The 60948-nt window shown below is 37.1% G+C and overlaps 5 protein-coding genes and 1 pseudogene across 5 annotated transcripts; 3 read left to right on the top strand and 3 right to left on the bottom strand.

Moving 5' to 3' along the window:
• Positions 1-284: 284 nt before the first annotated feature.
• On the top strand, positions 285-4323 carry LOC126614928 (uncharacterized). The gene is made up of 6 exons (XM_050282627.1): positions 285-570; positions 1226-1290; positions 1431-1460; positions 1553-2435; positions 2723-2995; positions 4031-4323. Exons 1-6 carry the CDS (start codon positions 466-468, stop codon positions 4097-4099), a joined length of 1425 nt encoding a protein of 474 aa, XP_050138584.1. The 5' UTR covers positions 285-465; the 3' UTR covers positions 4100-4323.
• Positions 4324-4507: 184 nt separating this feature from the next.
• Positions 4508-12778, bottom strand: LOC126614933 (double-strand break repair protein MRE11-like). The gene is made up of 23 exons (XM_050282631.1): positions 12649-12778; positions 12092-12132; positions 11876-12011; positions 11514-11671; positions 11146-11236; positions 10343-10462; positions 10164-10232; positions 9988-10079; positions 9748-9850; positions 9473-9580; positions 9306-9368; positions 9151-9222; positions 8953-9030; positions 8694-8756; positions 8543-8603; positions 8032-8114; positions 7518-7635; positions 7289-7368; positions 6809-6880; positions 6449-6684; positions 5704-5821; positions 5245-5442; positions 4508-5116 (listed from the first exon to the last, which is right to left on the bottom strand). The coding sequence occupies exons 2-23, from the start codon at positions 12106-12108 to the stop codon at positions 5084-5086; spliced, it is 2169 nt and encodes a 722-aa protein (XP_050138588.1). The 5' UTR covers positions 12109-12132; positions 12649-12778; the 3' UTR covers positions 4508-5083.
• A 4013-nt stretch (positions 12779-16791) lies between these two features.
• LOC126614927 (cyclic nucleotide-gated ion channel 4-like) lies at positions 16792-24379 on the top strand. Its single transcript, XM_050282626.1, has 7 exons — positions 16792-17479; positions 20428-20640; positions 22152-22465; positions 22588-22696; positions 22808-23044; positions 23237-23323; positions 23685-24379. The coding sequence occupies exons 1-7, from the start codon at positions 16886-16888 to the stop codon at positions 24201-24203; spliced, it is 2073 nt and encodes a 690-aa protein (XP_050138583.1). The 5' UTR covers positions 16792-16885; the 3' UTR covers positions 24204-24379.
• A 2509-nt stretch (positions 24380-26888) lies between these two features.
• Positions 26889-28043, bottom strand: LOC126614932 (uncharacterized; annotated as a pseudogene).
• Positions 28044-30572: 2529 nt separating this feature from the next.
• On the top strand, positions 30573-32779 carry LOC126614930 (uncharacterized). Its single transcript, XM_050282629.1, has 2 exons — positions 30573-31343; positions 32250-32779. The coding sequence occupies exons 1-2, from the start codon at positions 30891-30893 to the stop codon at positions 32604-32606; spliced, it is 810 nt and encodes a 269-aa protein (XP_050138586.1). The 5' UTR covers positions 30573-30890; the 3' UTR covers positions 32607-32779.
• A 200-nt stretch (positions 32780-32979) lies between these two features.
• Positions 32980-35361, bottom strand: LOC126614931 (vesicle-associated protein 4-1-like). Its single transcript, XM_050282630.1, has 7 exons — positions 34928-35361; positions 34758-34828; positions 34499-34580; positions 34044-34162; positions 33644-33721; positions 33431-33553; positions 32980-33332 (listed from the first exon to the last, which is right to left on the bottom strand). Exons 1-7 carry the CDS (start codon positions 35172-35174, stop codon positions 33273-33275), a joined length of 780 nt encoding a protein of 259 aa, XP_050138587.1. The 5' UTR covers positions 35175-35361; the 3' UTR covers positions 32980-33272.
• Between the last annotated feature and the right edge of the window lie 25587 nt (positions 35362-60948).

The raw sequence follows: 60948 nt of genomic DNA, 5'->3' as shown, positions 1-60948 counted from the left end.
CGAGTTATTTCAATATTTTTCACCGAGTTGCTTCATTTGATTTGATTTCAAGAACATGATTTTAGTGTAACTTCTACGTCAATCTAAAAACGGATCACACGTATAACGTGTCACCAGCTTAAATAAGGATCAAGTAGACGGAAAACGTATTTCGAGGTAATTTTGAAACCTCTAAATACAATACAATGGGTAGAAAATTAAACCCAACGCCGCGGCCCATAACCAATACGAGACCAATGACCTTCCATTTCTTTTCCTGGATCAAATTTGAATCCCACCAACGGTCAAATGGTTTGAGCTCGCCCTCTCCATTCGCAATAATAAACAACGGTCCGCATCCGGGACCTGCTGCTCAATCCCAGCCGTCCAAACAAAACGACGACGCTGGGCGCTCGCAGCGGTGAAAGCTCCAACGGCATACGTACTGTTCCTCTCAAATTAGCAAAATAGAAGCACAAATGGAGGATGGATGATAGAAGAAGAAGAAGAAGAAAAGCCCATTCGTCTGCGGCTTTTGAAGAGGACAAGAACATGGATCTAAAGAATAGCAACGATCACTGGGCATTTCTGGTACAAATCATCTTCCTTGAACTTGTTTTCTCTCTCTCTCTCTCCCTCCCTCTCCTCGGATTAAGGGTTTTTTTTTGGGTTGGAATTTGGGTTTCTTGGATTTAATTTGGTTTTTTTTGTTTTTTTTTTTTTGGTTTAATTTTGAGATCTAATTGAAATTGGATTTATTGTGTTTAGGAATCTCGTTTGCTTGAAATGTGGGTCGTCTTGTTATTAATATGGGTTTCTGAATTTGATATCTTTAATCTTGTGGGTTTTGATTTGAGCTTATGACAGTTTTCGATTTCTGGGTTTTTTTGTTTTTGTGAATTTTTGTGGGTTCTGGCAATTCCTGAGTTCCGAGTTCTCGTATTGGATGGATGTTTGCATTCTTATTCATGTTCATGTTTACATCCTTCTATTTCTTTTTCTTAGTCTACATTTTCTCAGCAACCAAACATATCCTAACCAACTCTGAAGGTGCATTTTGTTCTTGTGAATCAATTGCGTTCGGTTCTTTCTTTACACTGTGTGGAATAGAAAAAGGAGTTGGAGTTTTAAATATTTACAGAACCCCATTATTACATTAGGATTAGCTTGCAATCTCTTTTATTTCATACAATTTCTCTGGACCTTTAATTTACTTGTTTACTTCTTTCTTTGCTGATCGATACAGGAAGAAATTGAAGCGCCTATGTGGGTTGATCTCACATTAGAAGCCAACTCAACAAACCAACATATGTGGGTTTCTACTATGCTCAGTAACAAATATCGTCACGTTCCCACTCGTTTTTTTCTCTTTAGTTTTCAGAAATGGTTTATAATTCAGTAAGTATATGTGATGCCAATTTTTAATTCTTCTTTATTTGGATACATTGCAGTGATGATGACTGGTTTTATAGAAGCCATCTGTAAGTAATTATTCGGTATTATTCATTTTGTCTTTTGGATTCATGTTGTCCAAGAAGAATGCTGAGTTCTGGTAATTTGATGGAATTATTAGGTTCCACCAAAACTCTTCACGCCAGTTGAAGGCTGCATTTTCGACTTCCGGTGAGGATAGTATAGGCCTAAACTTTGACTTTGTAGGACCATCTTCACCACAACTTCCATCTTCTGTCTCTAAGTCAAGAGGCAAAGACTTCGTAAGCAAGAAATGGAGAGGGGGAAACCAGGATTTTGCAGATAAGCGGCACCTAGACAAAGTTCTGAGTGGGACATCTTCCTGTGGGAATTCAGGGTCCAGTGATAAGATGAAACCCAAATCAAGCTTTATACAGTTGAAAGGAACATCCAGTTCCAAATCAAGTTCAGTTTGCAAAAGCAGTTTAACTACAAATCACATACCCAGTTGCTCTAAGCCAACGTCTTCTGGTGGGGATCCAACATGTAGTTTGAGTTCTGGGACAAACAAGGCAGATGAAAGCAGTACAACAAGCACCATAACATCAGAGATTGGTCAGCAGCAGCAACAACAAAAGTTTATGGAGAAATCAAATCCAGTATTGAGTCAAGCAAATGGGATATTTTCAGTCATAAAGGCTGGTTTCAGGAAAAGTGGTATTACAAGGCCAGCTGCCAGAGTGGAGATTCATGGTGATAGAAGGCAATCAAGAGTCCATAAATCTTCATCCAGTAAGTCTAGTGTGGGATCATCATCAAATCCTCGTTCTGAGGGCAGGGCCTCAACATCTACATCAATACAGTACAAAGAAAGAACCCCAGATAGCAGAAATGTGGCAAGAATGAGTTATGCAACCAAGAACAGAATAAGACCTTCCATAGTATCCAAGCCGTCTACTCATAAGATTGAGAGAGGGACTGCAAACAACAGAATGGGACCTAATGTTTCAAATTCAGTCCACGTGGAAGCAGCAAAACCAAAGGTGAGATGTCGTAAAACTAGTAATTGCCATTAGTAAGGGACTTCTCTGTACTCTATCTAAAATCTTTAGGCTGATGGGAAATTTATCTCATTCTCTCCCTGTTTTCGTAACACGTGTTAAAAATTACTCGCCTCTATGAAAAGCAATTTTAGGGCTGCCATATTTGCTCATGGTTTTCTTGCAATTTATTTTGTACATTCTATTCATTTTGATTTTGGTCTTGCTTCATAGTATTCTGTTGTGATGGACCACGAGATTGATGTTAACGAGAATCAGTGTTTGTACAGGTTCAATATCAGATTCAGAGAAGGAAACCTCTGGAATCAGTTAGAGTTAATGAAAATAAATCAACTACTGCTACTGTAAAATCCAAGGAGAAACCTGTAGTTGGTGGATCTAACAGAATGGCTGCCTCAGGAAAAGAGAATGTGAAAGGGAAGATGGCTGGGAGTCAGAAATGCAGTAACAAAGGCATTGCTCCAGTAACCATGGTTTGGAGTCCGAAAGGGACAAAACAGAGCATTTTGCAAAGGACTGACAGAACAGGACTGGCTGGAAAGGTACAGTTAATACTTAACAGTCAACTAATTAGTTCTTTGTTATCTTTTGTCTTTGTCTAATAGGACTATAGAATTAGAAAAAAATTCCATCATTCTCTCCACTTATAACCTTTAGAGTAAAAACAACTCTTTTGCAGCGTTATTAAAAATTAGACCGAGTTTAGCTATCCAAGTAGAGAAGCTAATGTTGACAAAAAAAGAAAGAAAAAAAAACTTGATTTTGGGAGTAAATACCAAAGAATTCAGATGATTAGTAGCCCAATAGGAGTTATTGATTATAAATGCCACCTACATCTTCAAATAAGGTGCATTCATTTTCATTTGTTGAAACCAGTTTTACATGCAACGATAATGCACTCAAGACAGGGAAGCGATTTTCACTGGAACTCTATTTGATTTAGATAATTGCTAAAGAAAAAGAGTATAATTCTTCCATGTTCTAGGCTCGGTTGGTCAGTGAAAGCATTGAGTGGTATATAAGATGAGGCAGTGGGGGGAAAGAGGCTTTCTGCTTACAAGTGTGGGTTGGGAGTGGAGGCTACATTTATCGTTGAGGGCTAACCTTGATGTACTTAGGATTCTTAGGTGTTTCCTCCTTTACTTGATACTGCCAAAAGAATAGGAATCCATAATTTCGGTTCCTTTAATTTTGGTTCTTTAGAGAAGCCAAAGCCAGGGGTTTAAGGTGCATCCCTTCCCAATAAATACTATTCCATGTATAAATCCACAGTTTCCTCCTCTTTCTGCACCGTTCTTGGTATTTCTTTTGAATTATAGATAAACCTCGTCGTCAACCCAAAAAAAAGGACAAACCTCATTAGGCGTTTGTATGTGCTGCAATAGACCGAGCATCATTTCTTGGGCAGTGACTTAGTTGATATTGGTAGGCTACTTGTTATCTGAATATGTGCAATCTCTCTAATTAAATATGTGTTCCATAATCCCATTACGATGTCTGATTAGTAGAGTGTACGGCTAATGAATTGCAGACGTTTTCGCTTAATAATCTGATAACATCGAGCTTATTTTGAGCAGGGAAAAGTGGGCGGTCAAAGCCATTTGGTAAGCCTGAAGGATATTCCAAAAAGACCCCATTTCAGATGAGAGACAGAGACCAGTGCATCCTAACCGGATTTGTATGTAGAGTGTAAACCTAACGTCAGTTGTAACACTGGAGGCAAAGTAGAGTGAAACAAAGTTCGGCCCCGGTATGTCCCACATTTTGGTGGTATCATTTTGTTCTTGTGGCGTCAAACTGTTCCAAAAATTTCTCACCCAGAGAATCCTTCAGTATGTCTATGGAAGTTTATCTTCTGATTGTCATATAAGTTGTGTTCTTATGTGCACATTTTTGAGGTGATCTTTTGTCCGAGTTGCGATGCTTTTGTCTCTCTTCGGTGGCGCTGATATCACCATCCCTCGCACATAATTCTCCCACCGAAATCCTTTCACTGTGACGAATTGAAAGAGAAAGGGAGTGTGAATCTGTAATTTATATAAGCACAGTATAGATTGCTTGCTTCGAAAGCGTAAATCGTTTGCTTTGATGAAATGTTAAACGTAGAAATCGCTTGCTTCGAATGTGTAATACAGATCCATGTTTTCTTGACTTCCAAAACTATATGCACCATATAGATTACAAGTCATCTCAGACAGCAGGGTTGCTTCCAAGCTAAAACAAATCAGATGGATGTTGCGACCGCAAGCACCAGCCAACCTGCCTGTTGATACCATGGTTGCTTTGTTTGGTGGCCAGAAAGCATGGCCGTCACCATGCTCACATCATGTATCACTCAACACAGATTTACAGTACCTGGAAAAAACACATAAACTCGATTTGGAACAAAATCAACTGAAGCGGGCATCCACTCGTATAACGATCAAATTACATTCTGCAACCTTCGGAAGGAACATTCAAACAGCTTGAATGTAGACTTCAATCCTAAGCCTCTGTGGATGAATTGTCGTTGCCCCAGCTCTGTACCATTTAGCTCCAACGTCATTATGCACCGAAGAGGAGATACATAAAGTGGAAACCGACATCAGGTTGGATTGCCTCGTCGAAGCACGGGTGAACTTTACTGATTGTTACCTTCTAAGAGAGCCATAATTTCTCGTGACCTACAAAAAGGGAGAATAAAAGGTCAGTACTACAGAAATCTCACAAGAACAAAAGCAGGCAGTCCTATATATTGCCATACTGATTTTAAAGAATACAAGTAAAACGAAATAGAAGAAAGAAGAACAACCTGAGGCAGAAGCTTGTTTAATCTCTTTGTCACATCGTCATCATCATCATCATCATCATCTTTGTTCATAAACATTCGGTTAACTGCAGAGCTATCTGATTTCTTTCCACGTTTAGATGGTTGTGTAGAGCCTCTACCTCTCCCCCTTGGAGCAGCCCTTTTCCGTCCTCTACTTGGTGGAAGAATTTCATCATTTTCCTTCAATGATTGAAACCATATTATCTTATCAAATGAAAATCACAAACCCACATTGCTTCTGTTTATGGAACGTGTAGACGTGCAAAATTATATAATGGCTGACACAAGGCAAATGAAGGTTGTGTATTGGTAGCTTGGAAAAAAAAATCATATGAAAGAGACGCAGGCAACTGACACTAACATAAGACCAGGTGTTCAACTTTTCATTAGCTACCACTGATTTAATGCCCTAACTCAGTTAAGCAAGAAGGTAATCCATACCGAACTGTTGTCAACCTCATCAATTCCAAGTTTCCCCGACCCTTCATTTGGAGAATCCACATCATCTCCATCATCCGCAATACTTTGAACAGCGGCAGTTGCAGCAACTGATGCAGATCTGCAGCAACTATATTAGCTAAGATATCTAATTGGGAAGATGAATGCAATAACTTATAAAAGCAATATAAACCAAATGCGCAGCAGACTTTTCACTGCATGCAGTTCACTACTGAGAAAAATTCCTCACGAGTCATGATTTTGCATTTTCAATGTCAGAACCTGTTTTCTTGTCTAATTCAAGTCTTAAAACAAAAGTTTGTTTCTTAATAAGACTGCATAAGCGTGACATTAGTTCTTTTTCATCCCAATTGCCTCTCATATTGAGGTTTTTTTTTTTTCACTTCATTCTCGACAACTATATAACATAAATGAAATTGAACCCCAGTTAGCATCACCAACTGTAAGGGTGAAAAGGATATGATATTGATCTTTTATAACAGAAAAAGTAACAAATATAGAAAACAATAAATGAACTTGCTATGGAAAAGCTAAAGTTGTATAATGGTTAGGGGTACTAGTTGAATCAAAACGTACTTGAAGAACCTCTTTTCATCTTGTTTTCTACTTCCCTTTTGTGCTAGATTTTAATGCTGAATCCCACACGGTGGGAGCTTATCGTACAACTATATTTGTTTTTACACATTTCTCTGTTAGCCCTATAATGTGGTCAGTTTCAATGAAAAACCTCTGAGAATGCCGAAATCCAAGAGATGCATCGAGAGTCAACTGCTTCAAGGTACTGGTGACCCTGCCCCTGCCCCTTCCTCTTGTTGTAGTTTTACCCTTACCAACTTCTGAGGTAGACATCCTGCCGTTGCGGCCTCTGGCAGTTGATGTGGAGCCAGTCATCTGCATTGCATCTTCATCGTCACTGAAGGAAACTGCACTTGCAGTTCCAGCAGCACTTGTACCTCTGAAATCCTACATATGGAAAAAAGTTTAAAAAGGAAAATAGTAGGCACATGTATCAGCCAAAAGATTCTGAAATGGATGCAACACAGAAAACCGATGCAAATTCTCGAAAGCATACTAAAATCAGAATTACCTCCCAAGGAGGGGCAGTGGAGGAGAATGGAGAGTTTTTCTTAGACTGCGTAGGCCTTTCCTTGACACGTTCCTGCACATATAATATAAATGTCTGGTCAATGTAAATTGGAAACAAGCCCTCAATTGCCATTGTGATGCTTAGGCCACATCAGGGTGAGATGCTTGACGAAAAGTAGCTCCTTAGAACCTAACACGAATTCCAAACTTCTATGTTTTCTCTTTTATGTCAAAGCTGCCTCCTATTATGATCAGATTACAAACCTTGAACCACCTATATATTACTAAAGCCAAACTAAATGAAATTAGCACAAGAGGTGGCAAGAGACTAAAAGTTAACTACTATGCATTTGGGAACTGATTGCCTCCTTTCAAACCCCAAAGACTGCTATGCAGGGCAAAATAATTGTCCATGAAACTGACTAGAATGTAATACTTGATCACAAATGAAAGAAAATATTTGAAATTTAATCATTCTTGCCTGCAAACACTCTCCGACTTTAACGATTAAATCTTCCTCTTCAAATGTTACATTATCTGGATCCTTAAATGGGGGTAAGGCTAGCCGACATTCACCTCTCCCAGACCCTGCGTAAAGCGGGAGCCTTGTGCACTGGGTACGACCTTTTAGAAGTAGAAAAAGGAATTGTCATAGCATACTTCAAAAAAAGAATACAACAAATTGTTGAAACTTTAAAGAAAGCAAGTACTCACTTGAGTTTCTTCAAGATTGTATTTCACGCAAGAATAAAAAGCCATTTTGTCATCCTTACTAACAAAATTGTGTAATGCAACGTCCAAATCATTGACAGGAAGGATCTCCATTTTCTGCATCATCAAATATTACCATGAGGGTTTTAACCATAAAATATAATCTACATGCTGTAAGCCCATTAGTAATTGTTTTATCATTTTCAATATTTTCCACGACTTCCATTTTAGCAGTAATCCAAAAAAGAAATCATTTCCTGGAATCATAAACTGTTGCTTATGATAGAAAAGGACAAAAAGAGCCAAGTTCCAATCACATTCAGTATTACAGTGAAAATATTTTCCAGAGGGAAGTTGAGGTGTGTGTTTCTGAGCCCTTGTGGAACTGTTTATTCGCAAGAAACTTACAAAACTATATTCTGTAAATAAACAAATCCAGTGTTCCACTGGATGAGAAGTACAAGATGGCATGATATACTGAGTACAGGAAAGAACGAATATGACGGCTGATACCAGATTATTTTCAGCAACCAAAGCCTCTATGTTTTGCTGATTTAGTTCTTCTGGGCGAAGCCGTTCAGAATCATCAATTTTAGCTACAAAAAAGATAAGAAATAAGTAACTGAAAATCTGTGAATATATGAATGCTAACAATTAATGGACTTCAGTAATAGCTCTGATTGAAACGAAATCCCCGAGTAACAGGTTCTACTGTAATAGTGATGTTGAACAGAACTTCTCTAACATGGAGAGAATTTCATTTAGTCACATCAAATTTATTACCATCACTTTCATTTGAGATATAACGTAACTGTGTGAAAGTCTAGACCAATGCCAGCACTAAGATTTAACTTGTGGCAGTCTGTTAACATAATGGACCTATGAGGTTAATATGAAGAAAATCTCATAGGCCTTAGTGCACCAAGCTTCTTGTTACTCAAAAGTTAAATAAGGAAATGGAACTTATAAGATAATATAAAAATAAAGAATCAACCAATGCAAAATCTACAAGTGTGATAAGTACCTTCACTCCGGCCCTTTGTTGAAGCCTTTGAAAATATAAGAATGTCTTGTGGGTTTGCAACCTTAGAGTCATTACAATAGCAGTTATTTATTTCCAAAATATGATACTAGAAAAATCAATTAGATTACTGATCTAGGATGAGTGAATGTACCTTCCCCACATACTTCTGCCCAAATCTTTGAGGATTTATTGTCATAAATCCAGAATAGTCCACCTGCCAATTGATTGAGAGAAGTTATAATGTCACTCGGAAGGGGGGGTTAGGGTTACACTGGGAAAAAAAGAGAGAGCATACATATGTGCACAAATACTTGTAGGTCTGAAGGCAAGACATGGGACAGAAAAAAAGGCCTAGAGATATGAGGATCACATCACAATACCAACATCTTAAGTTAAATTGGAAATATTACCTTTATTCGGACCAATGGAAGTTGGATCGGTGATCCGCTAACAACATTTTTCCTAGATTTCTCTATCAGAGAGTTGACCTATAGAAATTCAAATCTAAATTATTAATATACAGCATATGCATCAGAGGATATAATACATGGAAAAGGAAAGGCAAGGGAAAGTAAAACAGTCAAATATTACTTGTAAATTACACTCACCACTTTGTCCAAGTGTTCAAGAATTGAGTTTGGATCATTGGGATCAATTTCAGGTTCATCTTTTAATACAATCTGTAACAGAAACAAAAAAAATTAAAAAATAAAAAAGTTATTCAAAAGTTATTATGTAGACGAAAAGGTAAACACTGAATCACCTCTGTGTACTCAAATGGCCTCACAGACGTCAAAGGAATCTTGGTTGGACGGTATTGATTCCCCTGCATAAAAGTCTATCAGTATCCAACTCAGCGTGGGAATAGAAAGCATCAAAAGATGCTGCTTTCTGGAAAAAATACATCTAACATTGACTTATGTGTGCAACCTTAATTTCTAAAAGGAGCACATGCTTTGGCTTTGATTCTCCATCGATCAGTGATGTTGCAACTGAAGAACCAGGTTGTGTAATGTGAAATCCCATCCCTGGAACTTCCTGTCAAAAACAAAATCCATGTAAAGTCCTGTAAGCCACCCTCCTAAACAAGACCAAAACTATGCACCCAGAGACAAACACAATCACGCACATACACACTCAAACTTGTACGACAAGCATGCACATGTGCAAACTGCATATATTGATAAAGCAGTATTCATTGGCACCTGAGGATCCACAAGGCATTCATGTTCATGCCCCCACACTACGAAGTCTAGGAAGCGTGGTAAAAAGTGCTCATTTATGGCATTTTTTGGATTTGTCTTCACTCTGCAGAAAAAATTATATAACTTCATAACTAGGAACATTGACAACTTAATGTTAAACCACAACCGAATGAAATTCTGATATTAAGTCAGGAGTCCTCGATCATGATCAATCCAATCTCTCACACACACACACCAAACCTGTTCTGATGAAGCACTAGAATGTTGAACCAGTCTGATACTTCCAACCCTTCTTGAGATTCAGGTCTCATCCATTGTACAGCATGTGGTGTCTGAAATATGAATAATATGTCCAACACATATGTATTTAGAAGCCTGCAAATAAAAGTCGAAAGCGAATTCTCAACATAAAATACCTGAAACATTCTATTGAGCCGTTCATCTCTAATATTTCCGAGACCATAGAGAGCCACTGATGTTGCACCCTGCAATTCAAGAGTTATGAGCCATGCAACATAAAGACAAAATATTCCATTCACCAAAAGAAGACATTAGATCCTCTCAATCCTACTATTTATTAAATCCATTTGCTAACCTTCCTCATGAGAATAGGATACACAGTGATCTGACCAACACCAGAACCACCAAGACCCATTTTCCCAAAATAGTTTACAAGGTTGCACGCTGAGAGAATATCGACAGCAGAAAGATTATCCTGTCAATAACCACAATGTTAAGAAGTACCAATACATGGCACTTAAAACAGCTGTAGCAAACACATTTCAGAAAATCAATAAATATCATATAAGTGTGCGAAAGAGGGGGTCCTTGCTCCTTTTTTGGGTAATAACATAATTTTTATTAAAAAAAAACCCTACTCTTCAATATAGAGATAACCATTAGCCTATTGGTACCCTCCCTCTCCATCTTTTAAACATCCGCTCTCTCTCTCTCTCTCTCTCTCAGTAATTGGATATAGAATAACAGAACTGGTCACATCAAAATGCAGCTTATTCCAACATATGAACATATTTTTCTTGATATTTTGACAAGACCATCCAAATCCTTTACTAACTGTAAATCTACACTTGGAAAACACATCACTGGAGCAAAGGGTATGTCTCAATTTGCTGACAAGCCTAACAAGTTATAAGTTTCTTTCTTGTGAGATAGAAGGCTGATGAGGCTCGTAAGTTGAATCCTGTGGAAACTTGAACCCTCTTATTACAACCAATGAACTTGACCAGTAAGCTATATACGATAACAAACTTGTGTAAAAAACTCTCAAACCATGGTGCTAAAAGTGATTTCTGATGAGAAACATTGATAATGTTAAAAACAGAAATGAAAAGGCAAATACACAGTTACACACACAACTTCACCAGATAGAATCCATACCACTCCAGCAGGGTCGTCATGATTTCCATGAATACTAAATACTGGCAATCCAACATTGAAGTGAGGATCTTCATAATTTACATGACCAAATCTGTTAGAACAAGCATGTTATTATTAACCCAAGGGCCTACATACTTACCATACATCCCTAAATTTTTACAGAAAGGCAAGGTTTCTGATGCAAAATTGAATGCAAAAACACATCAGCGTGAAAAGATAGATGTTTGTAGTCCTAAATCTTAATAGTGCATGGAAATTTTTTTCCTTTTGCTCAACTAGTGGCATATGAACCAAAGGTCAACTTAGACATATCATTGCAGTAAAATTTCCAAGGAAACAACAAATGTGCAGTTGATTCAATAACATACGTATTTGGAAAATTCATAGTCTGGTCGCTAACAACTTGGAACTGCACTGGCTGATCATTGAGGCAATGACGACGGAGAATCTCAATGGCATTAACTAGTGTTGACCTTGAAGGCTTATTCTCATGGAACAGATCACCGCCAAGAAGCAAAAAATCCACCTGATAGTAGATAAATGTCAAAATGTGGTAGTTCACAGAAAGTATAAGGAAACAGTTTCAATTGAACAGAGCTTTGCAATACGATATTTCTCCAAATGACACAAATTGAAAAGAAATAAGGAAAGGGAATCAAACCACACTAGCAAACTGGTATTCCATGGTGTGAGACTACAAATACAGCTAGAAGGAAAAATTAGCTATTACATTTTTTCGTTCCGCTATTGAACATATCTCATCAAATGCCTGGAATGAATCATGCCGCCGTATTTCATCCTTCTCCATATAACCCAGATGGCAATCCGTAGCAACAAGTATTCGAAGCGTATCATTGAAATCCTCCCTGAAATTAGTTCACTGAAGCTAAAAATAGAAAATAACATTTGTCCAGAAAATCTAGAAACATATTGCACTGAAATTTACCCTGACAAGTCACCCATACTGATAGTCGATACTCTTTAAGCCTGCAACATGTTGAAACCACAGAACAGTTATGATCTTAAAACGCCCCGATTTCGACTAGAATTTTATTTTACCAACACCGGCATTTCCACCACATTATTTTAACTCAAAACCCAAATAATTGAAAGGAAAAATATTCAGATATTCCAGTTTCAAGAAACGAATTTGCTAAAAGGTTGCAGTAAATGAAAAACCCCAACATGCAACTTTCGGTATCGAAAAAATCAAAAATCTCAAGTCGAATACTGAAAACCGAAATCCAAAAACCCCTAAAACGCAGGGTTTTAGCAGCACAAGAACATAATCAAACAGAGTAAATACGGAAAAGGAAGAACAAATAATCAGAGTGAAAGTTCAATTCTCTAGTTGCTGATGAATTCTGTGGAAACAAAGTTGGAAGCAAAAATTAAAGTAGTATAGTAAGCGATTCAACGGATTCGGTAGTCAAGTACCGAGTTCTTTTCTCTTTCCTGCGTTTTCTCGGGAAACAAACAGTCGACAGAGCGAGAGATGATTACCTGCGTTATAGTGTTGCGAAGACGACTGTGAGTGCGAATGTAGAAGCTGATTCGGCGAAGCTTGGCAGCCGGGGAAAAGGAACGGTGGCGGGGAATTTTGAAAGGGCGATGACGGTGGAAACAGACAGAGAAGAAAGGTACGTTGGCACTGTTTTCAGCAGTTTAAGTACCGAAATACCCCTGGAGATTTCAACTATTAACAATTGTGGCCTAACTTTGGTTTTGTATATTGGGCCGGGGCCTCTGGTTCTGGGTTGGGCCAAGTCAATGGCAAGAGAGCAGGCGTGAAGAGTGACTATCGTCACCACTAGGATGGTGCGTAGGCCATTGGAGAATATGCAAGAAACTGCTGGGCAAACAGGGTTTAATTTTTTGGCTGGAAAAATGGGGCTTTATTCTAACATTGAAGAGCTCTCGTTCCCTTCAATCTGAGCTACGGGGTAGAGAACTGCATTTAGATGCAGAAGCGAGAGCACATCAGAAAAAATAATTAAGTTTCTAAACTCATTAAAAAGGTCAATCTGCCTTCCAAAATGTATCACAAGCAAGTCGAGTGACTTAAATTGACAAAAAATTCAATAGAATAGCTTCAGATCTAATAGGGATTGATTGCATGAATTTTCATGTTTACATAGCATTCGTTAAAGTAATTACCCCCCACTATTAGCACTTATGCCGGCTTATAATTTGTGGTTATTATGAAGGCATTGGAACTTCTTCTTTTTTTAATGCATTCTATTTTACTTACACTAAGGGGTGGGGAGTAGACTAAACCACACAATGGACTAGCCATAAATGGTTTGAATTCGCCATTGGCGTGACTCAAATCTAAACCTAAGATCTCTCACTTACAAAGTTATAAGTGAATAAAATACCACTAGACCATAATACTAAATGACTAGACAGGTGAGAACTTTAGTAAATAGTAGTACTCCTTAGTAGTCACATGACAATTAACTATTCCATGCATGCAGAGGTCAGGAATGCGTTTCCTAATTCTCAGTTATCATCGTGCACACAGACAAAAGTATATAGTGCCAGCCGGGGAGATCACTGTAATGCAAATGGACAGATTATTCAGAGATACATACAGCCAGATGAAAAAAAGAGAGTTTGTTTTGACCATTGTCCAAGTAGGTTGCTGTACAAGCAACGGTCTTCACATATGCTTTGACAGATAGCGATAAAATATAATTATGAGGAAACAGACAAAGAGACGAAGCTGCATGGAACCTAGCTTCTTCGAACTTTTGTGTGGCTGCTACCACGTCCCTCCCCAGTCCCTTTCCTTTCATTTCCCCCGCAAGACTCCTCTTTGCCCCCACCCCTCTTCTTTTGTCCCACCTCTTATATGTAACTTAATTAGCTCTACGTCTAGAACACTTTTTTTTTCATTTCCCAAATTACCCTTTACTGTGTTACAGACATACAGTGTTACGGATTTACTGTGAATACATATATATATATATGTATGTATGTATGTATGTATGTATATATGTATATATGTATATATATTTGAGGGGTTAATTTTGTTTCAGCATCCAATCTTTCAATATCAAATCCACAGTTTGAAAATTATTCGTTTGAACATATTTAACTAAAGAAAGTTGATGTTTTATTATATAACCAATTCTACGAGTACTGACCATTTCTCTTGATAAATTTCCGATGTAGGACGTACATTTCTTCACATCCTCGCAATAAACGAAAATATATTTCGTGAAACCATGCCAATAGAAAGACTTCTATTATGTGGAGAACCAGAGATGAGTGGATATAAGGTGCAGTCTAACCAAGCTTAGTAGTTAACCCTATCACAGCATAAGATTTGTGAACATGCTAAACAATCTTCGCTTCACTTCACCTCTGGAAGATTATAACCACAGACAACTGCCAGGTTGATTAATTAGATCTCAAAAATATTCAGAATTTATATATTGGAAGAATTTTGCTTTTTCGTTGTAGTAAAAACTAATAAATAAACAATTATATTTTCAGCTCTTGATCCAACAATTGAACCAAAATTCTTCTCTCTCCTTTACATGGAACCAATTATATGATCCCCACACAACTGAAACAAGACATACGCATAGAATTGTGGACCATTCCATGCATTTATCACATGCTGTGTTTGAAACTAAATGAGAGCCAGATCAGAATGTTCATCTCTTTCCAACGAGTTGTGAGTGAGACATATATACCCCCACGACCAAAACAGAAAACAAACGAGAGAAGATAAATTGATTCACTCAACTGATTAAAACAAAAACAAAGCTTGCAGGAATCCATGATTCAACCAATACATAAACTGAAACCTAAAACTTTATGATTTTCCCAATAACATGCGCGAAAGGAAATTCAGTAAAACACATTTGATAATTAATCTTCAAATCAACAAAGATATAATAAGTGTATAGATCATTATTTAGGCGAACCTTTAGTGTCGAGAAATAGGTTTTTCTCTCGGTCTTTTGCACATTACGCACTAATACACGTAACGTTAGTAACACAAATGATGTAGAGTAATACTAGGTAGACTAAATTTGTAAATTAAATGATGTGTCTAATGAGAATAAGTACGTTAATCAATAATTAAAGTAATAATCTAATTATCAACTTATATGTCATTTAGTATGCAAAATTTGGTCTACAAATTTAACCTCCCTATCCTTACCCTATGATATATACGATGATTAATTTCCTTAAAAAGCTCTGATTAATTACTCACCCATCGTTAGGAAAGATGACTACTCCTCTCGATTTGATGAATAGGAATTTTTGAATAATAAATACATATTAAATCACTTTAATTATACACAATTGTTTTTCATATAGGAGAATCTATAATCCTGCCTTTCATATGGCTACATAATACCACTTTTAACTAATCTACATTAATAAGTAACAAAATCCATTTCATGTACCACAATATTCACTAGCAAATCACGTAAAGCAGTCCATACGTGATGAGATTTTATATAACGAATCAGCTATATTTAACGTTAAAGATTATTTTTATTTGGTCTGCCATTTATGTGTAATGAGATAGTTCCCTTAGTTTAAAAAATAAAATATTTCTAAAACATGTTGCAATTCATTTTGGGCAGGATAATGTTAATTAAATTCGTCCATGTGACCCAGTCTTGAGTATTTCAATTCTTATCACAAATATGGGCTCATCCTTAGTGAGTAAACATCTCATTAAATGCTCTTAGCTGCTCATGGAGTGACCACAGACAACATCGTTTATATGCTCCCGTGTGTCTTTCTCTTTTTCTCTTTTTTTTTTTCGCTTTTTGCATTTCAAGTGACCAAAGAGACTAAGGTCATCTATAATCGAATGTCAAATGAAAAGATATAGTCTTTTTGATTAAAAACTCATCACCAATGGAGGGCAAAAAAAATCTCCAAAAAGGATTCCACGCCCAAAGGCGTTTTCATTCGTAGTCCGATTGTTAGTCCAGGCCATTACTATCATGTGGAACGGCTGCCTCGTCCAAATAAGAGCTGAGATGTGGTTGGAGTTCATTCTATGTAGCGCACTGCGCACCATCTGTGATGCACTCGCGCGTAATAAAAGACCAAAATTCCTCGGATCCAACGGTTGATGTGGTTGGATTATGATTATTTTTATAAATTGAGAAAAAAATAACCATGAATTACACTAATTTATGAAAGAAAATGAATGAGTCAGGTTTACTCAATTGAAATTGGAAATAAAATTAACAAATACAATCACTAATTCACCTAATTATCGAAACAAAGAAGACACAAACAAAGGTATAAGCACCTAGGATTTTTCCTTATTTAGTGAGAATATAATTGTGATGTCTGCAACTTGTGCTTGTAGGTGTTCAAGAAATTGAGCAAATATCCCCATTTGGATGCTTGGAATTCTTGAAATTTTGGCTCAACTCGAATTTTGTAAAGCAACATCAATGACAGTGTCCGGTCCGACTTGATGCATATATAGTTTTGGGGTAATTGGTGAACTGTCAAACAAGCACACATCGCCCTGTACTATTCAGTAACCAAAAATTCCAGAGTGGATATAACCGGAGGGCAAGCTGGTAAGTTCGCAATCAAATTTGTCATCACCCTCTCTTCCCCCTGCCTATTTCACTGGTTCCTTTCCATCTCTCCAATTATTGTTGTCCTTTACGCGAACGCATATATTCTTTCAAAGCTGCTCATCAGAACTCATACCTTAATTCCTCCCATCCCATTACTCATAACCATGCCTGGTGAGCAAGAAATTTCTCAGACTTCTTCACGCATGCATAACTACATCTCCGAGGATGAATCCGAAACTGAAGATCACGAAGACCACGAGGTACAAGAAGACGACGCAGAGAGTGATGGAAGTACTACATCTCATGGAGGAAATTTTGAGAACTGCTTGTACAACATGTGTTCGTCGCGGCAGAGGAGGAGGCCCGGTTGGTCACTCGGCCAAGTTCTCGACCCGAGAGCGAAATGGGTTCAAGAATGGAACAGGGTTTTCCTCCTTGTGTGTGCAACGGGGCTCATCATAGACCCTCTCTTCTTCTACGCCTTATCCATTAGCCAGAGCTGTATGTGTCTGTTTGTGGACGGGTGGTTCGCCATCACGGTGACGGTGCTCCGCTGCATGACGGACGTGTTGCACTTGTGGAACATGTGGTTGCAGCTGAAGATGGCCAAACGCTACTCCTTCACGGCCATGGTTGGCGGGGATGGTGGAGGAGCCAATGGGCTGCGCGACACTAGTCCAAGGTCTGTGGCTCTCAAGTACTTGAAGTCGAAGAAGGGGTTTTTGTTTGACCTCTTTGTTATTATCCCCATACCCCAGGTCAGAATTCACTAATTAATTTTAGTTGATGCTATTACAACACACAAAACTAACATAGTTACTTTCGCATGTATGACTAATATTGATGGTCCCACATGACGGTAAAATTTATCTCCATGACAATGCGTGTGTGAGCTTAAGTGAAGTTGTGTGAATTTAGCATGTCTAAATATAATTAATATTGTCACTTAGTACTACGTTCTGATGATATTCTTCTTCACTTATAAATGAGAAGTTTTACGTTCGATTCTCGCTAAAATGGAATTTGAACTACATTATTGCTTGTTCATTATGAGGCTTAACTCACTTCTCATCCCCTTAGTTTGTTCAAAAATTTTGTGGTGGATTATTAAGGGTAAGTCGTTTATTAATCATCATCACTATGTTTATTAATCATCATCACTATGTTTATTAATCATCATCATTATCTTTTGTCCTTATTTCTATTTTTTTTTTCCTTTTGCTGTCCTTATTGTGATAATTGCCGTGGGCGCTCTCTATATTTGTAATTATCAAAGATATGCGGTCCGTTTGTTTAAGGTTTGCTGTCTTTATGCATACAGAACACTGCATACGTATTTTGCAGAGAAGAGAGGTTGTAACATGTGAGCTATGTAATCTCTACGTATTCATCCAGAAAAAAGATAAGGTGGTGTTATCCACACACTCATCTTTACAATTTGCGTACACTTCTCAACCTTCGACCATCGGACAAAATGAATTAAAGATAATCAAATGATAGAAATTAACAAGAAATGTGTGAAAGGTAAAAAAATGTGTATAAATAGCAACACTCAAAAGGGTATAGAGTAAAGACAACGTAAAACATAAAACGGTTTGTTTTTATTTGCACTATAATTTTGAGCCCCAATATCTTTTTATTTAAATCCTAATATGTGGTGCTATATACACCCTCCTTTTAGTTTTCTTGTGAGTAATACGCAGTGAAAAAATGAATGAGGGTGTGATGGAAAAATTCTTGTCTAAAGCATTTGGTTTGCTTAAGAAATATAGGGTCCTTGTTTTTCTTTATTTGTTTTGATTTTTTTTAAAAGGTATGATTATGGCATTTAATCATTAATTAATTTTATTTTTTTATTTTTTAATTATTAATTTATTTATTTTTTAACAAGTAGTGAATTGCCTTAGTGGTTAGAACTTTTCTCATTAAGCCACTAACTCTCCCACATCATTTTTAGTGTAGAATGTGACTCGTATTAAAAATTATTTATTTTGGAACAAATCAACACGAATATGTTCATTTTCCAATACTGATAAAACATTTTAAGTAGACCAAATTTGCCATGCTGCTCTTACAAAAAGGAGACATTTTTTTTTATATTGAAACTAGAGTAAACTTGATATAAGTTCGATTTGTGAGTTATTATTGAGTAGGTGTGGGCATTTAGAACCGAAAACCAAAACCAAAACACGAACCAAATCGAACCGCACCGAACGGTTTGGTTTTATGGTTTTAAAACAGTTTCGGTTTTGAAACCGAACTGCAACATAGAAAACAGTTTGGTTTTAGTTTTAGCTTTTGAAAACTGCACCGAAATCTAACCACACTGTAAATATTAATAAACATTTAATTAAATGTTCATATTGGATTTCATGTTTTAAATGGTTGTTTATTAGAATCTATACACTTAATATGGACTCAACCACACTAGAATATCATCATTCATCACTTTCTTTCGTTCATTAACTTGAAGGACCTTTGTTATTTTATACCATCACACCACACACACACACATATGTACAAGGGTGAACTAATCTTGTTATCAAGAGTCAAACAATGATCTAATGAAGTCTACTCATTTGAAGCATGATATCACATATTCTAGTATGAAAGTTTCGCTCACGTTTAATGAATTCAAAGTTATTCAACTTGTTTTATGTTATACCTTGAACAGGACACCCTTTTGTTGCACAAACATGTTTTAACATCACAACTACATGCAACATGCTAATTGTTTACATAACAAATGTCTTTTTCTATTGCTACTAGTAAATGCTTATTAATATGTTAAATTACAAATTGTACATTTTTTCTTAAAAACCAAATTAAAACCGTTTGAAACCGCATCGAACCGAACCAAACAATTTGATTTCATTTCGGTTTTGGCTTCAAAACCGTACCGAACCGAACTGCAAAATAATTCGGTTTCGGTTTTGATTTCATTCAAAACCGCACTGAATTAATCAAAACGTGCCCACCCCTATTATTGAGTTTGGTCCACTTTGTTGGGTTAGGTTTACTGGTTATCCGCATCAACTTTTTTTTATCTATTATCTTTTTGTTAAATTGTGATAAATGTCATCCCTTATTTATAGGTTTATCTTTTACCCAATTTTAAGATTAAATATAAGAATTAAATATTGTTTCTCCTTTTCCTGCTCCTAATTCATATCTCATTTTTTCTACCTCTATGACATGTGTTAACTAGTCGACATTGTAGATTAGATATATATATCAACCTATATACTAGTATGGATTTATAAATCTATGGAAGATGAAATTTTTTTGAGGGAATTGTTATTAGCACTCCAAAAATCTAATTCTACACTCCAAACTTTTGATACTTGTAAAAAAAAAATACAAGATTTTTGAAGTGCCAATAATACTTCCTTTTTTAAAAACTACTTTCATGGATGATAGGTAGATTAATTTTTATTTATTTTCATAGATATTTATATCACAGGTTAAATGTATTTTATCAATCTATTGGTAAAGGTATCATATATGATGACATATCAATTTTATTCTAACTATTTTACATAAAATTGGTTAGATTTTTATATTTATATATTCAAATTCAAATTTTAAGAGAATATGCATAAATTAAAATTAAGGAACTGGACTAAATTCAGCAACAGCTCAAATTTTTTGGACCTGAATTAAAGTACCCCTTGAAACGAAGTGTTTTAGCTAATTTGTATTTCAGATAATATTGTGGGTGGTAATTCCTTCGCTATTGGAGAGAGGATCGGTGACCGTAGTGATGACAGTGTTCTTGATGTTTTTCTTCCAATATCTCCCAAAGATCTATCACTCTGTCTGCCTCCTGCGTCGGATGCAAAATCTCTCTGGCTACATTTTTGGAACTGTTTGGTGGGGGATAGCCCTCAACTTGATTGCATATTTTGTCGCTGCCCATGTAAGTATTCATCTTCCATAAATCCCACCGTCTCTCACACTCGATAGTTTGTTTTATATATATAGGGAGTCTAACCATAATTTAAGATGATAATTTATTCATATGATTTGATATGTTATATTGCTAGATTTTTAATTAGGTAAACTAATGCTTAGAGGTTTTAATATTGACAGTTTATTAATATAACATACTAAAATAAGGGAGAGTTTGCAATCCTGGAAATCAATTTGAGTGACAGTCGCATAATGTCTTACAAAAATAATAGGTGATATAGTTGATATTTCATGAACATAAGTTATAATAATAATAAATAAATATAGGTATTGTAATATGAGTAATTTGCTAATATTAGGTGGCAGTTTGAAGAAGGGATTTTTTTTCTTTCACAAAAAATAATATTGAGCCCACAATATATATCTGACAAAACAAAATACAAGGTCTATAACATGGAGTCAGATTCTCTGCCCTCTCACTTCCCGTGCCCTCCCGTAATATAAAATGTTGACGTGACTTAACTGTGACCACATAAACAGGAGGGCACGGGAGGGCACGGGAAGTGGGAGGGCAGAGAATCTGCCTCCCTATAACATTCTCTTTTTTATGTAAAAAGGTGTTGAATTTTCGATCCATGCAGGTAGCCCATGCGTCTAGGGTTTTCGATGGGTGAAAATTAGTCCACTTATAAAGAGAAAGATAAGATCAGGAGGATTAACAAAATGTACCCAAGTGATTAATCATGAATTGCAACACAAGAAGAACTTGTCCAATCGTGATGCATGTGATTGGAAATCGTTCTCAAAGATTTTTTAGTGTGATCGGCACACAAGATGGTATACCATGTGTTATTATACAAATAGTGGAATATGTGTGTTAAAAAGTTAATAACTTAAAAAATAAAATTTTCTATTACCTACATAAAAACACGTAATGTACCACTGTGTTCCCATCACAATCAAAAATTTCTCCTCAATGTCAAGAATGAGGGCAAAAACTTGGACCTTCTTTTTAAGCATTGTCTCACCGACTCGTACTTCACATTTTGTATCCGATTTTTACAACTAGCAAAATAATAATCAAACACATTTGCTCTCATCTTAAAAACCTTTTATTTCTGATCATCATCATATTGTATAATCAAACAAAAGTAACGAATAAAATTAAATATAAACATGAGAGAAATTCACTTCAAATGTAGATTAAGAAACTTTAAGGTTCTCTAATTATATTTTCTGAGCTAATACTGTTTCCAAAGACAGCCTCTTCAAAACTCTAAACATAATTTGTTTTTATAGTCATCCAAATTAAGTACCATTGTTTAGTACATAGCTTAGAGACTTAATTAAGTTTAGGGTGGTATCTCATTGATGGCTCGAGCCCTTCCCAGAAGAGAGCCTTCTTTGCCTTCCACCTAAGTTGCGCAGGAAAGGCCCAAAGCTGTGACACGGGACACACTTGACTTAAACACGTTTAATTATATTTCTCTATTTCTATAATCTGATGTTAATTTGCAGGCTGCAGGAGCATGTTGGTACTTGTTAGGAATCCAAAGGGCAGAGAAATGCTTGAAAGAGCAATGCAGAGAAACAAGTGGTTGTGGCCTCAGAATATTGGCTTGCGAGGACACTATTTACTATGGAGCGACAAACACTCTAAGAGAAGTAGCGAGACTAGCCTGGGCGGAGAACAGAAAAGCACGGTCGACGTGCTTAGACAATGCCGATCATTACGATTATGGAGCTTATTCATGGACTGTTCAGCTTGTCACAAATGATAGCCGATTGGAGAAGATCCTTTTTCCCATCTTTTGGGGCCTAATGACTCTCAGGCACTATTCATTTTCACCTCCTTAGTTCCCAACCTTTCTTAATTATTTTTATTGGTTTTTTTTAGCTTTATTAACCTTTGTGTTAAGTGCTAAATGATTGAATTATATTTAATTATGTGCAGCACCTTTGGAAACTTGGAAAGCTCAACCGAGTGGTTAGAGGTTGTTTTCAACATCATTGTTCTAACCAGTGGGCTGCTTTTGGTCACCATGTTGATAGGAAACATAAAGGTAATTTTAGGATTTATCATTGTCGATCTATGAACTAGGACTCATTTAGACATGATATCGTCTTGTCAAGAGTCTTTCTTCATATTTTGATAACATAATATGTACGCACAGGTGTTTTTGCATGCCACAACATCCAAGAAACAAGCAATGCAATTGAAGATGAGAAACATAGAGTGGTGGATGAGGAAGAGGCAGTTGCCTCAAGGGTTTAGACAGCGGGTGCGAAACTACGAGCGTCAGAGATGGGCCGCCATGCGTGGCGTAGATGAATGTGAGATGATCAGAAATCTCCCTGAGGGCCTCAGGAGGGACATCAAATACCATCTTTGCTTGGACTTAGTGAGACAGGTACGTTTCTGTACACACTGCTAATCTAGATTGACTTTAGTCAAATAATGGTTAGCGCCAGCCTCCATATAACTAAAGTTGAGCACCTCTAAGTACAAACATTACTACATGGGTGCATGCATGGTAGTTATTTTTTTATAATATCAATAGAATATATAGATATAATTCCATAGTTTTTGAAACCTGTTTCAGGTGCCATTGTTCCAACACATGGATGATCTGGTTCTTGAGAATATTTGTGATCGCGTGAAGTCTCTTATATTCCCGAAAGGAGAAACTGTAAGTTATACCAATATGATTATTCTTTAATATAACCGTGCCTGTGGCATATGACAATTTATCTAGCAAAACTCATTCTTCATTTTGTTGGATTGGAGGTTCTAAGTTCAAATCTCATAGATGATAATTGTTGGTTAAAAAGAACTGTGACCATACTCGTGGACCTTATAGTTTTCTGTGCAACTTAGGCCACACTCACAGCAAGAGACGTTCAATTCTAGTTTAACTCTATTACACGCTCATTGAATAATAACTTTCAAAGTAAAATGTGGTAGCATTAGTACATAGAATAAAATGGTTAGTCCTGCCTTTTCTTTACGCAATTCAAATTTTAGCAGTAAACTTTATGAGCTTCATTCAGATAACTAGAGAAGGAGATCCAGTTCAAAGAATGTTGTTTGTAGTAAGGGGTCACCTTCAAAGCAGCCAAGTTCTCAGAGATGGTGTGAAAAGTTGCTGCATGTTAGGCCCTGGCAACTTCAGCGGCGATGAGCTTTTGTCATGGTGTCTCAGAAGGCCCTTTATAGAAAGACTACCACCATCTTCCTCCACATTAGTCACTCTTGAAACCACAGAGGCATTTAGCCTTGAAGCTGAGGATGTGAAATACGTGACACAACATTTCCGTTACACATTCGTGAACGAAAAGGTTAAGAGAAGTGCAAGGTACTACTCGCCTGGTTGGAGGACTTGGGCTGCTGTGGCGATTCAGTTGGCTTGGAGGAGGTACAAGCACCGTTTAACGCTAACTTCTTTGTCCTTTATAAGGCCTAGGAGACCTGTGTCAAGGTGTTCTTCAATGGGAGAGGACAGGCTCAGATTGTATACGGCCTTGTTGACGTCTCCAAAGCCAAATGATCAAGATGATTTTTTTGATTGATTATAGAGATCAGTCAAAGGCTGTGTGCATTGTAAGTTTGGTTATGTATTAATGTCTCAATTTTGTATAAATAGAACAAAGGGAGGCCATGATATTAATGGTGTCTTGGGTAATAATTAAGTAAGTACAATTATGAGAATGTAAGGGGCAGTAATAATTAAGTAGAATTATTAAAATCTCTATTAGCACCTAAATTTTCTTCAACCAAAACCATATAAACAACATCCTTCAGTCTCTAGCTATTACTGTAGACCACGTGCAGGCATCGTTAGTTTTAGTTTCCCTCTAGCATGCACACTTATAGTTAACTAGTGCTGCCTCTCGCTTACTAAGGCCCTTCATTTTGGCATACGTGTATAGGGTTGGTTTCAATTGAATTTCTCACTATATTCAATGCATGCATGTAAGAAGAAACGGATGCCTTAACTTTCAAATTATGAAGTTAAAGGTGGAGACGGATCAGTCATCACGAGGGAAAGTAGGATCATAAGCGATAAGTTTCCTTCACACTACAAGAAAAACATAATTTGACAACAGGCAATGAACGTTGTGAAAGACCTTCGACAACGTGCATCAGGATGTTATATATCTTGATGTTGTGAACAGTTTGGAACTCTTAACAACATTTACCAGACGTTGTGGTACATATCTTATTAAAGTTTATTTTTGGCACGTTCAGAAAAGGTTGTCGAAAACATCCACGTACAACGACTTAAGAACGTTGTGGATGCATTTTCCACAAACCTATTAATTTGGACGTTCTCATTTTAGGTAGGGTTCCACAAACCTGTTTGGACGCGTTGTCATTTTAGGTAGGGCTCCACAACGTGTTTATGATATAGGGAACGAATCTGTGACACCACTTTTTTTTTTTTTTACACAATTTTTTACACTCATTTTTGGTGACCACTATTCATCCAAGACATAAATTCAAACAGTAATTCGACAAAGTACTATTCATCTACAGTGTCATAGTGATGCCAGTGATCATTCAACGTTAAACCAAAAAGATACCATTCATCCACAGTGTTGTCGTACCAAGAATATTTACTCCACATGCAAGATCAACAGGCAAAATATAGATCATTTAGACATACCACTATTCATGAATGAACCAACAGTCATCCAGCTCGTGCTTCCACAGTCACTTCGTGATTCTAAATATATGAGTAATGCAAACAACCAATGTCATGAAACTAATCTCAATGTAAGAAATCATTCATTGTTTCTAAAGCTCTGCGGTTAAAACTCCAAAAAGATTAGTATTCTCCAAAACAAGAAATTGGTATCTAATTATATATCTAAAAGAACCGAAAAGAACCTAAAAGAGTAAATCTAAAATTGGTATCTAATTATATATCTAAAAAAACCGAAAAGAACCTATAAAAGAGAAAATCTAGGTAACAAAATTATGGATATATAAATTAAAATTACCATATTCTGGATACGTTGTCAAAGCATGTTTTCGACTACAAGGAAAAATGTACGTTGCGCTGGTAGTGTTGTTATATCCTATTTTCTTGTAGTGTCATGACTAATCATTCTTTTATCTTTAGCTTAGACAAGTTAATGCTAACTTCACTACGACACAATATGTAATTAATAGCATTGCACGATAGCATTTCTCCACAATTGTTATTGATCAATGGCTTAAAAAATTCCAGCTCTTTTTAAAACGCTATTGTAGGCTTTAAAATTTTAATATTTTGAAGTTGGTACTAACTTTTTCCTTCCAACATAAATTGAATCAGTTGAGCTGTCCAATCCAATTATGTACACCAAACGAGGCCTAAAGATTTACAGGACTTACTACTTACAAAGATAAACTGATAAACAAATTAAATGAATTTGGTTTAATTTACTACAAATTATCATTTGTCGGTCCTGTGTCTATTTATTTTGTGGTAATTGCAAATAATCTAATTAGTTGCTTGGTACATGTTATTGGTTGTTGCCTGGGAATTATTCCAATGTGTTACTTCTTTATGTGCTATCATTTCAGATGAATAATGTAATTCCATTTCCTTTTCTTGGAACTTAAATTCTTTAATTTAACTATCTGATGTATATCACAGGTCGCTTTGGGTAAGAATAAACTTTTAAATTTTTTTGGATCAACGGGCCGGGGCCCTACTCTAACGACACCGATACTGTTCTCAATTTTACCATCTGCCCAATCCGTCAAGTGTGGGGTTTTACCACAAAAAGCCTTGGTATTAGTTAGAGTAGGGTAATCCTAATTAAAGTCATTGCTTTTCTTTACTTCCACCGATGTGGGACTGCTAACACGCCCCCCCTCACGTGTAACTTCATTTAGTGGTTCACACATGGAGATCCACACATCAGCAATTGAAACTCAGAGGTTGGCTCCAATGAAGTCTAGACTTGTTTTCAATCTTTTCAGGAAATGGCTCTTAAGAACTCAGATGTTAGCTCTATGTTAAGAGTCCAAGCTTGTTTCTGAGCCCACACTTCCTGGTGACAAGCCCTTAGCTTGTACGGCCCGTAACTGTGGGCTCTGATACCATGTTGAAATTTTTTAGATCGACGGACCCGGGGGGCCCACTCTAATGACACCGATATTGTCCCCAAATTTACCATATGCCCAATCCATCACGTGTGGGGTTTTACCACAAAAAATCTCGATATTAGTTAGAGTGGGGTAATCCTACTTAAAGTCATTGCTTTTCTTTATCCCCACCGATGTGGGACTGGTAACATAAACACCCAAATGGTTGTAACATAACCAAACAGAAAATTACATAGCTAGGGATAGGCCCTAACTCTAGCAGTGCCAAGCTTATCAGCAACCATTAAACGAATGCATAGCAGTCCTTTGAAACATGATGAAAATGTATATAAACAGCTAGCTCGATCGTTGAATCTAAAATTCGAACCCTAGAATTTCTTCTTCAGTCCTAATGCCTAGCCTACACTACTACAAAGGCAGGGTACAGACTTAAAGCACAAAGTGATGAAGAGAATAAGAACTTCATGCTTGTATTGCCTCCAAGGCCGCTGCACACGGCTGCTTTGCCTCAGCTTCTGGACCTGCAGCTCCCCTGAACAGCAAAACTGCAAGGCTGCCCACGCAAAAATAGATGAAACAGCCGTGGCAATGTGTAAAAAATGAACCAAAATCTGTTCCTACAATGCACTCCATCCAGTTCCATATGTCCTGTCAAACTCCTGCAGAAACAAAAAAAAAATTTAAGTTTATAAAAATTGTCAATATAATTCATGTCGTATTGTTGATAATTAAGCAAGCCAGCACTCGTCAAATAAATTTTGAAGTGAACAAATGTAATATGAGCATCTAATAAGTGGCCATTTGATAATCATTTTGTTTTTAGTTTTCACCTTTGATAATCATGTAATATGAAGACCTCACCCTTATTTTGAAAACCACTGAAAGCTACTTTTCTAAGTTTTAAAACATTGTCTTGATTTTTGTTTTAAAATTTCAATTTTTTTGAAAACTAAAAACTAAAAGCTAAAATCTAAAATCTAAAAACTGAAATAAATGTTGTATCAAGTGGTCCTAACTCCTAAGTGATTACCTTTTTAATGAAGCGGCCTATCTCAGTCGCTTCAGTGATATCGAATAAATCAAGGGCTTTGGAAGTTAAGTCAAGTGCCTTCTGCTGCATGGTTTGAAGCATGTCAGTCTCAACGATGACTGCTTTACCCTCCAGCATGGTTATTAACAAGATGGAGATCGGAAATTTACAAGCAAAATCTTTGTTGGAAAAGAGGTGTGATGCAAATTTGTTAGACTAAGTAGTTGTGGATAGAAAAGGTGGCAGTGGTGCAGCTTATATTGAGCTCGGAACCAAGGGGATACATAGCTGGTGCTACTCACTCATCAGCCACATAATATGTGGATATTTTTCCTTTGTGGCCAGCACACCAGCATGTGCTGTGCAATGTGCCAAATTAGTAACTACAATTCTTTTTTGACGTGGATGAGCCTATTGGCGAGAAAAATCTTAAATGTAACTGAGGTATATACATTTTTTTTTTTGTCTCTTATCACATGACTAAGTCATGTGATATGAGAAATATGTAAAGAGAACAGCCGGTTATATAGAAAAATCTCTTGTGAAGTGTTTGGGAGGTAGAAAAAATTTCAATCAGTTGTTGGTCACGATCAAATATGGGACAGGTGGCTTGATAATTGGGTTTTGGACATGTGGTCCACCTGCTATATATGATTGCATGGTTATGTTTGTCCAGCTACGGCCATGGTTTGGAACAATATGAAATGCATTGAGGGGCCAATATTCAAGCATTCCAGAGATTTGAAGAAACTGGAAAGATCAAGTGGTTGCAGTTGGATGGTGCATTTCTTTGTGCAAGCTAATTTCTAAACTGTTTATTTTTCTTTTTCTGGTCAGTATAAAAAGATGAAAAATGGTTTGAAATCCAAATCTTTGTGTGAATTTTTTTTCCAACGTCATATAAATCATACCACACGATGATCTACGAATTTAGGTTAGTTTGTTCTTAAAGAATTATCTACTACATTTATCTTGTCACCAATCATCATATATAGTGAACCACTATGCACACAAAAGAATGGAACAGTTTTACAGATTTCTAAAATTCATGGAGAGATTATTTGTGTTTTGATAGAATAAAATATAAGTAATGAAACCTAAATTATTGAACATCCCACCCATTTGATTCTCTCCTTTTGGCTGGGGAAGACCCACTTGTCTAAACCAATTGGTAGAGCTACAACATCAACATGGCAGTTGAAAGAGTTTTTTCACAAGAAATCTCGATGTGACTAGAAGTCAAACCACATAAGATCAGTCATATGAAACTTTTCTTGTATTTTTGAATCGTAATAAATACAAGTTTCCCTTATATATGTTAATGTTAACCTAACTAGGGCTAGAAAATGAGAACTAGCTCGGCCTTTCTTCTTCAGAATCAAGGCCCTGCCTTGGGTGATGAACCATTTTGGATCACGGAAGCTGTTGGATTAGGCCCTTGCTCAATTTTGTTTGGTTCGCCTATATCCATGGGCCAATTTATTATGTTTTTTTTTTTTGTCAAAAAATTATTATGTATTTATTTAAGGTCTAATCCCTTTGAAGTTGGCTCTGATTTGGAAGTTTTAAAATAATAAGCATATGACAGAGTTTTGAATGCCCAATGTGGGGTGTAGCTCAAATGATAGAGCGCTCGCTTTGCATGCGAGAGGTACAGGGTTTGATCTCCTGCATCTCCATCATATTTTTATATTTCTTTAACCACATGTCCACTACTTGCAAAATTCCTGGCTACAAATTATAGTTCAAGCCTGTTCTAAAAGATCTCAAACAAATCTAAATCTGTTATATTTTCAACTATTTTTGCTCACTGAGTGTTATTTTTTCTTTTTGTTGCAACCTAAACCGATTTCTAGGTTTTAACCTGCAAACTTTCATGAAGCTTCGTAGTACATAATATTTTAGATTTTTTAACCGTTAGGTTAGATTTTAGTTTTGTGTTTTGACTAAAAAATTTATGGTTAAAAAATATAGGGTATCCAGTACTCGAAACACTATTAAAAATGCCTTCTAACCTATACTTTCACTCACCTTATCTGCTTAAAGCATCTCTAGTTCTGAGCTTTTATCAGTCTTTCTAATTGTAGTTCACCAATGGTTAGAGAAAATAGTGTAAATACAACATATGACCGGAGATGTTAAGCTATACACCGTTTTACATTTTGCAGCGAGGTCCCCTCAATTTAGCAAAAACACACTTTACATACCCATTTTTGTTATCAAAATTATGATTTAAAGTGGAAGCTAAAACTTTTTCAGTTCCATAATTCAACCTCTCTCGTTAGAGATGCTGTTAGACTAACACTAAAACGACTTGATGACCAATCATTACATATATGGGGGTCGACAAGGTCTCAAAACACCAGCTGGATTAGATCATGGATTCTATTAATTAAACCCAGTTAAAAAGGTAACAAAAAAAAAAAAACGTAGCCAGAAGGTTGTGCAACTTCCGTCTAAACCTCACGCTAAAAGGACAGCTTTCCTAATTTGTTTATAGTCTAGATTTCCACCCCACAAGCTCAAATCTCTTCCTCCTCCCACCTCATATGTCGCTGGTGGAACTGTTTGTTTTCTTGACATTCAACCCAACCTGACAAACAACGCGTCAACCACATACCCTTTATCCCAAACGAATTTTTTTTCAGTGTGTATGAGATACCGTCTCGTTATTGTAATCTCACGTCAAATAACAAATAAACAGATATACAACCTGACAAGTATTTTAAATTACATAAAAATTTCTCGACGTAACGTTTCATTCAACACCCCCCAACCATATCACACAACACCACCTGTCCCATTGCTCATCCCCCAACATGTCTGTTCTTCAAATAACAAATTAAATAGAATATCTTCGCCACCTTTCCCTCCCAACCATCCACCCAACTCCTCTCCCTTCTCATCCCCATAATATTACACATCTCTCCCTCTCATTTCATCCCCCATTACCAAAAAATTTCTTCCATTCTCTCTCTACGTTAATCCCACACCAAACATCTACATTTACTAGTTTCTTTTATTCTCTCTCCCTTTTTCTTGAGCTGAATTATCGACCAGCGTCGTTGCTGCCACCACCATCGTCATTACCATCAATTAGGAGACGAGACACGACATAAATAACATTATGGCACGTGGTCTCCTCTCCTGCTTCGGATCAAAGGGGGGCTCGGGCACGTCTCACGAAAAGCACGCGGCCGTGCATGTTTCGGCAGAGGAGCAGCAGCGGAGCGGACCGGTGCTGGTGGAGCTGTTCTCGTCGCAGGGCTGCACCACCTCGCCGGTCGCGGAGCTGCTAGTGTCGAGGCTTGGGAGGGGGGATTTTGATGGGACGGACCTGCCTCCTGTGGTTGTGCTGGCCTTCCACGTGGATTACTGGGACTACATGGGCTGGAAGGACCCTTATGGGTCCAGCCAGTGGACTGTACGGCAGAAGGCCTATGTCGAGGCCTTGGGTCTGGACACCATGTTCACCCCCCAGATTGTGCTTCAAGGTAGGGCCCAATGTGTTGGCAACGATGAGAGTGCTTTGCTAACGTCGATCAAGGATGCACCTAGATATCCTGCACCGGCGTTCCAGGTTCGCTCTCAATATTATTTTTATATATTTTACTATACTCGATATTTTACACTAACTTAAGTTATAAGAAAATAAAGAATTTGAATTCGGAATACAATAGTTTAAAGGAAAGACTCTAATCACCTACCAGTTGCAAATAATTTTTGTTTTGTTTTGTTTTTTTTTGTATAAGCGATTTTAAAAAAGAGAAATTAAACTTGTAACTTTATATGCAGTAATGAATGTTCTTCACGTTGAGGCATAAAAGTAAAACGCTCTTTTAATACAATTATATAATATTTGCAAGTGCTTACATTCAATGATTGTCACCCCAATCATTGATATACTCAAAAGGTACCGTCATCTTTATTTAATCATATTTTAACCTTAAAGCATGACTGCTAGAATATCTCGTAGCAAAGTGGAAATAGATTAGAGAAAATATTACATGACATGCACACTTTCTGGTACACCTAAAAGCAATGTCAACTTTTGACGCTTTTACAAATGGTGGAAGATAACTTTCTAAGTGTCAACTATTGTTGAAAGCTAAAGGCTAAAGGCTAAAGGCTAAAGGCTAAAGTTAAGCAATTATGTCTTTTAAAGCCTATATTTCATTGATACATGTAACGTTATATTTCAAATTTAATGTTGTTAGACTTTGAATTTGAACTAGTTCATTAAACATGAAACGATATATCTGAGATGTTATGTTGTTAGACTTTGAATTTGAACTACGCATTTAAATAAAAAACCATTTAATTATTCGTAAATCTAACAAAGATTTGGACATTCAAAAATGTTTCCATTAGAAGGATTTTGGTTAGAGTAATTTTATCTGTTGTGGCTGGTAACACTTGGCTAATTACCGTCCACAAAATAGTGAAGGATAAATACTAGCAACTTGGTTTTGTTGTGGATGAACAGGCAACATTCCAAAGGCCATCACCGGCCTCCTTGCAAGTATCCCTAACAGGATCATTGAGGTCGAAGGTGGACAGCTACGGTGCCAATGTGATGGTGGTGCTGTACGAGAACGGGCTGATTACCGACTGCCCCAAGGGAGAGAACCAAGGACGTGTCCTGTCCAATGACTTCGTCGTCCGACGACTTGAAAAGCTCTGCACTGTGAAAGACATTGCTGCAAAGAAGACCATTTCTGGAACCATAAACTTCTCCTTGTGGGACGGTTACAATCCAGCCAAATGTGGCATGGCCCTCTTTGTTCAGAACCCTTCCCATCAAATTTTTGGTTTGCAGGACTTTCAGCTGCCGGACAATTGATACGGCTATACGTTTCCGCTGGCTGGACGGCCGGTATTGGAGGACGATTATGTACAGGATGTGTTCATAGTAGGGTTACTGATTTGTTTTTCTTATTTCAGTTTGTGTTTTTCCTTGCTTGTTGGGATTTGACATTTAGAATATGGGAGAGAAATTTGCATTCAGGATTATAACTATTATTTTCGCATTTCGAATTTAATTCTTTGAATCACAATTTACCCGTTTGAAAGATGATGCTGGACAGTTTACATGCTAAACATTCAAACCCATTTCTTACTAGCACCGAAGTTCGAATCCTCCTCCATGTAGATTAGGATAGTTTAAAATATCACCTTGTCAAAGGACGAAAGTTCTTACTACGATAATACCAAACTTCCAAGAACACTAGGGCACCTCAACATTGAAAATATACAAGTACAAGCACGCTGATTACTATAGCGTCGTTCACTTATTTTCAACCTAAAACAAAACTTATTATCTACAAGAGGGCAGCTCAACCCGGAGCCTGTCTACTTCCACGCTAATTCGGAGTACCAACTACTTCCTCACAATATGAGAACCTCCCTACCACTTACCCGAAGATCGATGAGCAAAAAGAATACAACATTGCCATTTGAGAACCTCCCTTCCAATCCAAAAGCACTTACAGAAAAAGGTAATCACAGTTTACACTGAATCTACTGCTTCAACCTGTTGCCGAGCCAAGTATTTCTCCCTCCGCTCCTTCTGAAAAAACAGAACAAACCAAAATGTTACGCATAAGCACATAAGACTAAAAATTTAGCCCATTGTACTACGGATCAGATGTTTGGTAAAACTCATACCCATTCATCTATTACAAGGCCTTCCCCAACATCCCGAGGGCCTGAGTCCACTGGAGGCGGCTTCTTACGCACTTCAAGTGCAGCCTCAGCTTCAGCCAACTGTCTGTTCAGTTTTTCCAGAGCCTATAAACCACAATGTCAAATACTGGAAAGAAAGGTATTTTCTAAGAGATGCAAACACAAGTACCATTAAGTAAGTCACATTCAACTTACAGGACTAGGGTGCTCTGCATCCAAAAATACAACACGCAAAATTCGCTCGACTGTCACTTGATCCTTTTGTTCCTCAAACTGGATGAAAAGAAAAGGTCAGTTAACAAAACTAAGGTCATCAATTGCATGATCCAATTCTATCGGATGTCTCCAAAGGGTTGTCATCAATTGTAAGATCATAAAAGCAACAAAACACTAAAATTGACAGTACTAATTTCCGACCGAAAAACACAATGCAAGCGAGCAACAAAATCAAATTCCACAAAGGCTCAATATAAGGTAAAATAAGCATAATACGAACAACTGGAAACAAGCACTCAAACATCCTGGCAATGTATGCATAAAATACAAAATGTGCTATGACCATGAACATTAAGTCTGCGAAAGAGCACTATATTACCAGCTCAGGCACATAGTCGATCCCTGCGTTCACCTTGAGACTCATAATCTTGAACTTAACCTTGTTCTTCTGATCCAAATGTTTCTCATTGTTCTCGGGTTGCTCCACAAACCTAAACACTGTCCATCATCAAATCCAAAGTCAATAAAAGAATTTACAACAATGATTAAGTATAAAGGTTTTTTTTTTTTTTTTTGGGTTGAGCGATAGTGTTAGTAGGTTAGAAATTGATTGTTAGGGGAAGGAAAGTCGGTGGGGATCAAACCCGCACCAAGGTGCATAGGCGTGAATGTTTTCCACCACTGTGGTAAAGCGTCGTCTGCAAAAAAGCGTTTGCATACAATGTGCGGGCATATACTAGTTTTTATCAAAAGTAAGCAAATTATCCACCAATGGAGCATCCAAATCATAAAGATTTGTTATTTGTAGCAACAGAGCAAGTGCAAGGGCATTACCTGTCGCAATTAAGCTTTCTCCCGGAGCAAGTATTCCTCCCGGAGGACGCATATAGCAACTTTTCGGCGCAGTAGTTTGAAACTAAACCAGCAAAAACAAAACCAATTTAAATAGTCAATGAAGCTAAATAAAAAATAATCACAGAGAAAAAAAAATAACAATTAAATAAATAAATGCATTCTAAATTTTTGCTTAAAATACAAGTAATTATAACAACACAACTCTTAAGGTTGATGTCAGAGAGGAATTAGAAAATACCTTAAAAGCTACATGTGACCTGCTACTGTTCTTCAATCGGATCGCACTTTTCACCTGTTTCCCAGGTTCATCTACAAAATTAAACCCACAAATACATCATCCGTCAGCTACAGTAATAAGTGCTTTTAGAAAAAGCAGCGAGGGCGTTTAAATGAGAAACGAAGACGTACAAGGGAAGTAGAGTTTGTTGGCGGGGTCGAGTCGGAGTCGACGACGAGGAGGGAGAAGGGATCTCGCGACGGACGATACCGTTTTGGGCTTGGATTTGAATCCATCGCCGTGGAGGTTCTGCGTGGAAGAGGAAGACGACGACGTTTGGCCCCCCGACTGCCAGAACGGGCAGAGGGTGAAGAGCTTCGTGTCGGAGTGTGACTTGTGCCGGTGGTGGTGGTGGTGGCGGCTGTCGACGATGGCCATGCTTTCTTCACCGGAATCGGACACGTGGCATGCAATCAGAAGCTCGGTGATTGAATTCGCGTGTTTTCGTGTGTCGGTTTAGAAATTTCTCTACCTAGAATCGTCGGGAGCTCTTCTCTCTCTCTCTCTCAGTCCATCTGTGATTTTTGGAGTTGAAGTTTGCCAGGGTGTGAGACATAAAGCGGATGGGAGGAAATGATCACCTGCCACTCAACTCCGCGAATTCACCTGCACCCGCCGCGTGTAATTTTTTTATTCGCAACCTTAGGCGTCGTTTTCTTGCAATGAAGATACGTTTCGGATAGACGTCCGGATCAGCCACGTGTCGGTTATTTATGTCCGCAATGATATTTTGGTGGCTTTGCAAGTTGCGCCTGCCGTGCTTAAAAGGATAAATCGGCTCGCAGTGGCGACGACGAGCGAAAGATACTGAGTTTGTGAGTGAGCTTTTCATAAAGGATATTGTTTGTGTCCTTTTATGTAGGGATTTATTTGTCTCCGAATTACATATAACGAATTTTTAGTTTCAAACTATTATAATCGGAATCGTTTATTTATACGTGTGTAAGTCAATTAACAGTTTTGATAACAAGTAACATCCTTATGTTAAGTTTATTTGTTTTTATGCATATTTCTAAATTGGATATTTTTTTTTTCATTTATGATCTATAGATGATGATAAAGAGAATAAATAATTTGATTATAATACTCGGATAATAAATGTTTGATAATTGTAAGTGAAAGACACATAAGTCCCCGCATAAACACAAGCATTATCCTTTGATAAATACATGTAGTGTCATTTCTGCCAAGGATGGGACGCGTCCTTTAGTTTATTTCTTGAACATCAATTTCTATATATAATGTGTCAAAGATTCCTCACCCTTGTTAAGTTGAGCTAGAATCTAAGAAATTTTTATGTTTTGTAGCATTTGTTTGTAACTAAACAAGATATTTTGAGAACTGGAAATAGAATAACCAGGGCCGAAGCCAAAGGAATACGAAGCAAAAAAAAAAAAAAAAAAAGAAGATATTTTGATGATTAGATTTATAAAATATAAGTGGGTAAGAGATTCAATTACCTCAGGCTAAGGATATATTAAGTACGTCCTAAATTCTCAAATTAGCATGATAGATTACGCCTCATAAGTGGCTAGCGTATCACCTTCAAGGTCAATGAAATAATTTTTATTTTTTTTGTTTATGTGACTTGAAGATACAGTGATATCAAATCATTTAGTATTACGATTTCGTAGTATTTTTCTTCACCTGTGAATGAGAGGTCTTAAGTTCAATTCTCGTAAAAGACGAATTCAAATCAAATTAGTATAGCTAAACTATTGTTTTAACCTCTTCTCTCATCACACTTAGTGTAGATAATATTGAATGTATTAAAAAAAGATAGAGTTATATCAAACTTTTTGGTAATTTACTTATTACTACTAGCAAGCAAAGTAAATTAACAATTTCAAATAAATAGTAAAGTTTTGTGCTGAAACTAAAGAAGCTGCTCAAACGACAAGGAGTAATACCTTTTCTAAACTCTGGCGATTTTGTAGAATTTTGTGCTTATGATTAAAATAATTCATTTTACAAGTCACTCTGTAAAGTTATTTTTGTAAAAAATCAATAAAATATGATATTGCTTAATCATTGAATTTTATAAATATATATAACATATGAGCGAATGGAGTGTAATAAAATATGATATTGCTTAATCATTGAATTTTATAAATATATATAACATATGAGCGAATGGAGTGTATGAATTTACTGGAATGTATATAGACCAATAGAGAGAATGCAGGTAAAAGTATTAGGAACCGTAGATCTATTTGTTACATTTAATTGACTAAATGGTCCTTATTGTAATTGAATTTTGTATAGATGATCTTTACATAAGGACTTACAATATTAACTGTTCTAATCATTAACATGAATTTTTGTAAATTAATCACAAAGTGTTCTGAAGAAAAATTCCTCCTCATTCTTGAATAACCAAGTATGAATCGTTGTTTGAAACTAAATGCTAGTACAAGTTCCCACAATAACGGGCAAACCTTTTGGGTCCTATCAACTTGAAGGAATTAACTCAAGTGAAGGGTGCATTTTTGTTCACGATCCTGAGTAATGGTATCATCATCTTCATATTGATCACTGTATGATAAGTTTAAATTTTGAGACTTGTGTTTATTCATTATACAATTTTTAAAATTTAAACTCATATAATGATAATAAATAAGGTAACAACTATCACTATCACCTTAAGTGTGGTAAACAAAAATATTCTCCTAAGAGAAAAGGTAATAGGAATTATTAATGAATTCAGTTGAGGTGGGTATGGGTACTTAATGATGGTATGAAAATTAGGTGTGTGTGTGTTTTTTTTTTTTTTTTGGTCGGGCAATTGAGAATGGGAGAAATTAGGTGTGGATTTGTTTATTGCATTTACAAGATTAGTTGGCTAAGGTTGTCGGTGAGTAAAGCATTTAGTGTGGAGGTTAGGAATTGATTAGGTGAATAATGAAGTTTCTTGTGTGTATAAAGTTGTTGGCTAACCAATTATGGCTGAATGGGACATAACGATGCTTATCCTTTTCCTTGCTCTTCACAGGGAAAAAAAATTATTCTATGGCCTCATCAAACCCTGCATCATGACCCAAATCCAATATTGGGTGTGTCACAATAGAAGTGTAATAGTGTAATTGACTGAATTGAGAATTTCTTTCTTTATTAGGTTTCTTAAATTAACTGTGAATAGAATTGTACACCCATGTATCTTTCCTGTAAGTGAGAATTAGATTTGTCAACCAGTTACAATTAGATTTGTCAACCTATAATCCGATAGTATAGTTGATTGACATGTCACGAAACAAATTTCGCCTCCACCATGATACCTCTTATATAACCCTTAACTTAATTATGACTTATATTTAGTTTACAGTCAACAATAAGATTAAAAGTGTTTTCATTTGGCACCTTAATAAACAAAGATAATATGTGACATTATTTTCTTCTTTTTTCTGTTAGATAGATTTTTTAACAAACGATATTATATACATTAGGTGGTAAGGAGTAGGTTAATTAAGGTTCACAATTGGCTAGAAGTAATGTGGTTCAAATTCGTATTTGGCGAGAATCGAACCTAAGATCTCTCACTTACAAATGCAGAAGAATATCACTAGACTGTAATACTAAGCAGCCACTAGATATATATTATATATAATAAAATGTACTACTTGAGAACAATTAGTTCGAAAAGACAAAAAAAACATTAAATAGTGATACTTACAATTACTCAATAGAACTCAATGGTCATGATTCCTTCTAAAATTATCAAGGAATTCGATCATTAAACGCATTAATTAAATTCTTTTAAAGAGTAATAATGCGAATACTAACTAATTTCTCAACTATTACACTCGCTATTTTACATAAAATGAATCTTACATAGGTCCCACATGATTTTATAATCTATTGAATTTCACATCATGTAACATAATCTATAAAAAGTTGATATATCATGTTATTTTTCAGTGAAAAGCACGCAATACAAGGGGAAATTGTTATTCACATGTCTACTTAGATTTCGTTTGCAGTTGAAAATAAATTCTAGTGAAATGTGAATTAAGTGGCATTAGATTCCAAAGTTTACACTTATCCTTGGTTCCTCTACATTTGAACATTTAAACCAATGTTTACTCTCCTTGGTCTTTAAGTGTCTCAACTGGCAACTGCACCAATGCTTGCTGCCACTATCCAAGCCCTTGTTGGTGCACTCATGATTATCTTTTTCGTCTCTATTTTTGTATGTTTGAGTTGTAAGGCTAGCTTAATTTCTGGTATATGTGTTTTAGTTGGGAGATAGTGTACGTTCGTATGGTGTAAAGAGAGATGTGTAGAAGTTATAAGGCTAGTTAGGGTGGTCGTGGGGACCTGGATTTGAGATATATTGAATATACAAAGGGCGGTTCCACCGAGTTTCTGGAGAAAACAGCCCCCAGGTTGGGATATAGTTAACCATGGGACGGGTTTGCGTGGCGACCAGCCCAACAAAGCTTATGATAGCAACATCACTCATTTCTGGTCTCAATATTACTCCCTTGTGTGCGTGTGTGTGAAGCCGTCAGCCGTTTGTGGGTTGCGAGACCTACTTCCGTCAACGGTTGATAGCAAAACACGTAACACAATAACATTTCTTGTGCTTTTTGTTTATTACATTGACAATTAATCAACTGTTAACACATTTCTCATATTTTTTTTTTGAAGAATTGAGTTTAAATTAAGAAACCCAAGGCTAAGAAGCCAAACAGAAGCAAGAGAGCCTACGACAAGGCAAACACAACGAAACTAAGACCAAGCAAAGCAGTGAGCAGGGATACAACAACCGACACAATCACTAAGAGAGAGTGTCACCCCAAACCCACCACAACCTGCTAATGAGGGCAAGGCAGTCCGTCATTACATAATACATGAACTAACGAAGATGGGGGTCTGTCAACCCAAACAAAATCACACATCTCTGTAAGACCAGCCGACGCAAGAACATCCGCTGCCAAATTGGCTGATCTTGGAACCCAAGACCAGCGACAATTCTGAAAAGCTGATCCCAACCTTTGCGCTCTAGCCAAAATGGGGAAAGCCTCCCAACTGCCATTTTCAAGAGAACCATTTAAATAGGAAATAGCCTGAAGAGAGTCAGATTCAATGATAACAGAGCTGAAACCCATCGAGGCTCCCAATTCACACCCACGCAGAATCGCAAAAGACTCAGCCACAAGAGAAGAAGGAGCCAAAACAGAATACCTTACCGCTGCCCGGAAACGCCCACCGTCCTGCCTAGCAACCACCCCCGCAAATCCCATCCGAGATGATTTAGACCAACTAGCATCCACATTGATCTTAACAAAAGGAGAAAGAAGGAGGACACCACCTGACAACAACCTCCTCCCGAGGAAGTACCTTTTGAGGGTTTTAACCTGGACTTATAATTTAATCATAATCTCCAACCCAAACATCAAATCCAAGAGTAGCGGCAATTTCGTTGTGAAAATCTGGAGACGTACAAAATGCAGTTAACTTCAGAAAGTGTTGTTCAAATAATAATAATAATAATAATAAATAAAATCAGAAAGTGACCCAAAAATTAGCAATATTCACCACAATAAGTTGAACATTATTTATTATTTTTGGTCGAAGGTTGAACTTTTTGAAATTAAGCAAGTACGATATTCATTGATTGAGAGGAAATGAGACCTTAAATATAATGGGAACTTTAACGAAAAGCACCCGGTACTGTTCACTTTAACGAAAAATCACATTTTTACACTAAAAAGTCAATCATGGTACTATTCACTTTACTCTTTATTTTGTCCTTATCATTAAAACTCAAAGTTTTCAAGTCATTTTCATTAGTTTTGCGCACAGTTTAATTGGCTAAAACAATATCCTTCTTCACCTGGTTGGTGGCATGAGTGGCAAGTTGCCAAATGATATTAGAGTACGGGTGGTACATTTCATCACCTGGTTGGTGGTATGAAGGAGAGTACGGGTTGTACATTTTATCACCTGGTTGGTGGCATGAATGGCAAGTTGCCAAATGATATTAGAGTATGGGTTGTACATTTCATCACCTGGTTTGTGGCATGAAGGAGAGTACGGGTTGTACATTTCATCACATGGTTGGTGGCATGAAGATGAGTTCCTTCTTCACCTGGTTGGTGGCATGAGTGGCAAGTTGCCAAATGATATTAGAGTACGGGTTGTACATTTCATCACCTGGTTGGTGGTATGAAGATTATATAGAGTACGGGTTGCACATTCCTATATTACATACTATAATCAAGTAAAGTATTTTGAATTAGTTAATTATATTCTAATTGTAGGCTTATTTTAAACTATTCAAAAGGAGGTGCCTAAGAGCAACTCCACCCATTCCCTAATTGATAGGGCAATTGGGTTGACTTGCCCTTGCTCCAAAAAAAAAAACTCCTCCAACATCCAAAAAGAAAAGGCAATTGGAAGCAGCCCATTAGGCTGCCTTTGCAACTTAAGCGTGGGCTCGTGTCCCTTGGAGTGATCGACGCCGGCGTGGATGTTAGCAAAAATTGGCCGACCCCGTGCCTATTTGCAGCCGACACAAAAAGGCCCCATGCTTGGCAAGCGTTGCAGATTGTTGGATTTCATCTGGGCTGTTGGATTTTAATGTTAAAAAAGATTGCACTTTTTTGTTTGCAACTGTCACGTGGCGAAATCATGGGTATCCGACTGTGATAATTTTGACAATCAATGGTCATGATTATTCCTACAATAAAAAATAAACAAAAATTACTAAAAATCGCAAGAGATCCCACAATAAAAATACTTAATTGTTTTTCTATAAATGCCCAACTATATTGTTCATTCTTCACACCACAACTCAATATTTAATATTTATTTTTACTACATATCCTATCTTTTCTTTCTTCATCCCAAATCCTTTTGTTACCAAGAAAAATGAATGAGAAGTCAAATTGGTCAAATGGGGAAGACGTTGCTTTGTTTCAGGCTTGGGTGCTTGTTACTCATGACCCGATCATGGAAAATGAGATGATAGTGCAACACATTTAGAATAAGATTATGCACAATTTGTCGAGCAGGTGCAAGGCACATCCCAGAATGAGCAATCTATGTCAAGTAGTTACAGGCATCTGCATAAAGCTTGACAAGAAGCCCTTGCAAAAGCGGAAGAAATTTATTGAAGTGTCAATAATCTAGCCAATGTGGTAATATTATTTTATTATTAATATATTAAAATGTAATTAATTTGTTATTATTTTGACTTTTGTTTTGTAAAATTCTATATTGCTTCACAATTTTTTTCAATAACTACAAGCACAAATGTGGTTCAACCTTGATAACAAGAAATTATTCACAAGGCAGAATGTTGGAACATTGTGAAGCATACTCCGAAGTACAAATTTATGCCTAGTGGTTCATAAGTTAAGTTGAATGGGACTCCATTGCACGAATCAACTACTGAAGAGTCACTATTGAAGACCTCATTGAATCGGTCGCACAAACTGAAGAAACCTCGAGGCCTATTGGTACATAATTAAGAAGGCGGCTAAAAAAAGATGCAATATGGAGCTAGTTCTTTGAATAATGATTATTCAAAATTAGTTGACGAAGACTCGCCAACATGCACTAAATATGAAACGAGATAGGTTAACATATGAGTAAGACACAGCTAGAGATGAAGTAAATGTGAGAGAAAGAGAGTTCAATAAGCAAGAAAGGCAGGAGGAGAATGATCAGGAGATCATGTCCCAATGCCTTGACAATGAGTCTCCTAATTCAAAACATTTTTTAAGTGAAAAAAATTGCGTCATGAGAAGAATGTTATTGGAGGAAGATGAGGAAGTTCCATACACTCCAAGAGAAGATAGACCGAGCTACTGCTACTGATTTTACCCACTAGGTTAAAATTAATTAAGTTTGTTGTAATGCTATGCTTTTTTCCCTTGTATTTGAAATAGTTTATTGGAAATAGACTTTATTGAGAAATAATGACATATATATATATATATATATATATATATATATATATATGGAGGAAAAGGCCAAGAAAACATAAAGAAAAAAAAAAAAATATATATATATATATATATATATATGTGTGTGTGTGTGTGTGTGTGTATAGTAATTGCATTTGCCCTTGTCCTCCATCTTCCAAACGAGTGGACTTGCACAAAAGCAATAAGCACAATTTCATTGCCCTTACCCTTGTCTTGCCCTTACTCTCCTAAAATGGGTAGACTTTCTTTAAATAGAACCAATCTAACCCAGGCCAACCCAGTTCATGTTAATTCTTGTAATTAAGGGGGTTTTAACGAAAAGTCCGTGGTACTGTTCACTTTAATAAAAAACCACATTTTTACAATAAAAAAGTCAATCATGGTATTATTCACTTTACCCTTTATTTTGTCCTTATCGTCAAAACTCAAAATTTTCGAGCTTTTTTCATTGGTTTTCCTTATAATTAATTAGTTCAAATCAAATCACTCTTATGTAACAGACGTGTCCTTATAGGGTTGGGTTCGGTTCAAAACAGTTCGATTTTTTGTCAAAATCGAAACCGAACCGAAATTTCAGTTCGGTTCAAATTTTTTTCGATTTTTTTTTGTTTGGTTTCGGCTCAGTTTGGTTTTTTTTTTTTTTTCCCCACAGATTTTGTTTTTCTTGAATAGGAAAAAAAATCCTTAAGAAAACAAAGCTTGCAGCCATTTTGTAATACATCTTCCAGTGGAGTATAAATAAATTCCAGAGGATTAAATTAAGATCTTAAGGCCCTTTCCCACAACTGCTATTTCCCTCAGATTCACTACCTCTGCTTCAATAGCTCCGAACATAACAAGCTTGAACAATCAGCCCCAACGCTCGCAATCATTAAAGTATTATCAATCTTTTCGAAAGCCTCTGCAAGCACATTCAATGTCTTTAGGAAACGGAAAAAATGTTTTTTAGGAATCCAAATATTTGTTATTCAAAATGTCAGTTCTATGACTAGATAAAACTTCATTCTACTGGAATAAAGTAGGATTCAATAAAAGAAAATAAATATCATAACCCAGATTTTAGAGACAATTACCTAACAATTCAAAGAAGAATGTCTTACTGACAAAGACTGAGAAATTGATGTGTTTGACAAATACTAGGAATTCATTTGTAAAAACATGTCAATTCAAATGTGTCTGAGAAATCATACCTCTTCTTTATTCCCCCAACTATCATAAGTAATGAAGTACCCATCCATCGGCAAGCCTCAAGCCTCATCTCAGGGTGCCGATCCATCGACGAGCCTCAATCTCCTTCTCCTCTAGCTCCGCCAATGAGATTAAAGACAAAATTAACTGATGCCTCATAGTCTCGACAAAGTTATTGTAATCTAATGGAGTAGTAGGAGCTTCAAATCTTACAAAACAAGGGAAAAGAATAAGGATAGAAGGAGAAAAGATGAAAACTGAGGAAGCAAAGAGGAAGAAAGCAGCGGATGGGAGGGAGAGAGTGTGTGTTTGAGAAGAGATGAAAACTAAAATAGGAGTGACGACTAGGGTTCGTAAACTTTAGAAATTTTATAAAGTATTAAAGATTAGAATGCGTATAAATGTTTTACTGGTACAAATATATCAACACAAAGTCGACAGTCAAGTTGGCATGAAACAACTATTCCCAACTTGGAAGGACGGTTCGAACCGTTAAGCCACCAAGTTTTAAGCATTTATATATGATTTCCATAATTTGGTTTGGTTTCCGAACCTCAAAAACTGAAATAGAACCAAGGTTTTTTTTTTCGGTTCGGTTTTTTTCGGTCTCGATTCAGTTTTCGGCCTGGTTTTTTTCGGTTTTCGGTTTTTCCAACCCACCCCTATGTCCTTCTAGTCATATATAAACGAGCCACCTAGAATGAGGATACTCTTTGTAAGGATTCAGGGGATCTTTTAATTTTGTCCGTTCATCGTAAATTGTGTGGTCCGTTTTTTGTCAGGTACTATTTATATTCAATTTTAAATAAAAAGTTTAAAATAAGTTCTGACAACACGATTTACGTTGAATGGACACGATTAAATGATCTCTGGGATCCTCACAAAGAGGATTTGGAGAGAATCCTCATGGACCTATGATATCCAGAAAGTTCCTAACTGATGTTTATTATAGCCACATCTATATACGTTTTCGTTTCCAAAAGAGGTAAGTAATCATAAGTTAATTGTGACGTCTTGACCAGAAGCAAGGAGAAAAAATTGTAAAAATTTAGAGTGAGCTGACGCATGCAAAACTCAATTACACTCAGCATGATTACTTGAGGACCATATATATGGATATTTCTTCATAATTGTGGACGAAGGAACACCGAAAGTTGAAGATTTGCATGCACTGTCACTTTAAACCAAACGTCGACCACAAATGCATAGATCTCTTATGATCTATTATAAAACAAATAACAATATTGTTCAATACTTAATCCATGCACGGTATGTAGAAACTAATCAGAAATTATATCCGCACGATTGAGGTTAGTTGGAGCTAAATTATGAATACATCATAGCAGAAATTTCATAATACATGTTCAGGTACGAAGTCGATTCACCAAATAAAAATTAAGATGGTGAGTCAAAGCCTACAACAAAATGGCAATTGATCTATTAGTATAAATTCTCCACAAGCAAACCTGCCTTATAGTTTTGACAAGTGTATGGTAACCATATTAAGTATAAGAGATGTAGGCCTACTACGATTTAAGTGATAAGTGAAGGAATATTAGTGTACAAATGTGACAATTGTATTGAACATTGTCCATGTCAGCTAAAAGTTGTTGGATTGGCTGAAGTTTGTTAGGAGTCAATCAGTTTGTTAGTTGGTTGTAACGGCTAATAAGCCTTGGGTTTGCTGCTATATATAGCAGTGTGTAATCTCTCTCTCTCTCTCAATGAATTGAAAGCTCAACAGTTTATTCTTCTTTTTCTCTCTCTTTCTACTGCTAAAGTTCCCTCTCTAAAGCTTCAATCTTGATATCTTCTTCTTCCTTCATCTTCTATTTTTTCATCTATTATTATGGTATCGAGCCAGTGATTTTGCTATGGTTAGTTGGTTTTTGAGGCTCTTTGATTGGCTTCTAGGATCTCTTCTTGGAGTCTGAAAGCTGTGATTTGCATCAATAGTGATGGGCGATTGGCGGTTGACAATTTGAGATCTATCTTTTGGAGAATTAAAGCTTCGATCAAGTGATATGGCTCTTATGTTTCTTGATTCATCCATTTCTCAAGTATTTCTCTGTGCTATATGGAATTTTGGTTGTGCTATGATGAAGTAAATCTTGTAGTGTAGTCTATGATTTTTGTGTATCGTTCAATAGTTAAAGTTTGAGGCACGAAGCCATTAGTAGTTAAAGATATGTGGGCATGAAGCCATTGATTGATAATCTTGAAGTTCTTGTAGTTGTTTGGTTGAAGGCACGAAGCCATTTCTGTGATTTTCTGTTCTTTGTGAAGATTTGTTGGCACGAAGCCGTTTCTGAATATTTCTTGATAGTTTGAGTTTTTCTGGTTGTATAAAGATGGCATCATCATCATCAGTGAAAATAGAAAGGCTGCTGGGAATGAATGTTAACCATAAAGTTGACTGATAAGAACTTTTCTAAGTGAATTTTTCAATTCAAGTCTATTCTAAAAGGATACAAATTGTTTGATCATTTTGATGGCACTGCTATTTGTCCACCAAAGTTTGTTATACACACTGAGCATGGAGTTACAAGTGAAGTTACAAAGGCTTATCTTGAATGAGAGTCAACTAATTTTGCATTGTTAAATTTGCTTATTGCAACATTATCTAATGAATCTATAGAGCATGTTCTGGGATGTAAAACTGCACATGAGGCATGGACTAGTCTACAAGATAGATATGCTTCCATTGCTAAAGCAAGAGTGAACAGACTTAAGACAGAATTTCAAACTATACAAAAAAGGGATGATTCAATTGACCAATATCTATCTAGGCTCAAGAATATTAAAGAATAGTTGCTTGCTGCTGGAGAATCTGTGTCAAACAATGACTTTGTTGTTGCTGCTTTGTCTGGTTTACCAATGGAGTATTCAACCATAAGGATTGTCATACTTACAAGGGATATTTCGATTTCCTTAAGAGAGTTTAGGGAACAGTTACTCTGTGCAAAAAAAGAGAATGAGTCTATGGTTAATAGTCTGTCAAAGAATTTCTCTAGTTTGTATATGCAAGGATCTGTTGGTTCATCATTGTCACAAGGTTCTGGTATGTCACAAGACTCTGGTATGTCTCAGGGATCTTCAAGTCATTCTGATGGTATACCATTCTTTACAGCAAGGTCCATATTATATTATTTCAAATGTTGCTCCCCAAGCGTACCCTCCTATGCCATTTCCATAACAGGTTTATTTTTCATACTTGGGAAATCAATACATGGATACTCCACCATTTCCTATATCATTAACACCAGATTTTTCAAACAGCCATGGCTTTGTTAGGCGTACTGGTCCATTAAGGTAGTTTCCAAACTCTAATACTGGGAGTTCGAATACTGGATCTAGACAATATTATGGGCCAAAGTCACATGGGAATGGAACCTACAAGCCACCAAATGGGAGGGGTTGGACTTTTGGCAACATACAGTTAACTGGATCATGGCAGACTTGGGCTGGAAACACAGAAGCAATGAGAAACATTATACTTGAGTGTCAAATATGTTCAAAGATGGGACACACAACACCAAATTGTTGGAAGATGTCAACTAATCCTAGTTCTATGGGACATGTATTGGAGTGTCAAATGTGTGGAAAAATATGTCATAGTGCTCTAAACTGTCATCATAGAAATAATTTTGCATATCAAGGCTCTGCACCTGCTCATTCCTTAAGTGTTATGCAAGCTCAAGCTCTACAATCTTTTCAAGCACCACAAACATTTCAAGCATCACAATCTCATCTTCCCAATGATTCTTGGATAGTAGATACTGGAGCATCGCATCAAATGACAGCTGATGTACATTCACTGCAAAATGTCGCACCTTATGAAGGCAATGATAAAATCACTATTGGCAATGGTGAAGGTTTGCCAATTACACATAGTGGTTCTACAAAATTGTGCACTGTACCAAACTCTTTAGTTTTAAGAAGTGTTTTACATGTTCCAACCATTGCTGACAGTTTACTATCAGTAAAACAATTGTGTAAAGACAATTATTGTTGGTTCATCTATGATGATACAAATTTTTATGTGCAAGACAAGGTAACCAAGGTTGTAATATACCAAGGAAAGAGTAATGATGGTAAGTTGTTTTGGATACCAATAAAGCTACTTACAAAGGGTCCAGTGTTTTCAGCAAATGAGTCTATGGGGTTGCTTGGTCAAAAAGTGAAGTCTACATTGTGGCATCACAAGTGTGGTCATCCTAGCAATGAAGTACTATTCGTAATGTTGAAGAATTCTGATATAGTTAGTTATGTTGATGATAAACAATATCTGTGTTCAACTTGTATTTCTAGAAAAATGTCAAGATTACCATTTATAGATAGGAAAGAGTCTTCTGTTTTTCCCTTTTGAAAGATTCATTTTGATCTTTGGGGTCCTTCACCTACAAAGTCCATAGAGTGTTACAAATACTATGTGAGTTTTGTTGATGATTTTACCAGATATGTATGGATATACCCATTGATCAATAAATCAAAAGTGTTTGATGTTTTTCAGAAATTTTATAATCTTGTTCTTACTCAGTTTGGTACTAGTATTAAATGCCTACAAGCAAATGGTGGGGGAGAATATGTTAGTCACATATTTGATGAATTTCTAAAAAATAAAGGCATTGTACATATGGTATCATGTCCATATACCACTCAGCAAAATGGAATTGCTTAGAGGAAGCACAGACATATTGTGGAAACTGCAATAACATTGTTCACCACTGCACATATGCCTCAAAAGCTATGGTTTCATGCATGTGATCATTTTGTTTTCCTCATAAATAGAATGCCATGTAAGGTTTTAGGAATGAAGTCACCTATCAACAACTATTTGAATGTAAACCACAATTGCAGGGTCTAAAAGTCTTTGGTACTGCAGTGTATTCATATATTAGACTCTATACAGAAAACAAGTTACAACCAAGAGTTTCCTTGTGTGTATTTGTTGGATATGCTATAGGTTACAAAGGAGTGGTGTGTTATCACATACCATCTCACAAATTCATTATTTCTCGACATGTAATACATGATGAAGATATGTTTCCATACAAGACTCCAATATCTAGTTCCAGAAATCAAGGCTTAGGTCATGTTCAGGCATCCAAATTATCAAATGTTCCACTTGTAGTCATTTTATCAAAACAATATGTGTCTAGAAGATCAGAATCTCAATCTGAGAATTTGAATCATAGTAGCGTGGATATTGCTCCCTCAAACTCTTCAATGGATTCTGATGGAGACTTGTCTGCAGACTTGTCTGCAATAAGGGGTTCTTTTGCCACACAAGCATCTGAAACAACTCACTTATCACACTCGCCTTCAATTACAGCTCCAATGTTACCTGTCCTAGATCCTGCACAATTAGAGGTAATTATTCCCTTTGATTATACTATATCCAGTGATCATATACATTTCAATATACCTACACAGAAGATACAAACAAGGTTGTAGATTGATACTATCTCAAGAAGAAATTATGCAACTTTCTTAGTAACTGTACCTGAATTCCAATCTCTCAAGCTTGATACTCAAGATGTCTATTATAATGGCTGCTCATTTTTTGCACAAAGTACTGATGTAGCATAACCAACTTCATTTCGAAGTGCAGCAACAAATAGTAATTGGCAAACTGATATGCAAGAAGAATTTGATGCATTGAAGAATCAAGGTACCTGGGTGTTAGTCCATCCACCAACTCACATGTCTATTATTGATAACAAATGGGTGTATAAACTGAAGAAAAATCCTGATAGGACAATTTCAAGGTACAAAGCTCTGTTGGTTGCTCAATGATATACTCAAGAGCTTGGCTTTGACCATTTTGAAACTTTTAGTCCAGTTGTAAGACATACAACTATCAGGCTTAACATTTCACTTGCTGCAACTTATAATTGGGAATTAAGGCAACTTGATATTAAAAAGGCATTTGTGCATGGAAAGTTAGAGGAAGAGGTGTACATGAAGCAACCTCAGGGGTTTGTGGATCCCATGCATCCAGATTATGTTTGCAAGTTAGTAAAGTCTCTATATGGATTAAAGCAGGCACCAAGAGCCTGGAATGCAAAATTCACAGGCTATTTACCTGCTATGGGATTTGAAATGTCACAATCTGATAATAGTTTGTTTGTGAAGCATGAGGTAGTGGATGTGATTGCTGATTGCCCTTTTATTGTATGTGGATGACATTATATGGACAGGTTCCAATTCTATGAAAATTCAAGTTGTTATTCAAGAACTCAGTGAAGTTTTTGAACTTAAAGATATGGGAAAACTGTCTTATTTTCTGGGATTACAGATACAATATAAGAAGAATGGGGATATATTCATCAATCAGTCCAAATATGCATAGGACTTAATACATAAAGCTGGAATGGATAGTTGTAAACCAACTATAACTCCATGTAAACCACACACTCAAGTATTAACATCTGAAGGGACACCTTTATCAGATCCAACTATATATAGGAGTTTTGTCACATCCAGTCTCAACTCCATCGTAGCACGATATTGTTCGTTTTGGGCCCCGGTCACGCCCTCACGGTTTTGTTTCTGGGAACTCACACGAGAACTTCCCAGTAGCTCACCCATCCTAGGAATACTCTCGTCCGAACTTGCTTAACTTGGGAGTTTCGATGGAACCCGAAGCCAGTGAGTTCTCAGAAACAAAATCGTGAGGGCATGGCCGGGGCCTAAAGTGGACAATATCGTGCTACAGCGGAGTCGAGATTAGGATGTGACAATTTGATGTCAGAGCAAATGATCATATCTTACAATGTGAGATATTATTATTGAGTTTGTGGATGTGAATTATGAATTTCATCGATATTACATTATTTGATAAACTTTATGAATGTGAAGGAATGTATGTGAAATGCCTATAGTGTGAATCACTATGAAGTGAATTGAATTGAGTAGAAGTAGAAAATTTTAAAATGTCATATTTTATGTATAGCTTAGAATATGAGCGTTTGATTTAAGTTTCAGATTAATCTTGAATTGGATTAATATTATGTTATGCGTTATGAAAATTTTTAAATAAGATGATTGTGGAATTATGACAAGTAGATGAAAAAGTCGTATTATACCTATGTCATTGAGGAATGTTTGGTTGGGTGAAAAAAAAAAGGTCCGTGGATATTGATTTGGGCAAAAAAGGCCCGTGGATATCAATTTGGGCATGATAGCCCATGAAATGGGAGGAATGTTTGATTGGGCAAAAAGGGCTCGTGGATGTTGATTTGGGCGAAAAGGCCCGAGGATGCATGATTAGGCAAAGTGGCCTGTGAACGATGAATTGGGCGAAATGACCCATGAAATGTGAAGGAATGGTTGAATGGGCATAAAGACCCAGTGTTTCCGGTGAGAAGCTCCATGTGTGGGTTGTGATAATGAATTTTTGAAGTAATAAAAAAGTGTGATGTGCATTGGCCAGATATATTACAACTAGTCATTGATTGGAATAAACAGAAAAAGTGATGAAATCATTGTTTTGTCAATGATAATTATGGCTAGAAAATTTAAAATATTGTGACCAATGATAATTATGGTTGGAAATTTTAATATTTATGAAAGTTATGATGATTTATTGAACAAGAATGAAATCATAAACTGAGGTTGTGATTTGTCCATTATAATTGGAAGGGTGGAAAGACCATGAAGAATTTTTTTCATTTATTATTGGTGGACATGAATAAAATTATGGAATGAGATTTTGAGTTCGTTTAATATAAACGATTTCCTAGTTGTGTTCTTTTTTTTTTACGTTTGACAAAAATAATTGATGGGGAAAGCTTGTAATTAAAAATTTGAATGGTTTGGTTACCATAGTCATGAGCTGTCATTGTTGGATTTGATATTGCGAACAGAACTGATGAAGCGCACATATTCTCATGGCTATGTGATTAATAAGGTTTAATTTCGTTGACCGATAGAGTCGTGATATATAAATTTCTCTCATTTGGTTGATGGAATGTGAATAGTGCTCTTGAAGTGTGAGTCACTAATTTATTCAATATGTGGCTCCACTTTGAAGCAATTTAAAAGATAAACAATTGAAAGAAAGATTTAAAAGGCTTTTAAATTTACTATGGGTAATTTAGTTTAATTGTGGATATGAATGAAATCATAGAAAGAGATTTTGATTTTGTTCAATGTTAACGGTATTGCGGATTTGGTTTTAAACTTCTTTCCATTACCCAGTGAGTGTGATTGGAAATTCCAATGATTTTGGTTGAAATTTTTGATATTTGATTTGCCAATTATAAAGGTTTGGTTGAAATTTTGATATTACTTAGCCACTAATGATTATGGCTTGAAATTCTGATATCTATTTGGCCGAAGATAGTTATGGCTGGAATTTATGATATTTTTTTTGCCAATACTGAGTATGGCAAAAATTTTCTGATGTTGGTATCGTCCGTGAGCGTGGTTAGAAATTTGGAGGAAGAACCGTTGTAACGACGACGTATAACCAATGATGGTACATGGTTTACCAATGATTGTGGTTATTATACTAGTATTTATCTAGTCAGGGGTAGATGGGGTTTAAAATCTGGTATTATTTAGCCAATGGTAAATGTGGCCTGATGTTTGACATTATTTTGCCAATATGTACAGCTAGAATTCTGATATTTATTCTACCAATGAGGGTGGTAAGAAATCTGAGTATAGTTGATTGCTTCGTAAAATTATTTATTTTTTGGAGCTTGGATTAAATCGTAGATTGAGACGATATTTTTATTCACTATAAAAGGAATGGTGAGAATAGGTCTAATTTCTTTTCGTAACTCAATGGTTGAAATCTCGGGGACGAGATTTATTTTAACGAGGGGTGAATGTAATACCCTGAAAATTTAAATATATGAATATGTGGAGAAAATCGAAAATAATTGATTTATGGTTATGAAAAAACAAATTGAATCGAGAAATTTTAAAGTTTTGTTTTGAGAATTTATATTAATTTATTTGAAATTAGATTTTAATTAAACTAGTTACGAAGTTTGAAGTTTGAAGTTTGGAAATTAATTATTTAAAATCCGTAGACCTTCGGGTGTCACTCTTAATGTTTTCGAATTGAGCTCGACACCATGAGCTCATAGGTGAAGGTCGTTCGTGAATCGAGATGAGGAAGGAGAAGTTATGGACGCTAGAAGTTTCTTAAATAAAATAGGAATTTAATATTTTAGGGGTTCCCATTACTTTGGGAAAGTGACCAATTAGAAAAGAAGAAAATGAGAAAAGAAAGAAAAAAAAACACTCTAGAAGCTACTAGATGGCAGCAAGGGAGAGGGAGGAAAGGAGAGTGTGGGAGAGAAAATGAGGGGAAGATAGCCAATCAGAAAAAGGGGAGAAATGAGGGAAATGAGGGAGGATACGGGTCGTTTTCGACCCGTGAACCATCAATTTTGACCCGGCCATATCTCCCTCATCCGACCTCCATTTTGGGTGATCATGGTGTCCATGGAAGGATCTCGACGAGCCCAACGTCCCTGCGATGTTATATTTCTAAATTTCTGACCTAATTTTAAAATTCGAAGCCACAAAGGTTCAATTTATTCGGCGGGTTTCACCTTTTTTCGGTGATTTCGACAACGATTACTATCGATCCCCTCCACCAATAGACTTCCCTCAACCCCAAGAGCAAGGTCCAATCATTGGTTGGGATGTCGGAGCTGTTTTGGAGTCGAATTAAGAACACCCAAAATTAAGGGTTTCTGGCGGTTCGTGGGCAATTCAAGGTGTTTTCCAGCTAAATTGGACTTCGGCCCAGGTATAAAAGTTGTTCCCCTTAACTTGCTCTGCATTTTTGTAAATTTTGGGAATTTTTAGAGATAGTGAAATTTTTTTGCGAATCGGGACGGCCAACCGCCACCCGCGGCGGCGCGTGGCCAATGAGTTGATGCCGTCTTTTTAAGCTAATTTTAATATTCTGAATCCATATTTGATATTCATTTGGTGTGACTCCCTTGTTTGAACCTAGTTAGTGATTGTTAGTCACTTGAATGTTTTTCGGAAATGAGTTAGAAAGTGAATGGTAAACTACAAAAGGCTTGATCTCGCTCAAGGGTACGTATGCAGTCTAACAGAGGTTAGATGCAGCCCTAAATAATCGAGAATTAATCTTTTGTTGAGAAGTTGTTTTAATAGAAGAAATTTGGGGATTTAATTGATAATTTAATCGTATGTTTTGATAATTTAAAGTAGGGATATAGTTTTGTGAGGAATTAAGGAATTGAAGTAAAGAACAATGATTAATGGTAGTAAATTAGACAAGAGGTTAAATTGGGCCTATCATCGGAATTATTTCCCGAAAATAAGTATTTCGGGGTGGGGCGTTACAAGATTAGTTGGTGCACTTCAATACTTAACCTTTACTTGACCAGATTTGGCTTATGCTGTTAATCTAGCATGTCAATACATGACTACTCCCACAAATGTACATTTTGGTCTTGTAAAAAGAATCTTAAGATATGTTCAGGGTACCATTTAATGTGGTTTAACTATTTCAACATCAACATATCAGTCCATAACTGCCTTTTTACACTCTAATTGGGTAGCTGATCCAAATACAAGGAGATCAGTCACTAGTTTTGTAGTCTATATGGAGAACAATCCAATTTTTTGGCAGTCAAAGAAATAAGAATCAGTCTCTCGAAGTTCTATTGAAGCAGAATACAAAGCATTGGCTCATTATGCTGCAGATGTAGTGTAGATTAGACTTTTGTTAGTTTGTTAGTTGGTTGTAACGGCTAATAAGCCTTGGGTTTACTGGTATATATAGCAGTGTGTATCTCTCTCTCAATGAATGGAAGGCTCAACAGTTTATTCTTCTTCTTCTTCTTCTTCTTCTTCTTCCTCTCTCTCTCTCTCTCTCTCTCTCTCTCTCTCTCTCTCTCTCTCTCTCTCTCTCTCTCTCTCTCTCTCTCTCTAAAGCTTCAATCTTGATCTCTTCTTCTTCCTTCATCTTATTTTTTTCATCTGTTAATATTAAGTACATATATATCTTAACCTCGATGCGGATTTTGATTACAAGATCATATAATAGGGTAGATTTTCATTTGCTAAATTAATTTTTAACTTTATATGTGAGTAGGTCACTTGATTAGGAGTGGCACGTAAGCACCACCAAATTTTGAATGCCTTGTAAATTAGAGTAATTTAATTAGGATATTGTCAAAATGAATAAATTGTTAACGTTTCATTAAATTATGTATACATACTTATAGTTTTGCTCCTTTGTGACCTAAAGGTTACAGGTTCTGTTTGGATCAAAACTTAAACTTTGGGCTCGGGGAAAGTTGGCCCAAAGTGCAGCCTAAAAGGAAGAAACCCAGCCGAAGTCCAGAAGACAGGAGAAGCCAGTTTCTGACTAGGTGCAGGCCATGTAGACTACTTGCTCACCTACCCAATGGGCAAGTGGTATAGACCAGCCAGCTAATCAGCCCAAAAAGTACTTTTAAATGGCAGTACAAGTAAATAGCTGATGAGTCACTATCCTTCAAACTACATTCGGGCAAGATTATTGCTACAGGAGACCAAGCCAAGGTGTCTATAAAAGGAGAAAGAAAAATTAGAATCAAGGACACTCAAACAAACAAACAAAAGCACAAACTCTGCTCAAAGCCAGATTTGCCTTCAAAACGAAGCTGTAGTCAGCCCAAACCTTCATCCCTTTCGGGATAAACCATTTGTAATAGCTCTGCTACCCTGTTCAACTCTTGCTGTACTATCGATTTCTTTTGTAAACTCACCTCCCAACCCCTTTTCTAAGCTTTCAAACCTTCTGTTAACTCACAAAGATAGGAAGTTGCAAGACGATCAGCCTTGCCCGACCCTCTTTGTTTTTGTCTTTTCATTCATTAGCCTAGCAATATGTTGTATACTACAAGTGGTATCCAAGTTATTTCTAGTAATATGGCTATTAAAAGATTTTCTCAGCATTTGAATCCGATTTGAATATGTCTTAACAGTTCAAGCCAGATCTAAGTTCTAAGCCCTCGGGCATATAAGATTTGATCACCCTAAAAGTCCTTGGCCTCAAGGCATAAAAAAGAACCTGATGTGGACTTAACCCATCCACTACAAGCTTTGATAACAAGAAGTCTGAAGTTACTTGGGGCGCAAGTAATCGACCTGTCACTTAGTTTTATTGCTGTCATATTATGATTACCATATAACGTTCGGGGACGGGATGAATTCTGATGGGAAGCCTCAAGGCCTATTCAAGGCCCTACAAAGGCACCTATTTGGATTCATCTTATTTCTCGGGCAAGAACATTGAGTATAGAAGGGGTTCTGATGGGAAGCCTCAAGGCCTATTTAAGGCCCCACAAAGGCACCTATTTGGATTCATTCTGCTATTTGAGCTCAGGTAATCAGAAGTATGATGGTTATAAGACCCATATAATCACCAAAAGGAACCTTATGTGTTTGAGTACTAAGTTAGTTACTTACGGGAAGTTTCAAGGCCTACACCTAAGGCCCCACAAAGGCACCTGTCAATAACTAACATAGTCTCTCGAATACATATGATTAAAACTCAAACATCCGTTCTACATCTGCCATGCTGAAGATGGCAGTGGCACGCCTGAGCACTTAGAAGTTAATCTTGATTGTGAGCCTCAAGGCCTACACCTAAGGCCCCACAAAGGCACATTTCAAAGTTAACTCTGTCCTTCTCTTTCAGCCTTGCCCGACAAGCCCGCCAGTAAAGTAGAAGCCCGACAGAAAGCATCAACCGGCGCCAACCTCTCGGGGAGTTGTGTGCTCGTCGGACAGGACACTTTGTAGAAAGAAAACGAAGAGTGATTATTCTCAACTTTTGCTACCAATGACAGATCAATCAGGAAATCCTTCTTCCCCATCAGGACAGGTGGTCCTAGAAAACCCATCTTCATCCGGGAAGTCGGAAGGAAAATGAACTAATGAGGAATTACATGCTACTATGATACAAGTATTGAGAAGCATGGAAAAAATCTCCTTGGAGACCAAGAGGGAGGTCAGTAGACTGTGTACCTTAACAGAGAATTTACAGAGAAGGCTCGATCTGGAATTTTCCACCCCAAAAGACGTTCAAGGAAGTGGGATGAGCCAGGTTACCATCAACAGTGAGCCGGTCATTCCCCTATTTCCATTATTAGAAGAAGAAACGGATAGGGGAAAGAAGAAAGCAGTTCCTAAAGGAAGTCAACCCGTGATAGAGCCAGTCTTGGGGAAAGAGTTTCCTAGCTTCCCGTTGTTGACATTTAATAACAGGAAACAAAGCGAGCAGGAGAGGACAAAGTATGGGATGCCATAACAACAGGAAAGTCCAGCCAAAAAGAAAGCTATGCAGCCCCGGACAAACCTCTTCCTTATAGGCCACCCCCATTGGCTCATAAGGGAAGGGGAACTAAATGGAGAAAGCCTGAGTCAAAGAAAGAAGCATTCATAGGCAATGACCGAAGCCCAAAGGACGAGTCCGCCCTTCTTTTCCAGAATAATACAGCTACTCAACAACTAAGGGATGAGTTGGCCGAGTTAAGGAGGGCAGTAGTTCAAAATGCTCAACCACGAGCTCGTCCAGTATTCAGGATTACTTATCAAAAGCCTTATCCTGAATACATTGATGAACAAAATCCATTTCCTCTCAACTTCAAGATGCCCGTATTCCCAACATTCACAGGTGAAGACAGCAGTGTGTCTTCCAGAGATCACATTTTCAAATTCTCTAATCACTGTGTGGCTTATGAAAACAACCCAAACTACAAGTTAAGGTTGTTTGGGAATTCGTTGGCAGGACTTGCATCTCAGTGGTATTTTCTATTACCCCCTAACTCTATTGCCAACTGGGGGCAAATGGAGATGGCTTTCCATGAACAATTTTACAGAATAGAACAAAAAATGACTATTAATGATTTGGTTGAAGTCAAATAGTACGAGCATGAGTCCATGGAGGACTTCATGATGAGGTTCAGGAAGACAAGGATGAGGTGCCAATTCCCTGTTAACCAAGCTCAGCTCATATCAATTGCTCAAAGGGCTCTAAAATTACCTTTGAGGAAAAGATTTTATGATACACAATTTAATGAGCTACAGGAATTAGTCATTGCTGCCACAAGATATGAAAAGCTTTTGCTAGAAGAATAACAAGTGAAGCATACGTCCAAAACTCATCCCTTCTACAAAAACAAAGCTACAATTCATCATGTGGAGGTAGGAGAAATTGGGCCAGAGCAGGAAGACGATCATGATAGAAAGGAGATCGAAGTGTGTACTGCTAAGATGACTACGTCTTTCAAACCCTTGACAGTAAAATGATTAGTTCAGCCCATCAAGGACCAGAAGATCGTGATGAACGATGGAGGCTTTGTCCCGATGAAACCTCCCAAATATCAGAGCTATTCGTTCGATCTGGCCAAAGCACCTGAGATTTATAAAGAGCTGGTGCGGGCAAGAGTGATTGTGCCCGACAGTACAAAAAAGATGCCCAAACCAGAAAAGCTGAGGGGAAAGAAGTATTGCAAGTTACACTATACCTTCAACCATTCTATAACTAATTGTGTCCAATTCAGAGACTGGGTACAAGACCTTATAGTGAAGGGAAAGTTGTTACTTGACAAGCCACAAGCTAGTATGATGGTTGATACCAATCCTTTCCCAGAAGCTTCTATCAACGCGATCCATCTGGTTTAGATGGAGAAGCCAGTGTCATCGGCTGGTACGACAAAGGGGAAAGATGGATCTCAAGTCGTCACAACACCCTCGCTCAAATAAAGAAGAAATGAAACAAGGGGGCAAAGAGTTGCCCGAGAGAAAGAAAAAATTTGGATAGGGGCCAGAAGCAAAGCGAGCAAAAGACAAATACGTGTTCATTCCACTAAGAGAGGGGTTACAATTGATCCTAGTCCAATAATTTTACATCTTCACTCAGGGTGATTATTCGGGAGTGATATGTCTGCATGATTGTAAAAATCCTACTAGGTTCGGCCAGGACGGTGTGGCTATTTGCAAGCTGGGATCTAGAATGCTCCAACTCTGAGTTTGTTTTCTTCACTTCTTCGATTTGATTTTCGAGGGTGTCCAGAAGAGTTGCTTGCTCAGCCTTGAGAACAACCAGTTGTTCCTCTAGTTTTTGGATTTCAGCAGTCACCACTCCGATTCTTTCTTTCGTTAATGAACCATTATTCATCAACTTGTCTACCTGAGCAGAAGTGCTTGATTCCTTCTCCTAGAAACATCTTACACGATTGGCTTGTCTTTCTGCCCTCTTATGTTGATCCCGAAGAGCCCTCAGATTCTCAAAGAAGGAGAATAAGGAATCATGTTGGGTTTTTGACAGTTGGCCGGCTTTGAAAAGCTCACTTGTAACCTTTTCCAGATCATGAAGGGCCTTAAGGCTAAATGAAGCGGAGAAATCCTTCCTTGCCCATTCTTGGAAAACTCGCTTCTGCTCTGGAAAACCTGAAGGTGAAGAATACTTCGAGGATTTTAGCCTTGTCTCAAGCTGCCCGAATTTTTCAAACAGTTCGAGCAACTTAGCAGTTTTTGAAGCTAGAAAATGAGGTGGGGGACTTCGCACTCCAGTTTCTTCTAATGAAGTAGCGCCTACTAATGGGGCAGTTTTTAGCTCTTCGGCCTTCTCCATTCCAGGATGAACAATCCCAGCACTCCCAATAGTCAAAGGAGGTCGGGGGAGCTTTGGTTTACGAACCAAATGAGGAGGAGAAGTTTCTTCTGGAACTTGCTGCAAAGACCAAAAGAAGATCAGATCGTTAAATAAGACAATTTGAAATAAAGGAAAGTTTGGGGAGGAAGAAATATACCTGACTAAGCTTTGGAGTCTCACAAGGAAAGGTACTTATTCCTGGTTGAGAATGAGACTCCCTACCACTGACGGGGGAAGAAGAAACTACGCATGAACCTTCACCAATACCCTGGAAGTATCCAGGAAGGGCAGCAATGGTTAGTAAGCAGATGGTAAGAGAAGAACAAGAGGGAAATATCTCCTTACCAGAGTTCGACCCTGAGGAAATGAAGGAGGTTCATCAAGAATAACTATCGGGCAGACAAACACCTGCAAAGTAGTTGCTTTTGAAGTCACAGGAATCTCAGGAACTATGGGTTCATCACTTGTTCTTGTTGCCACTGATGGATTTTGTATTGAAGAAGGCTGAGGAAGAGGTAAATAGAAGTCAATATCAAAACAATGTACGAGAAGTCACTGTAAGGATGGTTACTCACCAAATTACTGTCCTCATCCACGAAGTGCAACATTACCCTTATGGATGGATCAAATTGAGAAGATGGAGTTTCCTCCAAGACAGAAGGAGAAATCAAAGGAGAACCTTGGCTAGGCAAGGGGGCAGATACCCCGATCTGGATGAAGTTAGAAGAAAGAAAAGATCAAGCATTACCCCCAGAAATCATAAAGCTACCTAAGGTTTGAGCAAGGGAGTATACCTTCGAAGGATCAACCCTGGGGGGGGGAGGTTTGTCTCTTAAGCAATTGGTGAAGAGACCTCGGGCGGATGAAGCTTTTCGTTTCTTGCAGCCTGACTCAAGTAAACCATGCTCAAGGTTTTGTGAAAACAGGGAAAATTATGTAGACATGCAAGTAGAGTATACCTCAAGTTCTTTAAGGGTTAGGTTTCTCAATTCTTCAGCCTTTTTATACATTGCAGCTCCTAAGGGTTCATTCTTGGAGGCGATGGTTGGTTTCTTTAATGCTTGAGGTCCTGTGTTCAAACATAGGTAACTAGATAAAGAAGAAAGGTAGCAGTCTAACAAGAAGGAACACGACTCACTTGAAGATTTTTGCTTCTTTCTGCCCGCCTCAACAACTGGAGCAGGTGGGTCTAAAGACTTGGTAGTTTACGGTTCTGGTTCTCTTACTCTTTCTAGTAGGAGTAAGAATTCGTCGTTTAGTCTTGGGTGGGGATGCAGGATCAGAATCTGAGTTCTCAATCATGACTGCTTTCTTTCGCTTAGACACTTGGATGGTGGCTTCAGGTGCTTCTTTTTCAGCTCCTGAATCTTCTGAAATG

The sequence above is a fragment of the Malus sylvestris genome, chromosome 3 (genome assembly GCF_916048215.2).
Source record: "Malus sylvestris chromosome 3, drMalSylv7.2, whole genome shotgun sequence".
Taxonomy (NCBI): Eukaryota; Viridiplantae; Streptophyta; class Magnoliopsida; order Rosales; family Rosaceae; genus Malus; species Malus sylvestris.
This window is presented reverse-complemented; position numbering and strand designations above follow the sequence as displayed.

What these genes read in the sequence shown, in the direction of transcription:
- LOC126614931 (XM_050282630.1), bottom strand. Translation starts at nt 35,174, where the DNA reads ATGGCCATCGTCGACAGCCGCCACCACCACCACCACCGGCACAAGTCA. An exon ending in CAACAAACTCTACTTCCCTT is followed by an intron (nt 34,829 to 34,927) that starts GTACGTCTTCGT and finishes TTAATTTTGTAG; the next exon opens with ATGAACCTGGGAAACAGGTG. An exon ending in GGTCACATGTAGCTTTTAAG is followed by an intron (nt 34,581 to 34,757) that starts GTATTTTCTAAT and finishes TTGCTGGTTTAG; the next exon opens with TTTCAAACTACTGCGCCGAA.
- LOC126614927 (XM_050282626.1), top strand. Translation starts at nt 16,886, where the DNA reads ATGCCTGGTGAGCAAGAAATTTCTCAGACTTCTTCACGCATGCATAAC. An exon ending in TGGGGCCTAATGACTCTCAG is followed by an intron (nt 22,466 to 22,587) that starts GCACTATTCATT and finishes AATTATGTGCAG; the next exon opens with CACCTTTGGAAACTTGGAAA. An exon ending in GCTTGGACTTAGTGAGACAG is followed by an intron (nt 23,045 to 23,236) that starts GTACGTTTCTGT and finishes AACCTGTTTCAG; the next exon opens with GTGCCATTGTTCCAACACAT.
- LOC126614933 (XM_050282631.1), bottom strand. An exon ending in TTCCATTGGTCCGAATAAAG is followed by an intron (nt 8,757 to 8,952) that starts GTAATATTTCCA and finishes ATCAATTGGCAG; the next exon opens with GTGGACTATTCTGGATTTAT. An exon ending in TGGTTGCTGAAAATAATCTG is followed by an intron (nt 7,636 to 8,031) that starts GTATCAGCCGTC and finishes TTGATGATGCAG; the next exon opens with AAAATGGAGATCCTTCCTGT.
- LOC126614930 (XM_050282629.1), top strand. Translation starts at nt 30,891, where the DNA reads ATGGCACGTGGTCTCCTCTCCTGCTTCGGATCAAAGGGGGGCTCGGGC. An exon ending in ATCCTGCACCGGCGTTCCAG is followed by an intron (nt 31,344 to 32,249) that starts GTTCGCTCTCAA and finishes GTGGATGAACAG; the next exon opens with GCAACATTCCAAAGGCCATC.
- LOC126614928 (XM_050282627.1), top strand. Translation starts at nt 466, where the DNA reads ATGGATGATAGAAGAAGAAGAAGAAGAAAAGCCCATTCGTCTGCGGCT. An exon ending in ACGATCACTGGGCATTTCTG is followed by an intron (nt 571 to 1,225) that starts GTACAAATCATC and finishes TGATCGATACAG; the next exon opens with GAAGAAATTGAAGCGCCTAT. An exon ending in GAACAGGACTGGCTGGAAAG is followed by an intron (nt 2,996 to 4,030) that starts GTACAGTTAATA and finishes TATTTTGAGCAG; the next exon opens with GGAAAAGTGGGCGGTCAAAG.